Below are 60948 nucleotides of genomic sequence, written 5' to 3'. Positions count from 1 at the left end.
GATCCATTCTGCTTGAGAGATTGCGCTTTTGAAAAACAAGAGACTTGTTGGCTGGATCACCAGATGAAAACAGAAGAAAAAAAAAAAAAAAGCCTAAGAAATTAAAACAAATACAGCCATCACATCTAGGAAAAGGTAGGCTGCAATATAATACACGTTTGATTTTAGGTTCAGTACCGCTTAAAATAGCTGTTCATACTATATAAAAGTATAAATGTTTTTCTTTGCTTCTCCAATGAAATGGTAATGCACTGTAAAGAAAATCAATGCTTTAGGCGCTTCCATTTTTGTCTGTGAGCTCCCCCTGCTAAAACTTGATTTATGTGTGTTACGAATATTGAGTTCAGATGCCATTGCACACTAGGTCAGTGAACTTGCCTGTCAAGCTGACACCATTCACACTGAAGATACACAGAAGCTGCCCACAGCACACTACTGTGTGAAGAACAGGCAATTTTTTTTCTGCTATATGCAGGAGAACTCTTAGTGCCTGTGGTTTGCAGTGAAAGATTTTTCCCTGTAGGGGAACAACGTACAGTACTGTGCAAAAGTTTTAGGCAGGTGTGAAAAATGCTGAACGTTTATTTTTATCAATTAACAAAATGGAAAGGAAATGAACAGAAGAGAAATCCAAATCATGATTTGGGGGGACAGGCAGATACTTATCTATCATGTCATACCATCAGGGAGCCGTGTGACTGGCCCCAACTTTATTCTGCAGCAGTACAACCCCCCCAAACATACAGCCAATGCCATTAAGAACTATCTTCAGTGTAAAGAATAACAAGGAATCCTGGAAGTGATGGTTTAGCCCCCACAGAGTCCTGATGTCAACATCATCAAGTCTGTCTAGGTTAACATGAAGAGACAGAAAGATTTGTGGCAGCTTACATCCACAGAAGATCCGTGGTTAGTTCTACAAGATGTTTGGAACAACCTACCTGTCAAAATCCTTCAAAACCCGTGTGCAAGTGTACCTAGAAGAATTGATGCTTAGGCAATTTTATTCTGTTCACTCACTTTGCATTAAGTAAATTGATAAAAAATTAAACTAAAATATATATTTCTGAAAGCATTCTTAATTTACAGCATTTTCTTCACACCTGCCTAAATCTTTTGCACAGTACTGTAAATCAGGCGCCAGAAAGTTTTTTTCTTTTTTTTTTTTCTTTCCAGTCTAGCTGCATAATGAAAAAGAAACACTCACAGTGCCTGTGTTTTGGCTGGACATTGCCTGCCCTGTGAAGGATTTTCGTTATATGGAACAATGTAAATCAGCAGCCCCCTTCCCTGCTGGCAATTACCACCACTCACTGCATTTCAAGGGATGGAGCTTGTTGCCTGGTGTCTGAGGCATGCATGGTCAATCAGGGCTTATTAGCCATTAGTCTTCTTGTAAGTAAAGTAGTTGGGCAGTTGTGGGGGTGCACTGTCAACCACACTAGCTCAGCATCCACACCATGTAGACAAACGGGACACAGTGCTACATGGACAGGACTCATAGAAACGTTTGAGACTTCTTTTTTTAAGCCTTAGAAGTTGCGCCTGACAAACCACTTTCTGGCATGGTTATGACATTTTCATACAAAGAAGGAAAATAACCCAACTCCAAGTGCTGGGTTGCTAACATGTTCTGCTGGGAGAAAAAAAAACAGTCTTAAAATGATCTGGTGGCTTTTCTGCTTATACATGGAGTAGAAGACCTTTAAAAACATTTGTTCTGTCCATTTCAAATTTTGTATATTGTAGCCTCCATTCAAAAATGTAGATTCCCTAAAGTAAGAAAATCCAGAGGGAGCATCAACAGTGTGCAAAGCTGTATTCATACAGCTTAAATTTCCAATAGTTGGCCTTCTTTATATCAGGAATTTTGCATCTTGCTCAAGCTGGTATAGACCTGACCAAATGATCTTCACCTTTCAATGAACGTACAGCATGTTTCACCATCCACATCACTGTTTCTGTAGACTCATCTTCTCCATCTGCAGCAAATATGTGAATAATGTTACATAGTTCAAATTATGAAAAAAATATATAAATAAAAGACAGTTATTAACCTTTATATGTTACTGTGGTATTTTGCTGCATGGGCAGGGCTGGATCATGTGCCCAGCTTACAATGTGAGTGCAGTCCCTCTTCAAGGGATTATTTTCAGGTTTTCTTTTCAGGTTTTCCAGAGTTGAGCTTTAATCACTACTTCTCTGGGCTGTTGAAACTCCAAAAACAGGGTTTTACCTAACCGTATAAACCAGGGGTCTCCAAACTATGGCCCTCCAGTTGTTCAGGAACCACAATTCCCATCATGCCTAGTCACATCTGTGAATGTCAGAGTATTACAATGCATCATGGGACATGTAGTTCTGCAACAGCTGGAGGGCCATAGTTTGGAGATCCTTGGTATAAACAAATGGCAACCACCCCAAACTATAACCGGCCTCTGCAGCAAGGAGCACATGGGTGGAAGGGCAACACATGTCGTAAACAACAAACTAAAATTACCAGCCAGACTGCAACAAAACAAGTTGACTTTGTCTAATGCCTCGTACACACGTACCGATCGTCGGCCGACCGATCGGCCGTCTTTTGTCCAGGGCTGTCCTGTCCGCTGAAAAGTGCAAAAGACTGCACACTAATTTTGTCGGCCAACAACAGCCGACTGCAGAAGTGATGTCATGTGATGGTTAACTTTCCCTGTGTTTTTTCTTTTCTGAGCATGCCCAGTCTTGCAAATCTGCTGTCTGTCGGCCGAATTCTGTACTGACTGCCGAACAATCGGTCGTTCTGGTGTCGGCCTACAAAAATTTTAATGCTTGCACAACAGATTCTGTTCGGCCGAAAGTGCGCTGTCGGAAGCATCATACTAACAAGCCTACAATCGGCCGATCGGTCGCCGGCTGAATCTTTTCGGCCGACAATCTGCACGTGTGTACGGAGCATAACAGTTCACATCAAAACAAAGTTGAGCTGTTAGACAAAGTAAATTCGGTTTGTTGCAAGCTGGCAAGTGAACTGGGAACTCTTGTTTGTTTTTTGACATATGTTGCCCTTCTATGTGCTCCTTGCTGCAAAGGATAGTTATCAGTTGGGGCGGTTGTCATTTGTTTGTACTGTTGGTGAATTTGTGAGGGGATGCACTGAATACCTTCGCTACCTATGTTCTATTGCTGGGTGTCCAGTGCGTCCATATATTTTTAAAGAGGTTATAACCCCCCCCCAAAAAAAAAAAACAATGGTGATAGAGATTATATATATATATATATATATATATATATATATATATATATATATATATACACACACACATATATATACACACAGTGCATTGCGAAAGTATTCGGCCCCCTTGAACTTTGACCTTTTGCCACATTTCAGGCTTCAAACATAAAGATATAAAACTGTAATTTTTTGTGAAGAACCAACAACAAGTTGGACACAATCATGAAGTGGAACGAAATTTATTGGATATTTCAAACTTTTTTAACAAATAAAAAACTGAAAAATTGGGCGTGCAAAATTATTCAGCCCCTTTACTTTCAGTGCAGCAAACTCTCTCCAGAAGTTCAGTGAGGATCTCTGAATGATCCAATGTTGACCTAAATGACTAATGATGATAAATAGAATCCACCTGTGTGTAATCAAGTCTCCGTATAAATGCACCTGCACTGTGATAGTCTCAGAGGTCCATTTAAAGCGCAGAGAGCATCATGAAGAACAAGGAACACACCAGGCAGGTCCGAGATACTGTTGTGGAGAAGTTTAAAGCCAGATTTGGATACAAAAAGATTTCCCAAGCTTTAAACATCCCAAGGAGCACTGTGCAAGCGATAATATTGAAATGGGAGTATCAGACCACTGCAAATCTACGAAGACCTGGCCGTACCTCTAAACTTTCAGCTCATACAAGGAGAAGACTGATCAGAGATGCAGCCAAGAGGCCCATGATCACTCTGGATGAACTGCAGAGATCTACAGATGAGGTGGGAGACTCTGTCCATAGGACAACAATCAGTCGTATACTGCACAAATCTGGCCTTTATGGAAGAGTGGCAAGAAGAAAGCCATTTCTTAAAGATATTCATAAAAAGTGTAGTTTAAAGTTTGCCACAAGCCACCTGGGAGACACACCAAACATGTGGAAGAAGGTGCTCTGGTCAGATGAAACCAAAATCTAACTTTTTGGCAACAATGCAAAACGTTGTTTGGCGTAAAGGCAACACAGCTCATCACCCTGAACACACCATCCCCACTGTCAAACATGGTGGTGGCAGCATCATGGTTTGGGCCTGCTTTTCTTCAGCAGGGACAGGGAAGATGGTTAAAATTGATGGGAAGATCGATGGAGCCAAATACAGGACCATTCTAAAAGAAAACCTTATGGAGTCTGCAAAAGACCTGAGACTGGGATGGAGATTTGTCTTCCAACAAGACAATGATCCAAAACATAAAGCAACATGTACAATGGAATGGTTCACAAATAAACATATCCAGGTGTTAGAATGGCCAAGTCAAAGTTCAGACCTGAATCCAATCAAGAATCTGTGGAAAGAACTGAAAACTGCTGTTCACAAACGCTCTCCATCCAACCTCACTGAGCTTGAGCTGTTTTGCAAGGAGGAATGGGCAAAAATTTCAGTCTCTCGGTGTGCAAAACTGATAGAGACATACCCCAAGCGACTTACAGCTGTAATCGCAGCAAAAGATGGCACTACAAAAGTATTAACTTAAGGGGGCTGAATAATTTTGCACGCCCAATTTTTCAGTTTTTTATTTGTTAAAAAAGTTTGAAATATCCAATAAATTTCGTTCCACTTCATGATTGTGTCCCACGTGTTGATTCTTCAAAAAACATTACAGTTTTATATCTCTATGTTTGAAGCCTGAAATGTGGCAAAAGGTCGAAAAGTTCAAGGGGGCCGAATACTTTCACAATGCAATATATATACATACATATATATATATATATATGTATGTATATATGTATGTGTGTATGTATATACACACATATACACACACACACACACACACACACACACATATATATACCCTGTTTCCCCAAAAATAAGCCCTAGCGTGATTTTCAGGGAGGGCTGCAATATAAGCCCTACCCCGAAAATAAGCCCTAATAAAGTCCTTGTAAAAGAATATAATCTGTTTTATAAAAAAGATTATATAATGCCCCAGTGTGTCTCCTTTTCTAACTTTATAGTTGAAAATACTTTATTTACAGCGCCACTGGGAGCTTACGTGACCTGCCAGAGATCTCCTCTCTTCCCGGCTGACATCAGTGGCCCATTCCACTGCAGTGCCTGGAGCGGGCAGACGTCTGCGGGGATCTATGCCCTTCCCTCGGCAGTGCTCAGAGCGGGAAAAGAAGAGATCTGGCGGATCACGTCAGTGCCCAGCGGTGCTGTAAATTAGGTATTTTCAACAATAAAGTTACAAAAGACTCACTTGACATTGTATAATAGGAAGCCTCACTGCTGTTAGAATACAATAGCTTTGCAGGAGTGATTCCCCCCATGTACCTCCAATAAATCATGTATGGCCAGCCCTATTCTAGCTTCATCAAAACAGAAGTTACGTTATGTTAAATTGTACAAGTTGCTCACCTAGTCTTTAAAACAAATCTAGAAAGTTATTTAAGGCCTCGTTCACACTTTGCAACACGATTTTATTTTTTTCTCTCGCAATTTACACACGGTTTGGCGTGTCACACATACTGCAGCCCATTTACGTAAATGGGCTGCCCTACAAGCATTTGTCGCGCCACAGAAGCTCATATACCAAGTCTTAGCACTGAGCCAGGCATGCAGTAAAATCGCACTGCGTTTGTGGTGCCATTAAAGTGATCGTAAACTTCGCTTTGTGATTTTTACCTACAGGTAAGCTGATAATAATGCTTATCTGTAGGTAAAATTAATATCTCCTAAACGTGCACCATTTCAGAGATATTTACCTGTTTTGCAGCTGGTAATGTCACCAGCGCATACGCACTGCACTGGCGCCCTAGGTGGATTATACAGTACAGGACATACCGGAGGTCATCTGGAAGGGAGAGGGGGAGATAGCCCTTGCTAAAGTGCCTGTCAGTTCTATTGGACATGTGAGTGGAACTTTATTGTTATGTTTCGTGTGCTTTAATAAACGTTATTACGCAAGGTTGGATGTGTGCTGTTTGTCTCCTTTCTACAGTTGTGATTTATTGCTCAAGTCCACCACCCAGTGGATACAAGGAGGAGTTGCAACAACCACGCATCACAAGCAACATACCACACTGCAACAAACTGGGGACTGTCTAGTGGGTTAGCGCAAGATCTGGCGATATACTTTAGTGTTTATGTATGTTTATGTTTCCATAATACAGCTTACATTTCCTAGTACTTACATCCTTAAACATTTATCTTTTCCTCCACTGGCTACTCTTTGCCCATCAGGGCTCCAGTCAACAGCATAGACCTACAGCAAGAAAGTTTACATGATAGTTACACAGATATTTTCTCAGACTGTTCTTAGACACAGTTGTACAAAATAATTTATGTACCTCATCTGCATGTCCTGGGAGATCCACAGCCAGCTTCTTGGTTTTAGCATCCCAGACTTTCAGTGTACTGTCACTGCTGCCGCTGACCAACAGCCTGCTATCTGCTGACCAAGCAATCTGATACACAGCAGATACATGGCCACGCAAAGATGACAAGTATCTGCAATTTAAATGCACATCATTTTACAATATAAATCAGAGCTAGTTATAAGAAACAGCAGACAATGGACTACAAAACAAAGTGTAAAAACGATTTGTTTAGGTCAACAAATAATGTAAGATTCGAACGCTGTGACAAAACTTACTTGCCAGTTTTTCCATCCCACAGCTTGACTGATTTATCAAAGGAAGCACTGGCGATGATTCTAGTGTCAGGTGAAAAGAGGACCTCATTGATTAGAGCCTGGTGTCCAGTCATTCTCTGCAATGGTTTTTTATCTTCAGCTGGAGCCCAGAGGAAGAGTGTGAAATCATCAGAGCCAGACACAAGTCTCTCAGGAGCTTGTCCCTGTATTGGAGCAAAATCATCAACTAATAAAGAAATCATTCCCACGAGGGTGCAAACTGCTCAAAAGTGAAGCTCAAATTGTGCAATTACAGTACAAAAATCAAAATCAATGGAAGTCTAAAGTATACATACCCGAACTTGATTGTATCGCTGCAAGGCTTTTTCCTTTAGTACCTCCACTGAAAAGTAACAAGAAAAAAATGCTATACTGAAAATTAAGCTTTAAATGGCATTAACTGTTATTAATTATAGGTACTTGTATAGCGCTGTCAATTTACACAGCGCTTTACACATATATATTGTAATCAGTCCCTGCTCTCAAGGAGTTTAAAATCAAAAGTCTCTACCTCCCATTCATACACATACTAGGGCCAATCTAGACAGGAGCCAGTAGTCCTATTGGCTCCAGCTGTTATTCAAACTCAGCTAGCCAATCAGTGTTTGCAAAGTGAACACACATTCCCAGCCATTGCAGCTGGTCAGGAGTGTGAGTGTAAAAGCTGCAAGCAAAATGCATCCCCTCGCTATGTGAAGATAAGCTTTGGTTGGAAGGTTGTAATTTGTCTCTAAAATCCAGTAGATATATTTCTCTTCTAAAAAGGAGGAGTTCTTAAAGCCTTAAACATCCTGTACATGGTTTCTTATTTTATTTTTTTTTTTAAACCAGCAGGTTAAATAAAGAAAAGAAAAAAAGAAAAAAAAAAAGAAAAAGGGAGGAGGAAGGAGGACTTGCTTTCCCCATCCACACACTATGTGGATGGGGGAAACCGCTTCCTTTGAGGTATTGTATTCTGACAGTAGGGAGACTTCCCCACTGTCAGAATACAATGATCAGCGCTTCTGGCTATAGCTGGCGGCAATGATTGTGCAGAAACATTTTCCAACTGGCTGGTTGTACAGAAGTTGATAGGTTGATCAATTTCTGTACAACCAACCTGCCCATACATGGATCAAAGTTTGACCGATCCCTGCTGAACCACCTGAATTTCGATCCATGTATGGCCAGCTTTAAAGCATACACCTAAATCCAAGGGAAAAAAAAAAGAAAAAAAAAAAAAAGAAGAGGGGTGTCACCTTAGAACAGTAGGTGCATTAGTGGCAGGATCACCAGGCAAATAGACAGGGGGGGGGGGGGGGGGAAGACTGAAAAAGAAAACAAAAATTTCTGAAAATGTGCTTCTTCTGCATTTACATGTGCTTTACTGGTTTACTCCCCTGTGTGGGACTTTTTTTTGCTTAAGCTTGTATCTTGGTATTGTTTTTTTCATTGTACAAGAATAAGAAAACAATTGCAATCACTGCATCTAAGCTGCAACATATTACATTTTTGATTGTCATGCTACTCCAGTGCCCTATATTCCTAAAGAACTGTGATCCAAAAGAATACAGATATGACCTCCCTGTCTGCATGTTTGTTTTGGTCAGTGATTGAAAATTCTGGAAGTCCCTAGCAACACTTTCCTTAAAGTGGCGTTCTACCCAAAAGTATAAGTTTTGCTTTAAGGAATCCTCACCCCCTTACATGCCACATTTAGCATGTCATTTTCTTGGGGGGGGGGGGGGGAGTGTGTAGATAGCCTTTACAAGTACCCAGCTACCACTTCCGCTCAGGCCATCTTGGCACCCGAGCCAAAGTTTTCCTCTCCCCCTCCCTCCCTGCAATCATCTGGGACATGTCACAGGTCCCAGAAGATTTCCCGGACATTGAGGCGCAGCATGACTTTTTGTAGCTAGCTGCTGATTTTTAATAAAAACGACTGGAACTCTGCTTTAAAGATTGAGTGAAGATTTAATTAATAGCACTTACAGGAGCCTTGCATTTCCTGGGGATTGATGGAGGCTTCAGCAGGATTAAAGGCCCCAGTTCGAAGAACATAGTCTGTACTTAGTGCCATAGTATTAACCCAGTGAGCATGACCTTGAAGAGTGCGGCAAAGAACTCCCTGCAAGAAATTTTAAGTTAAAAAAAAAAAAAAAAAAAAAAAAAAAAAAAAAGGACATTCTTAAAGTGAAACGACCAGGTAAGAAAAACAAATGCATGAAATAACAATACACTCAAAAGGCAGGCACTGTATAACCCTTGCAAGTACCCTTTTAATGCCAAATAAACTACTCATATGTAATTTTGCTGAAACATCTATTAATGTAAAACTAAACTTCCTTTGTAGTATTGCCAAAAACATACATCACTTGCTCTCCAGACTTTTATCGTTCGGTCCTGTGAAGAAGAATAAAGTAGGCCATCTCCTCCCCATTTCACAGCAGTCACCGATTGTGTGTGGCTGGTAAGTATCTTCTGGCACTGACCCAAAACAGTATCCCAGATACGCACGCTACAGTCTTTGGATGCACTGGCAAGGTATCTGCACTCTGGATTCCTACGAGGATAGGACCAAATAAGTTACAAATTACTGTGGTTACAAAAAAAAAAAAAAAAAAAAAGCACATGACAGAACAGTACAGTACTGAATGGTAGGGGAGAGGGTAAAAACCAGCGCTATGGATCAGAACTACCAGGCTTTATGAGGTTAATTAGGTTGCAGCCACCAACTGACCCCTAAGAAACTTAGGGGCTGAAATATAGTGTGGGGGCGGGAAGTTGGAAACGGCGCTACCTAGCGCATGTGCAAAGATGCGGGTGAAAAATAGAGGTATAAAGTGCTTAGTGCGTAGTATATAGTGCAAACATAACATGTGCAAATGTATGTGCCTGTGACAGATTCCAAGTCACTGGTTAAAAAGGAAATTTAAAACCAATTACTTATATGAAAAAGTATATCTAGGGTATAGTGGTTATAAATAATAAATATTGTGGTAAAATAGTTTCCAATAAATAAGTAGTGAAATCAATAATATCGTGATCAATATGGTAAAAAGGTAATTAATAGGATAAAAAAGTAATTAATATGATAAAAGCAGTGAGAATACTAATGCATACCTTCTCTGTGGTATATCTCCGAACTAACCACAAGAGGTCGCACTTACCCTATAGCACTAATGGTACAGATAGGAGCCGAATAGGTTATGAACAGAATTCCTCAAACCTTTTTCCCAAATTGTCCTTACGGACCGATGGGTCCCATCTGGGTGCAAAGTTGAGAAGAAAACGGACCTCTTAATGTGGTATGCAAAGGAGAATTTCCAAAGGGCTAGTAGTAACTCACGCTTGGGATGCAGCAGATCAACTCAGACACGTGCAGGCAGTGCCGTGGAAGCTTCCGCGTTCCAACTGGGGCGAGCTGCGGACCGGAAGTGACGTTGGGTTCCGCCCTACGTACATTTCGTCACAGGACGTCTACGGGAGCGGTGCCCGTCAGTCAACATCTCTGTCCTCAAATAGCCAGACTCATCCTCTCGGCCAATCACATCTCCGTATGCTAATTTTTCAGTGATGGCTCATCTACACAGGAGGTGTTGGATTAACTCGTGTGTGCGGTCTTATTATGGGATGTTCATCTACGGCTGTGTTTGTCATCATATCTGATCGTGCTGCCATGTTTTTAGATCCGATTTGGATAAAAATAGATTTAATAAACAATTTATTTAAATGTATGATTAAAATCAAGATAATTAAAGGAATATACAAAAAGGGGATCAAATTGTATATAAGCACAAGTTTTTTAATGAAAATTTCACACACGAGTTAATCCAACACCTCCTGTGTAGATGAGCCATCACTGAAAAATTAGCATACGGAGGTGTGATTCAGTGGTTCTCAAATCCGGTCCTCGGGACCCACTAACAGGCCAGATTTTAAGTATTACCTTGGGGGATGCAGACTAGAATACTGCAATCACTGAGAAGCAAATGAGATCACCTGTGATGTAATTTCGTTATCTTGCAAACCTGGCCTGTTGGTGGGTCCCGAGGACCGGATTTGAGAACCACTGGTGTGATTGGCCGAGAGGATGAGTCCGGCTATTTGAGGACAGAGATGTTGACTGACGGGCACCGCTCCCGTAGACGTCCTGTGACGAAACGTACGTAGGGCGGAACCCAACGTCACTTCCGGTCCGCAGCTCGCCCCAGTTGGAACGCGGAAGCTTCCACGGCACTGCCTGCACGTGTCTGAGTTGATCTGCTGCATCCCAAGCGTGAGTTACTACTAGCCCTTTGGAAATTCTCCTTTGCATACCACATTAAGAGGTCCGTTTTCTTCTCCCCTTTGCACCCAGATGGGACCCATCGGTCCGTAAGGACAATTTGGGAAAAAGGTTTGAGGAATTCTGTTCATAAACTATTCGGCTCCTATCTGTACCATTAGTGCTATAGGGTAAGTGCGACCTCTTGTGGTCAGTTCGGAGATATACCACAGAGAAGGTATGCATTAGTATTCTCACTGCTTTTATCATATTAATTACTTTTTTATCATATTAATTACCTTTTTACCATATTGATCACGATATTATTGATTTCACTACTTATTTATTGGAAACTATTTTACCACAATATTTATTATTTATAACCACTATACCTTAGATATACTTTTTCATATAAGTAATTGGTTTTAAATTTCCTTTTTAACCAGTGACTTGGAATCTGTCACAGGCACATACATTTGCACATGTTATGTTTGCACTATATACTACGCACTAAGCACTTTATACCTCTATTTTTCACCCGCATCTTTGCACATGCGCTAGGTAGCGCCGTTTCCAACTTCCCACCCCCACAGTACTGAATGTATTCTTTTTTTTTTTTAGAAGCCAAATGAAAAACAAAATGGATATTGTGACATCTATTAACTAACTTGCTATTTGAAAAGACACAGAAAACCGCTCTGGATCAATACAGCTCCTCCTCACCTAGGTGTGCAGTCAGCACACTGGGAAGACTGTTCTGATTAGAATTCACTATTACAGCATCTTACAGATCAGAAGCAATTTAAATAGATTTAGTCTTTCTATATCTATAGAAAAAGCAAAAAAATAGTCCCATCTACTTACCATCTGATACCCTTTATTAGCTAACACTATTACAATACAAATTTTCATAACCCCAAGTTCCTTTTGCAAGCATACTGAATGCTTACATTTCAATTATTTCTGGTTAGCCACTAATGATATCAATGTGACAATATGCTTAGTTTTCTACATGCATATACTGTATTTTCCGGTGTATAAGACGACTGAGCGTATAAGAGGACCCCCCTAATTTTCAAAGTTAAAACATAGGTTTTACACTATACTTGCCGTATAAGGCTACCCCCCCTTCCGAGGCAAGGCAACCCCATTGAACACCTTATTAATCTCCAAGGTACCATAAATGTATTCTCTCATAGATCTCCAAGGTACTGTAAGTATTACCGGTTGATGTAATCTCTCAAGGCGCTGGCTTCTGTGCGGGAATCCTGTACCACTATATGTACCGTAGCTTTGGCTACATACAGTATCTCCAAGGTACCTTAAGTACCAGTAAGTATTCAATGTAATCTCTCAAAGCGCTGGCTGTCTGTGCCCTATTAATCCCCAAGGTACCGTAAGTACCGTAAATGTATTCTCTCATACATCTCCAAGGTACCGTAAGTATTAGATGTAATCTCTCAAGGCGCTGGCTGTCTGTGCAGGAATACTATACCGTAGCTTCGGCTACATACAGTATACCGCGCTGAGCCAATCATGGTGAGGGATGTATTCTATTATTGAATGCAAAGCCTGCTCGGATTGGCGGAGTCAGAGAGGCAGGCTGATGTTTCTCTCTGACTTCGCCAATCCGAGCAGGCTTTGCATTCAATAATAGAATACATCGTTCACCGTGATTGGCTCAGCGCGGTATACTGTATGTAGCCGAAGCTACGGTATACCGGTACAGGATTCCCGCACAGACAGCCAGCGCCTTGAGAGATTACATCTACCGGTAATACTTACGGTACCTTGCAGATATACGAGAGATTACATTTACGGTACCTTGGAGATTAATAGGGCACAGGCAGCCAGCGCTTTGAGAGACTACATATAATACTTACGATACCTTGGAGATATATGAGAGATTACATTTATGGTACCTTGGAGATTAATAGGGTACATTCAGCCAGCGCTTTGAGAGATTACACCTACTTACCTTGGAGATTTATAGCAGCTATGTTCACACCAATGCATTTTTTGGTGCTTTTTGCAGAAATGCACTACAGTGCATTTAACCTATAGGACCCGTTCACATTTATGCTTTTATCAGTCGCTGCATTTTTAAAAGCAAAACAATGCATTTTTGTTCAATCTACTTCAATGGAGATGCTGCAGAAAAGCATGTAGCACTTTTTTTTATGCATTTTGCATTTAATCTGCCCAACAAAAAATTGGCCCAAAAAAAAAACAAAGCATTAACGACCCCCCCCCCCCTCCATAAAATGCATTAAAAAAACCACATGAAAAAATGCTACGCAAAAACGGAAGCAAACTGCATAGTTGTGAACCAGACCTAAACAGTGATCCTGCAATGGGAGACAGCACACTGCTCATTGCACTGGCATTAAAAGGAGGAAGGGTGCCAGCATCCAACCGCTACAGCCTCCTGCAGGACGGGGCACAGATAGCTATAGGAGTGTTCTGTTTGCCTAGACTTTTGCAAGGGTGGGGGGTTGTTGATTTTATTACCTCTTGGGGACCCGTTTACTTGCATATGCTATTATCTTTAGTAGGTGTATTTAGCCTTTACATTCTTTTTTTTTTTTTTACAGATAGAATTTATTGAAAAACATGCAACGTTATACATGTACATAACACATGGGGTACATTTCATCCATTAAAAACACAGTTATACAGCCTTCAAATATTTAACATAGCAGTGTTTAAAAGATTCATCAGAAGCTGCCCTAAGTCATACCATACAAATTGTTTTTTTTTTTAGTTTGGATTAGTTCAAGGGGAATCCATACAGATCTTATTGCCGACGCCCCCATTAAAATCTGCCATCAACAATTGGATAGTCATCTCTTCCCCACTATATGTGGCTAACTACATAGTTCACTAAAGTTCTTCAAAAGGAAAATGGGAGAGTGTATAGCTTACAAGTGAAGAGGTTCCCAGCTCAGCCATGTTATCCATTTCGTGTGTCCGATCAGTGTTTTACCAATCTGTTTTCCTGTGTTTGGGTCCCATATAAAAATCTAAAAAAGTATACAATAGGTAGTTACCAAATGTTGATGCAATGAATACAAATTCAAGATGGTTACCTATTTAACCATGTGCACTAAAAATCAAAATATTACAAAAATCAGATAACTGGTTAAATTGTTGATATGATCTTTATACAGTTACAAATGTTGGCTGACAATATGCAAGTTAAAAGTGGTTGTAAACCCTTCCATATACCCAGTGAAGTGACTGGCCTCAGGTGATACACTGAGATGTAACAAATCCTTCTACACAAGGTATACTTGTTTATCCACTTGTTTGTCTTCTCTTCTCTACAGCTCTTCAAAGTCCATCACTTTTGAAAGCTTGTCTGAGCTTTCATAAAGCAGGGGGCAGGGAACTGAAGTTACTCTGCAGATCTAAGTGATTCATGTTGATAGAGGAACGATGTAGCAAACAGAAATTACACCTAGTACTCTGGATAGAGACAAGTACACATGATAGAGGGATATGCTTTGTTCATATTTCATGTCTGGGGTTTACAACCACTTTAATTACATTGCAAATATGAGAAGAAAAGGGGGAATTGTATGTATGTATGTATGTATGTATACATACACACAATATATACATACACATACTATATATACTGAACAAAATTATAAACGCAACACTTGTTTTTGCCCCTGTTTTTCATGAGCTGAACTCAAAATATCTAAGAAAGCTGGGATTCATTCTTGAAGAGAACACCTCTCTAACATGCCAGATGCCATAGAAAGTGAACATTTGCCCACTCAAGTAGATTACAACGACGAACTGCAGTCAGGTCAAGACCCCGATGAGCTTCCCTGAGACAGTTTGTGCAGAAATTATTTGGTTATGCAAACAGATTGTTGCAGCAGCTGTCCAGGTGGCAGGTCTCAGACGATTTTGGAGGTGAAGATGCTGGATGTGGAGGTCCTGGGCTGATGTGGTTACACGTGGTGTGCAGTTGTGAGGCCGGTTGGATGTACTGCCAAAATTCTCTGAAACACCTTTGGAGACGGCTTATGGTAGAGAAATGAACATTCAATTCACGGGCAACAGCTCTGGTAGACATTCCTGCAGTCAGCATGCTAATTGCACGCTCCCTCAAAACTTGCGACATCTGTGGCATTGTGCTGTGTGATAAAACTGAACATTTTAGAGTGGCCTTTTATTCTGGCCAGCCTAAGGCACTCCTGTGCAATAATCATGCTGTCTAATCAGCATCTTGATATGCCACACCTGTGAGATGGATGGATTATCTCGGCAAAGGAGAAGTGCTCACTAACACAGATTTAGACAGATTTGTGACTAATATTTAAGAAATGGGCCTTTTGTGTACATAGAAAAAAAGTCTTAGATCTTTGAATTCAGCTCATGAAAAGTGGGGGCAAAAACAGAAGTGTTGCGTTTATAATTTTGTTCAGTATATAATATATATATATATATATATATATATATATATATATATATATATATATATATATATATATATATATACACACACACACACACACACACACACACACACACACACACACACACACACACACACACACCAAACATATATAGAGAGAGAGAGAGAGACTCTATAAAAGCACAGTAATTTTACTGGGAAGACAGGCACAAGTATCAAAGTACTTAGAGGGTAAAATAAGTATTGAACACGTCATTTTTTTTTTTTGTAGGTAAATACATTTCTTAAAAGGTGCTATTGACATGAAATCGTCCCCGCTTCGGTAAAACCCATGCAATCCATCCATACAAAGATTAATACAATTAAATGGAATGACACAGAAAAAAGTATTGAACACATTAAGAAAGGGTGGTGCAAAAAGGCATGGAAAGCCAAGAAACCAGCTGAAATCTATCAGTAATTAGAAGGCAACCCTGCCCCTTGTCAGTGCAAATATCAGCTGGTTCAGTCTCAACTGATGGCCTATAAAAAAGTGTCTCATTGCCAAGGTGTCTCACAAGAAACATCTCATGATGGGTAAAAGCAAAGAGCTCTCTCAAGACCTTTGCAACCTTATTGTTGCAAAACATACTAATGGCATTGGTTACAGAAGGATTTCTAAACTTCTGAATGTTCCAGTGAGCACTGCTGGGGCCATAATCTGGAAGAGGAATGAACATCATTTCACCATAAAGCGGCCACAAACAGGTGCTCCAAACAAGATTTCTGACACAGGAGTGAAAAGAATTATCAGAGTTGTCCAAGAGCCAAGGACCACTTGTGGAGAGCTTCAGAAAGACCTGGAATTAGCAGGTAAAATGGTTTCAAAGAAAATAATAAGTAATGCACTAAACTGCCATGGCCTGTATGCACGCTCACCACACAAGACTCCATTGCTTAAGAAAAAGCATGTTGAAGCTCATTAAAAATTTGGTGCACAACATTTAGACAAGCCTAGGAAATACTAGAAGAATATAATCTGGACAGATGAGACCAAAATTCAACTCTTTGGATGCCATAATACACCCCATGGTTGGAGGTCAAATGGCACTGCAGATCACCCCAAAACACCATACCAACAGTGAAGTTTGGAGGTGGGAAGACCATAGTGTGGGGCTCTCTTTCAGCATATAATACTAGCAAACTTCATATAATTTAAGGAAGGATTATTTGAAAAATGTACAAAGACATTCTTGATAAAAATCTTTTGACGCCTACCATGATGATGAAGCTAAAACGAGGGTGGACATTTCAGCAAGACAATGATCCCAAACACAAAGCCAAGGAAACTCTCAACTGGTTTCAAAGAAAGAAAATAAAGCTGCGAAAATGGCCCAGCCAATCACCTGACATGAATCCAAAAGAAAATCTATGGAAAGAACTAAAGATCAGAGTTCATGGAGGAGGCCCAAGGAACCTTCAAGAATTGAAGACTGTTTGTGTGGAAGAATGGGCCAAAATCACGCCTGAGAGATGCATGCGACTAGTTTCGCCCTGCAGGAGGCATCCTGAAGTGGTCATTACCAACAAAGGATTTTCTACGAAGTATTACATTTCAGTTAGCGTGTGTAATACTTTTTCCCTGTGTCATTCTATTTTATTACACATAACTTAACTTCGGGACTTATTTGTTTTGGTCTCTTCGTATTTATGGATTGCACGGGTTGTTACTGACCTGTGGGGAACATTTCATGTCAATAGCACTTTTAGAAATAGATTTACCTAGATAAATGGTAACATGTTCAATACTTATTTTATATAATAAAATGTACCCAAAACTTTAGGCGTCAATATCATTGTAGGAGAGCAAAAAGAAAAAGGATAACAGGACCTTGCAAAACTCACCTGACTATTCTTACAGCCTGATGCAAGTTTTTTTCCATCTGGTGACCAAGCAATACTGAGCACCCAATGTGTATGCCCTGTGATACAGAAATTTACAATGACAAACATGTATCAACGTGTATGGGGGAAACAAAAAGCCCTTAAACTTTTCTCCTCTCCAATACTTCCCAGTCAGCTACATGAAAATTCCTCCCCTTTTTTTTGTCTTTTCCATGTTCCAGCCCACTTTTTTATTCATTCTTGCCTAGGCATGAATTAAGTTGTGAACTCCTGGTGCCTTGTGCTATATATGCACGTCCCAAATCCCAGAAGGTATAAGCTTCTGTTCATAGAAGGGGGGGGGGGGGGGGGGGAGGACGGGCTGCACAGCGTCATAAGGCAGCTGCCTGAACCCAGCAAAACAGCCGCCTCATAATGGAGGGAGATGGTGGAGCAGGACCCAAGTGGTGAAAGAAGCAGATTAAAGCAGGACAATGCTGTATTCACAGGGTGGGTAAGTGTCTGAATTGACGACAACCTGGCATATGTAATTTTTTCTCCTTCACTGATGTGCACTGATGAGGTGGCACTAATATTAAGCACCAATGGGCACTGATGACAGCACTAAAGGGCACTGATGAGGTGCCACTAATATTCAGCACCATAGGGCACCGATGACAGTACTGAAGGGCACTGATGAGGTGGCACTAATAGTCAGCACCCCATGGGCACTGATGACAGCACTGATGGGAACTAATATTCAGCACCTTAGGGAACTGATGACACAGTACTGAAGGGCACTGATGAGGTGGCAATAATGTTCAGTACCAATGAGCATTGATGACAGCACTAAAGGGCACTGATGAGAGGATACTAATATTCAGCACCAATGAGCACTGATGACAGAGCACTGAAGAGCACTGATGAGGAGGCACTAATATTCAGCACTGACATGTATCACTGATGAAAACCAGACAAACCAGAGTGTACACCGCTCAGGTGAATGAACAATCATTAATCCAGTGTGGGTGCCAGCCCCAGCTCGCCACTGTAGTATGCAGATATATAGAAGAAATTGGCTGCACTCCTTCACAAAACTTGTATGAAGTAAAAGCTTGTATTCATTCAAGTTAAGCATCAACAGGAACAACCAGAGAAATAGACACGTTTCATACGATACAGCGTGCTTGATCACTAGTGATCAAGCACTCTTTATCGTGCGAAACGCATCTATTTATCCTGTTGTTCCTCGACATGAAAAAAAGATTTAAACTTCATTCAAGTTTTGTGGTGGAGTGCGGCCAATTTCTTTTATATATCTGGTATCACTGATGGACACTGTAGGGGTTGCAATGATAATCAGTGCCTATCCTCAATCCCCATCCCTCTCCTCACATGCTATCTCTGTGTGGAAAGGAATGCCGATAACTGGCATTTCCTAGTTTACATGCGATCAGCTGTGAATGGACATAGCTGATCACATGGGTAAAGAGCCTTGTCATCGGCTCTTTGTTGAGACTGGTGATGCGCCGTGTCATATGATGTCATCCCAAAAGGTCAATTGACAATATGGCAGGAGGGAAGTAGTTAATATTCATAGTCCAGCCACAGTTGAACTTTAAGGAACTGAAAATACATTTTAAATGTTTTGTTTCCATAATACTGGATCTGTAAATCACTCCCAGAGTGTTAAAAAAAGGTCAGTATTTTAAAAGGTGAGCTCCAGGTGGTATAATTGGAGAGAACAGCAAGATATATATATATATATAGAAGAGAAGGATTAGGTGCTTTCCAGGTGCTTTATGACTTTTTTTCTAGTACCCTAAAAGTCCTTTAATCGGTCTATTCTATATATTTCTTTTACTTGGGATGTGGATACTATTCTACATATTGAACAATCCTCGGGCCATATACACTCCCTATGGCAATTAGGACAGTGGGAGTAAGAGTAATGGGGCTGGGGGATTACCAAGAGTGGTGCAAGCATAATGGTAGAGCAACTCTTCTAAACATAAAAAACAAAGCAGCTGCTGCTTCTAAATAATTAAAGGAGTAATCAGTTTTCTGTTTTGTGGCTGTGAAAAGCACGGGACACAACACAGAGAACAAGAACTGGATCAGCATGTGCCGATCTGTCTGCTGTCCACGGTCAGCTGAGAGCAGGGGGGAGGAAGAGGGCTGTTAACCTTGCGGTTTCGGCTTGTGTAGTGTAATCACTGCATGGGCAGAAAGAAGGATGTGAGCTGTCTGCTTTAAAATAAAAACAGTTTAAAACGCCCTTCCCCTGTCAAAATAGGCCTGGCTTTGAAGTGGTTAAAGCTTATTACAAAACTATATTTCAAAGCGAATGTTTAATATTTTTCTGCAATAGCATGGTGTAGAGTTTAAGCTGACTGACAATAGCTTTCAGTTTGTTCATACTGTAAAGATATCTGGAGGAGGTTCTGCCCATTACAGCCTGTGTCACACCCCTCAAGCCTGTTTCTATGGTGTGTATGTGCTGGGAATAACAGGGAGATGAAACCTCCATCAAGCAACATCGTATATCCCAGCCTTATGTTTAGGATTACAAGGACGTGGAGGAGAAGGGAAGGAACTTTCATTTACCACTGTGTAAACGCCCACTCATGTGACTATATAGTCATGTGGGCTGCACAGATAAGACTAAGGAGGAAATTAAACACGTAAAAGGGAACTGAAACTGGAGCATGCCCAGTAGATGTGCAAATGAATGGTCTACACAATCCCAGGCTGCAGCAGGGACACAGACAAGACCACAAACCATTTGCAGCAGCTAATTCCATTCATAAAGCAGCAAGGACAGGAAGGAGAATAAAAGCACAGTACCAACAGTACCCAATATTTTTTGGAGAGCTGTATCGTTAAAAGACAGCACAGAAGTGTAATTTACAGACTACACTTGCTTACTTCCATTCAATCTGAATAGAATTCTCAGGGTTCTACTTTAACTCTCCAGAATCTATCATAAAAGGTAAATATCAGATTTTGGGTAGACTGACCATTTAAAAGTGATCTAACATTAATTGTTTAAGCTAACAAATATTGTTCAAATACAAGTACACTGTAGCCACAAAGGTGGAATAACAAACAGACTGTCTTACTAACCTTTGGAAGTAAAGTGTGGTGTCTCTGTGCTGAGGTCCCAGAAACGTACTGTGGTGTCTCCGGATCCACTGGCCAAATATCTGCATGAAAACATAATGAAATATCAGCTCCACTGTAAACATCACTGTTTTTCTTTGAATAAAGGGTGTTAAGGGTAGTTTTCAAGTGAAGCTATGCTTGCCTACTAAGCCCTGTTGTAGGGGGTCAAGAGACCTCCATTCCCTCTGCTAAGCCTAATAGCCTTTTAGAAGCCTCACAATGAGACCATTTGACTTTACATACGGTTCAGCCAGACATTGTCAGCAAAGGCAGAAAATCATTGGTTTATCCCCCTGTACAATATAGTGGCAGTGCCATGTAAAGTTTTGAACACTTGATACCCCAATAACCCTTTAACCAAAACAAGTGATTCTATATTGACAGCTTAGCTGTTCAAACATTTTGCAAACATGCTTACTTTCCAGTTGGGCTGAATGCGACTGAGATCACAGCCTCGGAATGCCCCTCCAAAGAACTAGTGCAACGTGTTACTGCACGGACCTTGAACACTGCTTGTGGCTGATAAATGATATCCAAAACCTTTTCCGTTTCCACTGTCTGCTTCTCCAAGGTATTTTCCAAAGACGTCACAATCTCCACATCATGGACAAAGAAGGCAAGTGGCACCACTTCCTCCTGAAACATACTGCTATTAGAAAACAAATCTATTTCATAGTTAAATATAACAAATACAAAATGGAAAAAAAAGAAAATGTGTACCAACACTGGTCCCAGAAAAGGAGCCACATAGCAGTACTTTGCCAGTGGGGAAATGGTTAGTTACTTTCTAAGGTTTGGTTCACACTGCCAAGACTTGGGATCAGACTTGTGAGAACCCAAGTCGTGTGACGTGAAATCCCATGTTAGTCAATGAGAGCGGTCTTAATTAGTACTACTGAAGTCGCTCTGACTTTAGAAAAAGTAACTGTACTACTTCAAGGTGACTTCTCTCCAACTTGTGCCTCAAAGTACTTCTCAAGTTGCCTGGAAGTCTCCTGGCAAAGTCTCACCATAGGTTGCGGCAGTGTGACCTGAGCCTAGTGGCTTTCAGACCGAAAGAGGTGAGGAAATATCTCCAAACTTTATATCTACAAGCATGTGAAAGGTGTCAGAACAGGAAGGTTTTTTTTTCTTTTTTTTTACAGGGTCACCACATGCCAGCTAAAAGCTGTAGTTAGGTTTTCAGTGGGACTGCCCACACTATAGGACAAAGGACAAAAAGGAGGAATTTAGGTGGACGACCAATGCAGGCATTTTCATTAATTAACCCGTGAAGATTGGTACAACTGAGAGTTTGTATAATTTTGGGATCTGACAAGTCTTGTAACACTCCTCCTGCTACAAATTATAGGACATTACACAATTTACACATTTTTGTAAGGTAAAGCAGTAACTGTATATGTGTGTTTTGCCATTATATTTGCCCACCTTCCCCCCTATAGAGCTGCTGTTTAACCAGTTTATGACTGCTAAATGAATCTATGCTGTGGTAGGGTAGATGGGCCTAACAGCCAGCTACCACATACTGTATATGTCTTGATGTGTAGTTCTTGGGTGTACTCCAATCTGTCACTGACAGCTCACTGTCATATACTGATGATTAGGGATGATGGAACCGTTTGGGTCGACCATCGGTTCGACCCAAACATTGACTATTCGAAATTCGGCCGAATTCCGAACTTTTTGCTGAAAAAGTTCGGAATTCGGCAACCAGAACCGACCAAAATGCAATGGGACAGGAACTGGGCTTTAAAAGCCTGTGATTGGACCAGAACCATCAGTAAAAGCCAATTGAGGAATGTGATTGAAGTGACTAGGGGGTCCAGAGGCCAATCATTAGTGAATACGCCCCCCAGTATATAAGATAGCCCCGCCAAATCTCTACCATTTTAATACAGGGCTGTGGAAGAGAGTGGATGCAGTTCTGTTACTTCTGCTTCAAAAGTGTAATTTAGCATTTATTAGTGTGAGGAAAGGGATATCTAGTGTAGTTAGGGTACTATTTTCCACTATACTTAGATTTAATAATCTAGTTTCTGTAGGGAAAGTGTTAAGTGTTATTGGACCGTAGTGTAGTGTAGTGTAGGGTTAACTGACTGACTGCTATGGCAGGGTGACAAAACCCTTCCATTTCAGGGTGACCGCTATAGAGAAAAGATTGTTTCTCTTAGAACACTTATAGAACCGGATAGTGGCTTCTCCCCTGTCAACCTGCTTTTTGTTGCAGGCGTTTATAGGGCTTTTTTGAGGACATGTTTGGAGTCAGGCATGACATCTGAACTTCTGTGTAGGGGTATATATATATATATATTATATATATATATATATATATATATATATATATATACACACACACACACATATACATACATACATACATACACGTATGTATATATACACATATATCGGTGTGAAAATAGCAGAAACCTATGCTTGCGCTAATGAAATAATTAACAGGCATATGGCTTCTCTGCTATAACAGCTATATATGTGTATAAATACATATAAGTGTGAGTGTATATATACCCCTATACAGAATTTCAGATGTTTTGCCTGCCTCCAAAGACCCCAAAAAAATGCCCAAAAAAAAAAAAAAAAAAACCTGCTGCAAAACTACACCTGGGCGTTTTTTTGGGCGTCTTTGGAGGCAGGCATAACATCTGAACTTCTGTGTAGGGGTATATATACACACACACGTATGTATATATACACATATATATAGGTGTGAAAGTAGCAGAACACTATGCTTGCGCTAATGAAATAATTAACACCCATATGGCTTCTCTGCTATAACACCTATATATAAAAGTGTATGTGTATAAATACATATAAAAGTGTGTGTGTATATATACCCCTATACAGAATTTCAGATGTTTTGCCTGCCGCCAAAGACCCCAAAAAAAAAAACGCCTGCTGCAAAAACACACCTGGGCGTTTTTGTAGCTGGCGTTTTTTTGGGCACTAACGTCAGCGGCTGCATGCAGGGTGAATATCTCCTAAACTGTTTAGGAGATATTCATTTTACCTACAGGTAAGCCTTATCATAGACTTACCTGTAGGTTAAAAATAAGAATGCGGGGTATACAACCGCTTTATCTTGCGTTATAGTTCTCTCATCGCACATTTGCAGTGTTAATCTCCCCAGCCCATGCAACTTTAAATTTGTTGAACCTTTAAACAATCAGAAATAAAATAACTGATTAATCCAGCAATAATAAAACACAAACTAACAAAACACACAGATTATAATTAAGACTTTATTGATGAATATTTAAATACTGGCAAGCATAGGTGACTGTACCTCCTGTAGGAGAGCATTGCAGACCAGCTGCAGTTTGTCAGGTGTTATATCCACGGGTACATCAAAGGAAGATCCCAGCTGTTCTCCACCTTCATTTTTAAACTGAATTAAAATTCTTCCCACGTCTTCCTTCATAGCTGCAAAACTGATGGGGGAAAAAAATTATGTGAACTACATCCTATGTGATAGCATGGGTGTGACAAGACTTTCTGAAAAAATCTGGAGGCTAAAGCCCCGTACCGATCATCGGCCGAACGATCGGCCGTCTTTTGTCCAGGGCTGTCGTGTCTGTTGAAAACTGCAAAAGACTGCACACGAATTTTGTCGGCCAACAACAGCCGACTGCAGAAGTGATGTCATGTGATGGTTAACTTTCCTTGTCTTTTTTCTTTTCTGAGCATGCCCAGTCTTGCAAATCTGCTGTCTGTCGGCCGAAATCTGTACTGACTGGCGAACAATCGGTCGTTCTGGTGTCGGCATACAAAAATTTTAATGCTTGCACGACAGATTCTGTTCGGCCGAAAGTGCGCTGGCGGCAGCATCATACTAACAAGCCGAAAATCGGCCGATCGTTCGGCGGCCGAACATTTTCGGCCGACAATCGGTACGTGTGTACGGGCCTTAACAGACCCCAGATTTCTCCTCTGCCCTACAAAGCAACCGTTCAAATCGAGATCAGTTTGAACAGCTGTTTGTCTAGCCGGTGTTCCGTGAAAAAACCATACCCGTGAGAAAACCATACCCTCGTCACTTCCGGAGGGTATGGATTTCTCACGGTACTTTAACTTGCGGCGGCTACATTATAACAGCTCCTCTGCATCATGGCTCATCTCCGCTCCTTCCCCTGTCACTTCCCTGATCTCCGTTAATAAATATAAAAGCGGATCACGGAGCACAGATACACCCGCCGCCGCTTTCATATTTATTAGGGGAGATCAGGGAAGTGACAGGGAGAGGAGAGGAGATGATTGATGTTGCAGCAGAACTGTTTTAATGTTACCGCCGCAAGTATTCGTGCCGTTAACATATCATACCCTCCGAGCATGCGCACTTGTTCACTTCTTTCTTGTTCAATCACGTCTCCGGGGCTCTGAGCATGTGCTCTGCTGCGCTGCTCTTCTGTTTCAGACCGGAAGGGACGAGGGGTATGGTTTCTTCACGGGGTATGGTTTCTTAACGTTACACCGGTAAAAAAAAACAAAAAAAAGAGCATGTTTATCAACATTGTTAAAGCTGCTAGATAACTATAAACACAATGTTTTACAATGTATCATTTTGTTCTCTTAGATCAGGGATCCTCAAACTATGGTCCTCCAGCTGGTGCAGAACTACACGCCCCTTGAGGCATTGTAAAACTCTGACATTCACAGACATGACCAGGTATGATGGGAATTGTAGTCCCTGAACAACTGGTGGGCCATAGTTTGAAGACCCCTGTCTTAGATTAAAGGAATGAACTTCCGTCTGTAAAGGAGGGCAGTGTAACAGAAAAAGGCTTAGTCTTTAAGAGGACACTTGTTGCTTACAAGATAAAATCAGTATTTTTTGCTAGAAAATTACTTAGAACCCCCAAACATACATTTTCGTGCAGTCAGTACAGATTTCGACAAGGAAAAATCTTATGAGCAAGACTGGGCATGCTCAGAGAAGAAAGAACACAAAGGAAGCAAACCAACACATGACATCACTTCTGAAGTAGAATTCTGTCGTGCGGGAAAATTCGTGTGCAGTCTAGAGCACATTCCAACCAACAGACACCACTCTGGACAAAAGATGGATGACCGGTCAGCAGAAATTCGTTGCATGTGTACTAAGCTTAAAGAAGAAGTAAACCCTCCTCTGACACTATAATAAGGCTTACCTATAGGTACTGTAAATATCTCCTAAACATGTACCGTTTAGGAGATATTTACCTTACATGCAGCCAGTGACGTCACTGGCGCATGCGCTCTGAAGGAACGGCCGCTGGTGCTGTTCCTTCAAAGCCCCGTGCCGTGACCGTCGGCTCCCGCGCACGTGTGCGGGAGTGACGTCACCGCGGCTCCGGCCAATCAGATGGCCGGATGCCGCCATCCCGGAAGACAGGTGACTGGACATGTCGTCTATCATACAGGTAAGCGGGAGGCACGGCGGGGGCTCGTTCTAAGGTAAGTATTTCATAATGAGCTAGAATGTGATGCATACTAGCTCATTATGTCTTTCTCTTTCAGCTTGTAAAAAAAAAAAAAAATGTAACTGAGTTTACAACCTCTTTAAGAATCCTGAGAGAATCGTGATCTTTATTCTAAGCAAAAAAATTGTGATTCTCATTTTATCCAGACTCGTGCAGCTCTACCTGTAACAATGATCAGGTGGCTGCATAGCCACTTGGTTCACTTTTACAAAAAGTAGCATCGCTAAACAATGATGCCAGGATCATAGCTGCAGCTCCTGGTATCACTGCTTTCCACCTATGACGTATATGTATGTACAGCTGACAAGAAGAGGTTAGTTAAATGTATTTATTTTTTTTACACATGAGAAGAAGGGAGGGTACTTGTGCTGCCGCTGGCTGTAATGGTTGCAATTTTCTTTCCCTGCCCCTCACACTAGTAATATTCTATGCATAGGAGGTAATTATAGCTGCTGGACCTGTCATGCGCACTTGTCAAGATTACTATGTCTGCCCCCCTCCTCCATTAATGGAAGCTGTCATGTATAAAAAAAATGATCTATGAATATAGGAGGTGGACCTTTCATCCAATTGTACCCCCCTCAGTAAGGCAGATTTTAACCAGGACAGCCAGCACTAGCACAAGGGATACTTCTCACTGAAAGTACCGTCCTTTCTGCTGATTTTTATTTTTTCTAAACTTGGGCTTTAAAAAAAAAAAAAATCTTGGTTTTATAATCACACCAATATTATCACCATCCACAAGTGTCCTAACATGCAGCCTCTGATTGTCTGGTTCTATCTAATCAGATAACTGAGCCTCATTCATACTGGCACCTACACAAGTAGTTGTTGAATGGGCTCTTCCCAATGTGACAACTGTGTAGGTGATATACTCCAAAAGCAGACAATGTGCATTCGGTGAAACTCACCCCCACCACTGTCAAGTTGGGATGAGTGGCTGTGTCCAGGGTGAATGAAAATCGATTTAAAAAAAGAAAAGTAAAAAAATCAGATTTTTTTTTTATTTAAATCAGATTTTTTTTTAATTTTAATCTGATTTTTTTGATTTTTATCAAATCTATTTTAATAAAATGTTTTTGGAGTAAAAATCTATCTAAAGATAGTTTTCTATTTAGTACACAATAATCATTTAGTTTATTCAGCATGAAATGGAGCTTAGTTATCTAGGATGTATCTGTATATTCTGCAATGTTTACATTTTTGGTAAACTCATTCAATGAATCCAAGCTCTGCAAGCTAAGATAACATGCACTGCATTGATGCATTCACACAAGCAAGAACGAGTCCTAACATTTAAAGAGCACCTGTCATTTCAGATCCATCATTGCAGCACCTGTTAGCGGACATCCACTCACTTGCTGCCGCCACATCTCTCACCTTGTTGCGTCACTGGCGCATTACCAGCCTTTCCATTAAAGTGAATGGGACTGTTGGTGAGTCAACAGCGGTCAGAGGAGGAGCCACTGCGGAACACAAGACAGTTGCTCTCTAACCACCTAAGGAACGGAAAGGTTTTACCCTCTTAATGACAAGGCCATTTTGTGCGATATGGCACTGCGGTAGTGCGAAGTGTACCCAAATAAAACTGATGTCTTTTTTTTCCCACACATAGGGCTTTCTTTTTGGTGGTATTTGGTCACCTCTGTGTTTTTTTTGCGCTATAAACAAAAAAAAAAAAAAAGACTGACAATTCTGAAAAAAAAAAATGTTTTTTACTTTCTGCTATAAAACATTCCCAATAAAAAAAAATTAAAAAATTAAAAATTAATTTTTTTCATCAATTTAGGCCAATACGTACTCTGCCACATATTTTTGGTAAAAAAAAAAATCCCAATAAGTGTATATTGATTGGTTTGCGCAAAAGTAATCACGTCTACAGGGAAAGATTTAAGTCATTTTTATTTATTTATTTTTTTACTAGTAATGACGGCGATCAGCAAAATTGCGGCAGACAAATCGGATACCTGACACTTTTTTGGGGACCGGTGACATTACTACAGTAATCAGTGCTAAAAAAAATATGTACTGTTACTGTACTGACACTGGCAGGGAAGGGGTTAACACCAGGGGGTGACCAAAGGGTTAAGTGTGCTCCTAGGGCAGTGATGGCGAACCTTTGGCACCCCAGATGTTTTGGAACCACATTTACCATGATTCTCAACTACACTGCAGAGTGCAAGAGCATCATGGGAAATGTAGTTTCAAAACATCTGGGGTGCCAAGGTTTGCCATCACTGTCCTAGGGAGTGCTTTCTACCTGTGTGGGGGATGGACTCCAGGATCCCTATGTTCACCTGTGACAGAACGGCGGTCTGCCTTGTTTACACAGGCAGACCTTTGTTCTGTCTCCATGTGGAGCGATCGCTGGTGGCCGAATGATTCCCCCTATGGCCAATCAGCGCGCACCCACACTATTACACGAAGTGACATACAGGTACATCATTTTACATAAGAAAATAGGGTTTCCATCTGTCTGGATTTGACGGACTGGATCAGATTGCAGCGGGTGTCTGTGGACGTGTCACCCCTGACATCTGCTGCCCCATTGAGGTACATGGAGCATCCGATCAGGTCTGCCTGAAAAACTGACAGGCGGATCTGATCAGAAAGCCTGTGTGATACTGTTGTGACCTTGTGCAGAATCACTGCTTGGAGAGGTACAAGCTGACAGCTCAGGCTGACTACTTTAGTGTTGATGTCATAGGATAGCCCCAGAGGGTTACTAAAAAACTCCTGAAATGATAGTCGATCAGGTCTGTGCCTTCTATTAACAGTAGGGTTGTCACCTCACCCCTTTAAACCAGGACACATATTAATTACACAGGTTCTGTGGCACCAAGTGAGTTTAATTACCACCTTAATTAGCCACAGAACCTGTGTAATTAATGTGTGCCCTGGATTAAAGGGTTGAGGTGACAACCCAGTTAACAGTAGAGAAGAAGCTGTCATTACTAAGTGAGGTTCACCCTTCATCACACTACACTGTCACAGCCTTGGTAAATAGCTAGAATCCAAGTGATACGAATACCTAAACAGCGGAGCGGACTGATGTCAATTCACACGCCCTTGCTTTGATTAGCGATCGCTCAAAACGCCTCTCTCCGCACACTTCTCCCCTCTGGAAGCAGCACACACGTGTTTACCGGAAACACATAACCAACGATGTCCTCCATCAGCATGATAAAACTCACCATAGAGAGTCTTCAAGCCGATCGCCGCTGGAGGTAAGAAGAGCGCCACCCCTGGACAAGCACCTGCATAGACTTTGCGCAAACTGCCTGTTAGATGAATAACTTCAATCAGAATTTACATTATCCTTTGTTAGATATATGGAAGCAGCAAAAACTCAAAACAAAATAAAAAGCTTCCGTTTTCTGAAGAATATCAGGTTTAATGAAGAACCTTACCCATAAAAACTTGATAAAAATAAAGTTCTTTAGCAAGAAATTCCACATTATTAATTTGGCTACAAAATGCTGTAAATTTTCTCCAGCATTGCTCCTGTTTCTTCTTGCTGGAGGCTGCCATTTTGCTGAAGCCCAGAGCCGCTGAGCAGCAGTAAATCATAAAGCGGAAATAAAACCCATCGATTTAAAGTGGAACTTTAGTCAGAAAATGAAGTCCTGCTAGATCACTTCAGGCCGACCCCTTATGCAGGTATAGATATGTAAAACATAAAAAAAAGTGTCTATACTGTTTAAAATCTAGTAACATACTGTCTCACCCTGCTCTGCACATGGTTAGTTGCACTCCATTATTAGGTACTTTTAGGCACTGCTCAATTTGTAGAGGCCGATCTGCTCATAGTCTAAACTACTTGCCTACTGTGCACTTAAACTCCCTTCCTGGCCAGGCCAATTTTCAGCTTTCAGCGCTGTCGCATTTTGAATGACAATTGCGCGGTCATGCAACATTGTACATGAATGACATTTTTATCATGTTTTTTCAAACAAATAGAGCTTTCTTTTGGTGTATTTAATCACTACTGGGGGATTTTATTTTTTGCTGAACACACAAAAAAAGACCAAAAATTATGAAAAAAACAACAAAAAAAAAACACAGTTTTTATAGTTTGTTATAAAAGTTTGCAAACAGGTCATTTTTCTCCTTCATTGATGTGTGCTGATGAGGCGGCACTGATGGGCCCTGATAGGCTGCACTGATGGGCACTGATAGGAGACACTGGTGGGCACTGATAGGGCTGCACTGATGGGCACTGATAAGGCGGCACTGGTGGGCACTGATAGGTGGCACTGATGGGCGGCACATATGGGCACTAATAGGTGGCACTGATAGGTAGCACTCATTGGCACTAATGGGCACTTATAGTTGGCACTGATGGGCAATGATAGGAACTGGTAGGTGACGCTGATAGGCAGCACTAATGATGGGCCACTGATTGGCACTGATAGGTGGCACTGGTGGGCACTTATAGGTGGCACTGGTGGGCACTGGTAGGTGGCACCGGTGAGCACAGTTGCTCTTCCTCTTCGGGACCGATGTCCCTCTGACAGCAGCCGAGGATCAGCTTTTTATTCTCCTCCCGCTGATAGTGTGAGGAGAAAAAAAAAGCTGATCACCTGCTGCTGTTTACATCACGTGATCAGCTATCATTGGCTGACAGCTGATCACGTGGTAAAGGGCCGGTGTAACGTTAAAAAACCATACCCCGTGGAGAAACCATACCCTCGTCACTTCCGGGCTGAAACAGCTGAGCAGCGCAGCAGTGCGCATGCTCAGAGCCCCGGATACGTGATTGAACATGAAAGAATTAGACAAGTGCGCATGCTCGGTGGGCATGAAATTCTCACGGCACTGTGTCTAATGTAAAACTTGCGGCGCTTACATTAAAACAGCTAATCTGAAACGTAAATCATCTCCGCTCTTCGCCCTGTCACTGCCCTCATCTCCGGTAATAAATATAAAAGCGGCGGCGGGAGTATGTGATGTAAATGTGACGGCGATCGCGGCTCCGTGATCCGCTTTTATATTTATTACCGGAGATGAGGGCAGTGACAGGGCGAAGAGCGGAGATGATTTATGTTGCAGATGAGCTGTTTTAATGTAAGCGCCGCAAGTTTAACTACCGTGAGAAATCCATACCCTCCGTAGCGGAACCGGAAGTGACGAGGGTATGGTTTTCTCACGGGTATGGATTTTTCACGGAACACCGGGACCAGTTACTTACTCCGATCTGTGATCAGCCAAGTCTCACTGACTCGCTGATCACAGAGCGAGCCGCGCCCGCTCCGCAGGGAGCTTGTGCACAAGAGGACGTACTTGGACGCCCTCCCGGCAATTAAGGTCCACGCTGTAGCTGCCTTTCCGCTATAGCGCGGGCGGGAAGAAGTTACAGCCTGTAAAAAGAAAATTAAAGGTACGCATCTACAAATACTGTAACTGCTGACTTTTAATATAAGGACGCTTACCTGGCCAGGGATCCTGCGATGTTGGCACCCCTAGCCGATTTGTCAGTTGGTTTTGGGTGCAGGCACCGGCATCTTAACTAAGGGAAACAGGAAGCAAAGCCTTGCTGCTTCACAGCCTGTTTCCTACTGTGCATGGGCGAGTCGCACTGCACTTTCTGAATGGTCCCGCTATCTTCTGGGAGCTGTGTGGCGGGAATTTCATAGATCGCTGCACAACATTACAGCAGTAATACCCGGAAGTGGGAGCGGGTGCCTGGTTTTGACAGGTATCTGCCCCCCCCCCCCACTCGAAAGATGCCAAATGTGGCAGCAGAGGGGGGGAGGAAGTAAACAAGCGGAGCTTCCCCTTTTATGTGGAGCTCCACTTTAAAGTGGAATGAAACCCTTCTGTCCTTTACAGCCGAGGAAGCTGCTTCTGTTTAAACTGCAACTGCCATGGTGCTGCACATGTGATCAGTTTGACAGTTTGGTTGAGGACACAAGCAAATGAGACAGTTTGCATTTCCAACATTCCAGGAATGTAAATGTGTTTTGAAACAGGTAAATAATGGGTTTAGTTATAATCAGTATATGATTTACTGCTGGGGCTCTGGGCTTCAGCAAAATTGCAGCCTCCAGCATGAAGAAATAGGACCAATGCTGGAGACAATTTACAGCATACACTAATTTTGGTACAATAGTTATTCATATAGAATGTACATTCCTTGCTAAAGAACATTTTTTTTTTATCGAGTTGTTATGGGTAAAGTTCGGCTTTAACAATTTTAAAACAGTTACATTCCTAGAAGGCCGGGATTGCTAACTGTCACATTTACTTGTGTCCTCAACCAAACTGTCAAACCATCAAATGGCCCCCCTAACACTTACCTGAGGTCCCTCTCTGTCCAGCAATGTCCACGAGTGCCCCAGCCATCCGAGATTCTCTCTCCTGATTGGCTGAGACACAGAAGTGACACCATTGGCTGCCGCTGCTGTCAAGCAAAGTCAGCTACCCAAACAGGAGGGAGAGGGGCGGGCCAGGTCTCCGTGTCTGAATGGACACAGGGAGCTGTGACTCAGCTCGGGGTCCCCACTGCAAGCTGCTTGCTGTGGTGGCACTGAACAGGAGGGAGGGGCCAAGAGATCAGAAGAGGGACCCGAGAAGAGAAGGATCTCGGCTGCCCTGTGCAAATCCACTTCAACAGAGCAGGTAAGCATAACCTGTTTGTTATTTTTATAGGAAAAAAATGAGACTTTACATTCGATGTAAGGTTTCTTTGCCCAGAAGCTGTGGAGGGATGACGAGCTCGCACCGGAAGTGACGAGCGGGGCCGGTGCAGTGCATTCTGGGAGAAGAGGACACGGAAGAGGACGCAGAAGAGGACGCAGAAGAGGACGCGCTGGCTTCAGCTGCCCACATCCGAAATGGCAGCGCTGGAGAAGAAATCTTCAAGGTAAGTATTTCTTCTAAAAGGTAAGTGCGACCCGGGACAGTTCAGAGGCTATCCATTGTGGAATGTACTAGCCCTGACTGTCCCGGGGGTATTTTTATTGAAAAAACATTTTCATGGCCGGAACTCCGCTTTAAGTGGTTAAGTGGTTAAATTAAAGCGCCGCATTGGGAAAATATATGAAGGCTTCTTATATTGTATTTGATAAAGCTCTTTTTTCTTTACAGCCACCACCATGCTGACTGCTGTCTTCCGTGTTCAATACTGTTCTTACTTCCGCCCTTACGTCCTTTCCATGTCCCTAATTTTGCACGTGCGCAGTACTTATCAAGCCAAGCGCTCACTGACAGGTTAAGGCTCAGCTTAATGGGATCTCAGAGCTGACATCGGGCAAAGGAAATGATGTAGCCCAGGCATGTAAACACCATTTTTCCGGCAAGAAGAGCCTGCCAGAAAAGTGGGACTAACTGCGCATGCACCGATTACGTCATTGATTAGGAAAGGACAGATTACACAGAAAGGGATAAGGTAGGAAGAGTATTGCTCGAGGAGGGGATTTTGCACTCTCCTTACCCCTACACTATGTCGCATTACTGCTCTCCATTGGGCACCCAAAAGTGTCCCAGGTCTTTTACAATTTTAAAGTGTACACCACTTTTAAGTGTTCGGGTTTGGCATGCAGAAAAGATGGCAACCCTTCTACAGAGCCATTCATCGATTTTATTAAGCTGGCTGCACGCAGCTACATGAAGCACCTATGCCTCCTGGGTGGTTATCCAGCTCGTTTTTATCTACCTCAATGTGAGTATCTTTTACCTGCAATTTCTGAATAAAACGCTTGCCATACGGTATCGCACTATGTGCCTTTTCCTTACTTTCCACGGCCCATATGTACATGATTTGTCCCGCTGAGCTTAATTGACTATACTCTGGAGCATTAGAGCCACCACTCCATACAGGCAGGACCCCATCAGGACCCCACCAGACTCCAGCCATCCTCTTTTAGGAATCCGGATACACCCTGGTATCCTACAGGGACCCTTTGGCACGTCTAACCTAGGACCTACAGAGGGAATAAGGATCCACCTTCTCATTCATATACCCGCTCTATACCCCTGTGTGGGTTGGGTGCATCTGGTGAGTGGGCTACCTATCTTTAGAGGTCACCTAGCACCTCACCTTATCACCCACCACGGGGTCACCGGTATTGTGTATATTTACACAAAGAACTCTGCCACTTTTTTAATATATTAATTTGTGGACATTTACAGCCACTAAGTCATCAACTTATAATCACTTAGCCACCTCTAAGACAATCATCCCGTTACTTTATTCACCAGTGATATTTATATCCACAAGAAGTCACTATTGTTGATTATTATAATATCATCTATCACCGCATTTTTATTTACAGCAATTTTGTTACTTATTTATCAGCACTTGGTCACTTTATGTGCACATGTTATAGATACTTATGCACTTGACACTATATTAAGTATCTGATATAACAGCATCTTCAGATTTATTGTATATTCTTTTACACCTGGTCACTTTATTATTTATTTTGCACAGGCACGTATGCACTTGCCATTTGAGTATTTGATACAATATTGATTTATTTTATATATTTTGTATACTGTACATTGGTTTTAGTTTATACACATCCCCCCCCTTTTTTTACACACTTTCATACTATATATGTGTACACGCCATTCATAGGCCCTTATATACTGGTTATTACATTGAACATTAGATATAATATTTATTGATTTATCTTCTGTACACCGTACATTAATTTACTCCTCTTATATTTTTTATACATATTAGCGTATATACTATATACTGTTTACTGTATTATCAGTCATCTATATCTTTATCAGCACACAGTCCCTTTCATACATCTATTATTTATGTGCACACGTCCCCTACAGTTATTTATGCACATGTCACTTTACTGACCATTCGATACTACAACCCATATAATTATATACTGTACATCAGATTGGACCCCTAACTGACATTTTTGACACTTTTGGGGGGACCAGTGACATTACTACAGTAATCAGTGCTAAAAATATGCACTGTTACTGTCATAATGACACTGGCAGGGAAGGGGTTAATACTGTGGGTTATCAAGGGGTTAAATGTATGCCTCATGCTTACTGACGTGTGTGTGTGTGTGTGTGTGTGGGGGGGGGGGGGTTCTGTGGCAGACACAGAGATCTCAGTTTCAGCTATGTTGAATCTGCTGATCTCTTCCTGTCTGTCACTGAGAAGATCCGCCTGCTTTGTTTACATAACCATTTCCCCGACGATTGCGTGGGAGCAGTGGCAATCAGAGCTGCTCCTCCTCCCACGCCACCGGAATCACTAGCAGTCCAGTGACTGCTAGTAGGTCCAGTAGGTCTATGTCGCTGGACCCAGGGGAGCCACCAGTGGCGGCCGGCGTATTGAGGGCGCAGGGGCGCCGCCCCCCATCCATGCATCCGGCCCCCTAATCTGCAGGGTGCCGGACACATGGAGCTTAATGTTTTTTTTTTTTTTAAATCACCTGATTAGAGCCAGAGGCTTTAATAGGGTGATGCAAAGGGTGGAGCCGGGGCACAGAGCAGTGCGCCCCGAGCCCACCCATTGTGTGACAATAGCGAATGAAAATTCGCTATTGTCACACCGATCCTCCTCCTGGCCAATCAGGAAGCGCGTCCGATACGCGCTTCCTGATTGGCCACAAGGCAAACCCCATGCCATTGGCCGAGGAGGAGGCGGGAGCGGGAGGACTGGAGAAGATGCGCCACCGGGGGGACACAGTGAGGAGAAGCCGCCACCGGGACTGAAGAGAAGGCGCCACCGGGAATGAAGAGAAGCCGCGGCTGCTCCAGGGCTCCAGGTAAGTGCACTGGTCTCGGGGGGGGGCCACACTGCATTGAAGGGGGCACGCATGCACGCTGATCTCTGCATTGATGGGGGCACGGCAAGCTGGTCACTGCATTGAAGGGGCACGGCAAGCTGGTCACTGCATTGATGGTGGCACGGCAAGCTGGTCACTGCATTGAAGGGGGCACGGCAAGCTGGTCACTGCATTGAAGGGGGCACGGCAAGCTGGTCACTGCATTGAAGGGGGCACAGCAAGCTGGTCACTGCATTGAAGGGGGCACGGCAAGCTGGTCACTGCATTAAAGGGGGCACGGCAAGCTGGTCACTGCATTGATGGGGGCACGGCACGCTGGTTACTGCATTGATGGGGGCACGGCACGCTGGTCACTGCATTGATGGGGGGCATGCTGGTCACTGCATTGAATGGGGGCATGCTGTGGTAACTCTGCATTGAATGGGGACATGCTGTGGTAACTCTGCATTGAATGGGGGCACGCTGTAGTAACTCTGCATTGAATGGGAGCATGCTGTAGTAACTCTGCATTGAATGGGAGCACGCTGTAGTAACTCTGCATTGAATGGGGGCACACTGTAGTAACTCTTCATTGATGGGGGCACACTATACTTTGATTAATGAAGGCCCCTTTCACACTTTTGTGACCTCAAAGTCATGCAATTTTTTGCTGCGTTTTTTGCCGCAAAGCAATGCCTATTAGATTTTTTCTGTTTGCACCCCCCCAAAAATTTGGAGCACCAGCCGCCACTGGGAGCCGCACTGCCGCAGTAATATAACTATTGGCGGTCGGCAAGCGGTTTACTAAACATCCTATTCCAGGGTTTCTCAACCTTTTTCAGTCGCGGCAACCTTTAAAATTATGCGCAATCTGGAGGCAAATACACACACCTTTGCACACTGGTACTGACTAGTATTCCAATGTTTCTCTTCTTCCTTAGTCAGCTAATGTATCTGCAGTTCTGACAGAGAGGAGCAGGAGAGGGGCAAACACGGATGCTGTGCAGGCACCTAACCTCCTTAACCGAAGACATCATTTGTTGTTACAGTGATGGTGGCAAAAAGGTTGAAGTGCTGCACAATGGAAACCTGTGCCTTTGTGTAACTAAAAGACAGGCTTGACCCACCTACTGGCTTGTATACAATTTGTGGACAATTCTTAGTCATTTTGCCAAGGCACCCCGGAGTTCCTGGGCACCCTGTTTGAAAAACGCTTTCCTATTCAAACAAGTAATGTCAGAATGGATATATTTTTTCATCTCAAACAACACCTGTTGTCTTGAAGCAGCAGAACAGAACAGAAAATAGACACCACCACTGTTTGCAAAACTACAGACATTGTATAGTGACTGTATGCAATATGACTTTTACTTAGCAAACCAAATTTACACCACTAGAGGTCACTCAAAGACAATTAGAAAGTTACATTGAACAGTTCTCGGATTGGCTTCTGTCTTTTATCCACCTGACTATGTCAATTTTGTGTTTTAGGTGCAATGTACTGCATGCTACATCTTTAATGCACTTTCAGCAAAATGCATGTTCTATAGAGTGCAATGGTAACACACCTAAAACGCATGTAAAAAGACGCAGCGCATCAAAAAATGCACTACACAAATGGAAACTGGTCCTTAGTCAATTTAAATTACGTTTTCTTAATACTTTGGGCTTAAAATAATCAAAAAATGTCACATGAAAATCCAGCAGGCTTAAGGCTTGTGAAGATGGGCAAATGCAGCTTACTTTCAGGTGCATTCAGCTTACATTTGGGATCAGTTTTAGATGTTTAAGTTGTTTTAGGCTGCTGATGCATTGCCATTCACTTATATGGGAGGAAAACCGTTCTGACAAGAACAAATGCCCCTGTACATAAACCCATAGGGGTCTATTTATAGACAAAAAAACTGATAACTATTCGTCAAGTGAACTGTACATTCTTTCTGTGTAAATTACCCAGCCTTTGCTCCCTTTGCTCATTAGTTTCGGGGATTTTTTGCACACTGTATAAAGCTTGACTGTTGTGCAAATTGGGCAAAATCAAATGTTCTTAAGATAATTTTCTTCTTTGGTCAAATGTTCTTAGACTTAGTCTATGGTTGAATATTCTTAGGCAGTTATTTTTAGGCTATTTTTGGTACAATATATTTTACATTATTGTTTAGGCCCCTTTCACACAGGCTTTCTGATAAGGTCCACCTGTCAGTTTTTCAGGCGGACCTGATCGGATGCTCTATGCACCTCTATGTCCACTGACAACCGCTGCTATCCAATCCGATCCTGTCCGTGAAATCCAGAAGGATGGAAACCCTATTTTCCATCCATCTGGTGGATCAATTCGGATAGGATCGGATGAAAATGGACAGGCAGTCCATTTTCATCCGATCTCCCATAGAGGAGAGCGGGGATCTGACAGGTCTGTCTCTGCACATAGAGCAGAGACGGACCTGTCATCGGCCTGCTCAGCGGGGATCAGCGGATCGATCCCTGTTGAACAAAAAGCCATTGTGAAAGGACCCTTAGGCTATTTTCTAAATCCTTGTATTTAAATCACTGAGAGTATAAAGCTGGTGTGGAACTCATGATTAATCACTAGCCATCCTGGGCCAATTCTGATATTTCTCTCATATATGCAAAAATAAGTGTTTTTTTTTTTGCTAGAAAATGACTTAGAACCCCCAAACATTATATATATATACAGTGGGTACAGAAAGTATTCAGACCCCCTTAAATATTTCACTCTTTGTTATATTGCAGCCATTTGCTAAAATCATTTAGGTTCATTCTTCTTCCTCATGAATGTACACATAGCACCCCATACTGACAGAAAAACACAGAATTGTTGACATTGTTGCAGATTTATTAAAAAAGAAAAACTGAAATATCACATGGTCCTAAGTATTCAGACCCTTTGCTCAGTATTTAGTAGAAGCCCCCATTTGATCTAATACAGCCAGGAGTCTTTTTGGGAAAGATGCAACAAGTCTTTCACACCTGGATTTGGGGATCCTCTGCCATTTCTCCTTGCAGATTCTCTCCAGTTCTGTCAGGTTGGATGGTAAACGTTGGTGGACAGCCATTTTTAGGTCTCTCCAGAGATGCTCAATTGGGTTTAAGTCAGGGCTCTGGCTGGGCCATTCAAGAACAGTCACGGAGTTGTTGTGAAGCCACTCCTTCATTATTTTAGCTGTGTGCTTAGGGTCATTGTCTTGTTGGAAGGTAAACCTTCGGCCCAGTCTGAGGTCCAGAGCACTCTGGAGAAGGTTTTTGTCCAGGATATCCCTGTACTTGGCCGCATTCATCTTTCCCTCGATTGCAACCAGTCGTCCTGTCCCTGCAGCTGAAAAACACCCCCACAGCATGATGCTGCCACCACCATGCTTCACTGTTGGGACTGTATTGGACAGGTGATGAGCAGTGCCTGGTTTTCTCCACACATACCGCTTAGAATTAAGGCCAAAAAGTTCTATTTTGGTCTCATCAGACCAGAGAATCTTAGTTCTCACCATCTTGGAGTCCTTCAGGTGTTTTTTAGCAAACTCCATGCGGGCTTTCATGTGTCTTACACTGAGGAGAGGCTTCCGTCGGGCCACTCTGCCATAAAGCCCCGACTGGTGGAGGGCTGCAGTGATGGTTGACTTTCTACAACTTTCTCCCATCTCCTGACTGCATCTCTGGACATAGCCACAGTGATCTTTGGGTTCTTCTTTACCTCTCTCACCAAGGCTCTTCTCCCCCGATAGCTCAGTTTGGCCGGACGGCCAGCTCTAGGAAGGGTTCTGGTTGTCCCAAACATCTTCCATTTGAGGATTATGGAGGCCACTGTGCTCTTAGGAACCTTAACCTTAAGAAATCTTTTTGTAACCTTGGCCAGATCTGTGCCTTGCCACAATTCTGTCTCTGAGCTCTTCAGGCAGTTCCTTTGACCTCATGATTCTCATTTGCTCTGACATGCATTGTGATCTGGAAGGTCTTATATAGACAGGTGTGTGGCTTTCCTAATCAAGTCCAATCAGTATAATCAAACACAGCTGGACTCAAATGAAGGTGTAGAACCATCTCAAGGATGATCAGAAGAAATGGAAAGCACCTGAGTTAAATATATGAGTGTCACAGCAAAGGGTCTGAATACTTAGGACCATGTGATATTTCAGTTTTTCTTTTTTAATAAATCTGCAACAATGTCAACAATTCTGTGTTTTTCTGTCAGTATGGGGTGCTATGTGTACATTCATGAGGAAGAAGAATGAACCTAAATGATTTTAGCAAATGGCTGCAATATAACAAAGAGTGAAAAATGTAAGGGGGTCTGAATACTTTCCGTACCCACTGTATATATATATATATATATATATATATATATATGTTTTTAGCAGAGACTCTAGGCAGTAAAATGGCGGTTATTGCTATATTTTAGGTCACTTGGTATTTGCACAGCAATTTTTCAAACACGATTTCATGAATTAAAAGAAAACAAAACACTAAGGCCCCTCACAGGTCGCGGCGCGCTGCTCGCACCGCGACCTCGGAGCGGCCGGCACGGACTTCATAACATTGAAGTCAATGCAGGTCGCTCCAGGTCGCCCCAAAGAAGCTCCGGACCCTTTTTCTAAGTCGGAGCGACTTGTGTCGCTCCTATTAGAACGGGTCCACAGCTTCTCTATGCCAGGCGACCTATGGCGACCTGACAGTTCGCCCCAGTGTGAACGGGGGCTAAGTAAAACACTGAGTAAATAGATACCTAACATGTCACACTTTAAAATTGCGCTTGTTGTGGAATGGCGCCAAACTTCGGTACTTAGGCTATGCCTTAAATTTTTTTACAGGTTACCAGTTTAGAGTTACAGAGGAAGTCTTCCACTAGAATTATTGCTCTCAATCTAAGGTTTGGGGCTATACCTCATGTGTGTGGTTTGAACGCCGTTTACAAATACGGGCACGACGTATGCGTTCGCTTCTGCATGCGAACACGGGCAGATGATGGCGCTTACATTTTTATTGTTTATTTTATTTTTTTATTTTTACACTTTTCCTTTCATTTTTTTTTTCTTTGATCACTTTTATTACTAATATAAGGAATGTACACATCCCTTGTAACAGGAATAGGGCATGACAGATCCTCTATACGGAGAGATCTGGGGTCGGTCTAAAAGTCCTCAAATCTCTCCTCTATGCTGGGAGGCCTGAGATTAAAAAAAAAAAAAAGATCTAAAAAAAACCAGCAGTGTTTACATCTGCTTGCGCCGGAAGTGACATCATGATGTCGCTTCCAGCCCCTGAGAGTCATAGAGATGGCCAGGGACGGCTTATTCTCTGACTCGCTGATCGCCCAGGCGAGCCGGGAGAAGCACCGGAAGGCACCGCCTGTAAAAGCAATCAAACGGCTAAACAGCTGCTATGATGGCTTTTACATGGCAGGGAATCCCTGGCTAAAAAAAAAGATATCTGAATAATTCCTGAAGCTGCAGACATCATTCAGATATCTCCACTTAAAGTCCAGGATGTCATATGATGGCCTCCTGGGGGGACGTGATTAATCCAGTCATTACCTTACCTGGTAAGTAGATATGATAAATGAATACATTGGATATATGAATGAAATGTCCCATGTTACTTCATGTCAGGGTAACCACATAGCTGGTATGTGGCAGGTACAGCTGGACTTCACAGCTCACATGAACCATTGCCTAACATTTCATCTATATGCCAAAGCCCCCCTGGTATGAAGCCTTGCCCTTTCATGCTATCAAAGCAGTCAAAGTTGGTGCAGAAAGCTGCCCATCCACATTTTTTTTTCTTACAGACAGATATCAAAATGTCATAGTTGTCAGCCCTTGAAAACAATACCCATAGACTCCATTTAGCTAAACTGATGGGTTGAAAGAAAATTTTCAGCCTAAAATGTAGGCTGGCCTTTTGTGTTTGGGTCCAAAACCAAAAGGTTTTCCATAGTTTCTCATGTCAAAGATGTATATATCTCAAAATGTAACCAATTAAAGTATTTGTGTATAATAGTGTCTTGATTTATTATTAAAGTGAGTGGTTGACAGAGCTTAATACCTGAAGCATAAACTACATACTGTATATAGCAGAATCTGTCAGTCATGACAGAAAACTTGTAAACTTAAAGCGGAATTTTACCCATAACAGCTTGTTAAAAAAGAATGTTCTTTGACAAGGAACATACATTCCACATTAATAATTATGCTACCAAAATCAGTGCTGACTGTAAATTGTCTCCAGCATTGCTCCTGTTTCTTCTTGCTGGAGGCGGCTATTTTGCTGAAGCCAAGAGCCCCTGAACAGCAGTAAATCATAAAATGGAGCTAAACCCATCAATTTACCAATTTAAACAAACAGTTACATTCCTGGAATGCCAGGATTGCTAACTGTCACAGGTGCTTGTGTCCTCAACCAAAGTGTCAAACCAACTAGTCACACGTGCAGCACCATGGCAGTTGCAGATCAAACAGAAGCAGCTTCCTTGGCTGTAAGGATAGGAGGGTTTAATTTTGCTTTACACTCCATTTACACTCATGCGACTTGCCAATGCGATTTGATAGTTTCAAATCACATGACAAGTCGCACCTTATTGTCCGCAATTAAAGCAGTCAAATCAGTGCAACTCCATCCGCGTTGCACTGATTTTGAAAGTAGTCCTTGCAAAACTTTTTGGAAGTTTAGGTGTGACGTGCATAGACATCTTGTGCATGAAATTGCACAAATGCCTTCCAATCACACCTGAAGGCGCACGATTTCAAAGCACCGTTCGGTGTGACTAAACACTTAAAACAGAAGTAAACCCATCAATTTGATAGTTTTAAAAAACAGTTAACATTTCCAGCATGCCATAAATGCTAGCTGTCACATTGGTTGTGCTCTCAACCAAACTGTCAAACCATCCAATGGCTGGTGTCAAAATGAATCACATGTGCAGCATCGTAGCAGTTATAGATTAAACAGAGGCCAAGATGGCAGCTTTCTTGCCGGAAAAATTATAGGAGGGTTTACTTCCACTTGAAGGCTGTCAGCAGATTGGCCTCTACAAACTCGGCAGTGCCTAAAAATGGGAGAGCAACTGAACATGTGCAGAGCAGGGCGTGACGCCGTATTACTGGGTTTTAAACACTATAGGCACTTATTTTAAATGTTTAACATAGCTGAAAGAGTCAATGTGCTTTAAATGAAATATTATATTTCATAATACATTTCAGCTCGTGCCCACTCTACAATGGAATGTGGCCACTTGCAATTATATTAAACACACCTCATTCATATTAAACATATTAAACACCTTTCATTCATTCATTTGGACACTTAAAGCGGTAGTATCACCATTTTTTTTCACTTTTAACTACAGGTAAGCCTATAATAAGGCTTACCTGTAGGTACAAATAATATCTCCTAAACCGGCACGGTTTAGGAGATATTTGCAGTGCATGCAGCCGCTCACGCGAGCGGCGCATGCGCTCTGAAGGTCCGGCGGACCTTCAGCTTCCCTTGCCGGCAGCTTGCTGGAGTGACGTCATCGCGGCTCCGGCCAATCACAGCGCCGGACCCGCCGAACACGGAAGAGACGCCGTGGGATCATGTCAGCGCCCGCAGCGGTGTCCGGGGGTCCGTGACGGGGCTTCGTTCTAAGGTAAGTAATTCATAATGAGCTAGTATGCGATGCATACTAGCTCATTATGCCTTTGTCTTGCTGGGTTTGTTTTTTTTTTTTCCTGGGTTTACAACCGCTTTAACAAGTTAGGCTTCGCATAGAGATTACAGACAACACCTGAACACAATTGACAATTGCTTACATTAACACATCAGACAGCTGAACAGAGACGGAGCAAACGCAATTTCAGACACGACACACCCCACATTGACAGAGATGTATGGGGAATACAAGGGCCTTTTCTTGTATTGTTTTGGTGGAGATATGTTCTATTGTTAAGTTGACCCATGAATTGTAACTGGTTTAAACTGTTTTTTGCCGCTCAAATTTCCTTTAAATATGTGAGCCAAACTTGAAATAAATTAGATGTATCTATGCTAAGCTTAAGTTGCTATGTGTCGTTGCATCTCCTGGCCAGCAGACGGAGAATTCACTACACAGGGGGAGTTAGAACTGAAGGGTCGTAAATCATCTTATACCTGCCTCCTGACGAGATTGAGCTAACAATAGCTATACCTGCAAAATGGGCCAGTCTGAAGTGATCTAGTAGGACTTCAATTTCTGATTAATTTTGATGTAATTTTCTGATTAATGATTTCTGATGAATGATGTTTCACTTTAATTGCCTAAATAAAAAGAAAATGTACCCAAAACCATTTTCTTCTACCAAATGTTGTCCAAAATACCCAGTGCTTCTAATATTTAAAACTCTAGTTCCTAAATCCTATAACCAGTATAATTTGGAATCTGTGCTCTGAATATTTTGCAGTGAAAGAATGTGCAGAAAATGTGTTTTTGTATTGAACAAACCATACGTGTTTAATAAAGTGCTGAACAGAATGCATAGAGTTTGAACATGTACCACGCCATTATTTAGATACCTAAACAGAGAGTAACTGTTCTAATCTCAGTATGTGAACACATTATGTTATTACTGGGGGCAGGGCTGCTCATGAAGCAGTACAACCAGCCCTCCTGTATTAGGTCTGGGCCCGATCAGTTCAAAAGGGGGGCCCGGGCACCTCCTGAGCAGGAGGGCCGGCTGTACTGCCTCACTGCAGAAACTGATCCTCTTCTGCCTTCTCCTACAGTGCTTCCAGCTTCTCCTCCTTCCCTCACTCCCTCCTTCCAGCTGTCAGTTCTAGCATCTGCACCCTTATCCCCCTGATTTCCAGTTGCCCCCGGGCTGCCCTTTTCCTTGCACCGTTGCCAGCTTCCCTCCTCTCCTCTCCAACCAGCAGCTGCTGTGAGCACACAAGAGGATGTTTCAGGATGGAGAGCGGGCAAAGGGGTTGGTAAATAAGTCATATAATAATGATTTTAGAGTATGTTTAGAGAAAATATGATTTTTTTTCTGGGAGGGGGAGTGGCATTATGGGGCTCGGTGATTTCTAACAGCAGCCCTGACTGGGGGTACAAAAATAGAGTCAGTTATAAACTTAAAAAAATGGTAGGCTTTGAATTGAGCATTTCATTCCACTGACTAAGGCTAGGTTCACATCTTTGCATATCCTTGCATGGGCATAGAAGTCCAGTAATTTGAATTTGCCACTTTACCTGTGGGAAACATAGGTAAAAGTTCCCAGAACCATTTTCCAAAACACACCTGCGCTGCGTTTTCAGATGCATCTGCTAAAGAGCAGCATGTTTTGACTGTGGGTGCCCATTGGGGCGATTTACTGGCATTCCTGCACCCCCTATAGTGTGAAGCTAGCCTATAGCAGGCTGCAAACTGGAGTAAAATTGGTAATGCAGTCTCAGCATTTTAGTCACAGTATAAAATAACTCAAGAAGAGGCCCTGCTCAGTTTTATTAGCTCATAAGAACACATCACATGGTGACATTCAAACAGTCAAAGGCTCCTTATTCTCATTTCATGATTCTTAGTTTATGAATTGCTGACAACAGGTAAGTAAGATACAAAACTTGTATGCAATAAAAACTATATGATATGACTTCTGCCTATCCTGTGAAACTTCCCGACTGTCAACTTTTTTATATGTACTGTATATTACCAACTAAAATATTTCAAAGTCACCTCTCCCTCTATACTGGAACCTTCCGCTTCCCTCTAAAGCATGCACAGATTATTCCCATATTTAAAAAGCCCTGACTGGATCCCACCAGCCTGAACAACTTTAGACCCATCTCCTTGCTCCCTTTTACCTTTAAACTTTTAGATTGCTTAGTCAACAGCCGTCTGAGTTCCTATCCCACTAAAAACATCCTTCTTAACCCCTCACAGTCTGTTTTATGCTTGCAACACTTCACCGAAACTGTCCTACTAAGGCCCAGTTCACACTGGAGTGACAAGTGCTCTGACTTTGAAAACGCAAGTCACATGACATGTAAAAATCAATGTTTCCCTATGAGAGACATCCTAACTGGTCCGACTTGTGTCGGTCCGACTTTTGAAAAGGTTCCTGCACTACTTTGGTCCGACATGGGTGCGATTTCAGCCCATAGAATATAATGGAAGTCGCATGCAAGTCGGGTCAGCATCTTAACATCATCTGGAACACAACTGGGACACAGCTAATAAATACCAACTAGAGTTCTAAACATTTTGAAGAATATATTCTTTAGTATATTAAAGGGGACTCTTTGACTATATAACAATATATAATGATAGGCTCTTCATATCTTGACAGTACCCCTACCTATTCACCCAAAAAAAAGTAGTGTAGTGTAAGAAAATCAGGAGGCAGTTTTTGACAAGTCCTTTATTAAAAACAAATAATGTCCCACGTGGTAGTTCCAACATCAGTCACCATGGCCGTTGCTGCTGCTGCATCCCAGTCTTAGTCCATAGGGCTCAATATTGAGTTGGCCCACCCTTCACAGCTATAACAGCTTTAACTCTTCTGGGAAGGCTGTCCGCAAGGTTTAGGAGTGTGTCTATGGGAATGTTTGACCATTCTTCTAGAAGGGCATTTGTGAGGTCAGGCACTGATGTTGGATGAAAAGACCTGGCTCGCAGTCTCTGATCTAATTCATCCAAAAGGTCAGGACTCTGTGCAGGCCAGTCAAGTTCCTCCACCCCAAACTCGCTCATCCATGTCTTTATGGACCTAGCTTTATGCACTGGTGCGCAGTCATGTTGGAACAGGAAGGAGCCATACCCAAACTGTTCCCATAAAGTTGGGAACATGATATTGTCCAAAATGTCTTGGTATGCTGACGCTTTAAGAGTTCCCTTCACTGGAACTAAGGGGACAAACCCAACACCTGAAAAACAACCCCAAACCATAATCTCCCCTCCACCAAATGATTTGGACCAGTGCACAAAGCAAGGTCCATAAAAACATGGATGAGCAGATTTGGGGTAGAGAAACTTGACTGGCCTGCAGAGTCCTGACTTTAACTTGATCGAACACCTTTGGAATGAATTAGAGCGGAGACTGCGAGCCTGGCCTTCTTGTCCAACATCAGTGCCTGACCTCACAAATACGCTTCTGGAAGAATGGTCAAACATTCCCAAAGACACACTCCTAAATCTTATGGACAGCCTTCCCAGAAGAGTTGAAGCTTTTATAGCTGCAAAGGGTGGGCCAACTCAATATTGAACCCTATATATATATATATATATATATATATATATATATATATATATATTTTATTAAGTAAGAACTAGCTTCAAGGACACACCTGCTCCCTTTTTCTTCTTTTTAAGGCTTTTCTTGCCCTCTTTTATTATTAAAAAATTCCAGATAAAAAATCAATATTTTTTCCTCGCAGGGGTTTACAGACCAACGGATCACCAGCAATAACTCCTGGGTGCTGAAGGTGGGGGCTTCTCTATTAGAGCTGATTTAAGGTCCGGGAGTAGTGATTACATAAACAAAAGGGTATAGGTTTTGCTTTTGCCATAGCTGACAGAAGGAAAGGAAGCACCCCTCCCATCCATCTCTACAAACACACAAAACACTTTAAAAAGCTATAATAACTTACTGTAGATCACTGTCAGAGATAATTTTAAATGGTTTGCTTATCTCAAGCATGAAGCTTAAACACTGGGACAAGAAGAACTTTTGTGTTTCAGCATGAAGGAAAAAACTGGCAGTCAGAAGGTATGGGCTATGCGGCGGCTCTCTATTGTCTATGGGAATTCATTATTCTGCAGTTTCTCCTTACTGTGGCATATCTACCAACATTCTGCTGTAAACATTTTTAGGTTTGGCCCATAATTGCCTGAATTCTGCCCTAACATTTACAGCTTTTTCTGATTAAAAAATGTTGACTGTCAAATTCAGAAATGTAAAGGGTATCCAAACCCGAAAACACAAATATGGATGTTTCCTACAGCTTACCTGAAAAATCAATTTCTTGGAGTATATCACGGGACACAGAGGCTGAGACAGAAGCCCTGGATGTGGCTACCATGCCTGACAACCATAATGGCTCAGATTGGCTAGAGGCCTCTGGCCCTTCAGGGGAGGTAAACACAAAGGAAGCATGGCTAGGATCTTCTAATTATGACGGTGGCACCATAGTACCCATTCCAGTTGTGCCCCCCCCATACCTCTTTTGGGAGGACATTGCTCTAGGCAAGAAAACTTGAGTTACTTTCGGATAGTAATGAATATGGTTGCTCTGTGTCCTTTGATGTAAAATAAAGGAATATAGTACAGTATATTGCACCTTACTGACATAATTTTAGACTTTTTTCCCCTTTATTTTCTCCTGGAAATTGCGTGATTCCCATACTTCCTGTGCCTGAGTGGCTATGCGCCTTTATTCCACTGTATCTATGGAGGGAGCTATGATTGTCACTAGTGCTGCTCTTCTGACTTCTACTAAAAATGTCTTCTTCTCCTTATCTCCAATACACAAAGAGCAAGTAAATTAGTCATTTACAAAAGCTAGCTTAAAAGGAAGATAACCTTATTTGTGCTTTCAATTCAAATACACGGAAAGTTATAAGGACATTGCCTTTCTTGCAAGCTTAGCGGGTATTTTCTGTACTTCCTAAAGTGTTTTTAGCCGGGGAAAAAAATGAATGTACCACATGGAAATACTGGTAAGCTGCAATACATTACATTTTTGTATTTTGGTTTACAAATCCTTTAAAGGACAACTCCAGACAAAAAATTAATTCATAAATGGGAAGGTAATCCCATCCAGGACACATCACAGCCAGGCCTACTGTAGAAAAACAACTCAATTTAACTTTAACAACTTGAGTACCAGCCTGTAATACCCCTTCATTACCAGGCCTTTTTTCAGTTTTCAGTGCTGTGATAGTTTGACTGACAATTACCAGTATTTTTATTATGCAACATTGTAAACAAATTAAATCAACAAATAGAGCCTTTCTTTACTGGAATTCAGTGACCATTGGGTGTTTTTTTTTACCATACCAAGAAAAACATTTTGAGAAAAAAAAACTTTCCCATATTTCCTGTTATAAAACATATGAAATAAAAAGAATCAAAATATTACCCAATTTTGGAAAGTGGACATCCCAAGGTGATCTGATTTTTTGCCACAATTTTTGTAAAGGGACAAACATACTAGTATTGAGGTGGTTAAAACAAGGAACTTGGTAATGGTGAACTAGATACAGGGCATCAGTAGTAATATATTGATCGTATACAGGAGGAGGTGGAGGTGAAGGGGGTTAATTTACATGTCAAATACAGAGAGGATGAAGATAAATTATTGTGTAGGATAAGGGAGGTGAATGCATTTATATACAGATCACAGGACAGCATGGAGATTAAATATACCGGAGAAGAGGGGGTAAAATTGTTAAAAAATGACCTCACAATCAATTACAACCCCTGGCAATGAATTATCTACTGCTGCTGATCCCATAATTGACAAATTTTCATTGACCTATACTCTTTTCCTCTATTTCCTCCATTGTAAGAAGGGAGGGCTCAATTTAAAACACTATAGAGTTTAACTTTGCAAGTGCTGTGATTGGTCCTTACAGCAATCCCAATGTACAGAGCCAATCTGTGCGGCTCTGTACAATGCGGTTGATTTACTAAAAGGTAAATAGTCTGTGCACTGCAAGTGCACCCACAAGTGCATTTCAAGTGCAGTTGCTCTAGATCTGAGAGGAACATTCAAGGAAAAAAAAAAACGGCATTTTTGCTTGAACATAATTGGATGGTAGATATCAGCAGAGCTTGCCTTCATATTAGAGCTTCCCCTCAGATCTGGAGAACCTTCACTTGCAGGGCACTTCTAGTGCACAGTATATTTGCCTTTAGTAAATCAACCTTATTGTGTCTGTGATCTGAGCAATCCAATGATGTCTTAAAGGCATGGCCACCCATGCCTTATTTACGCAGCGCTATACATAAACATCACAGCAGAAATATATGGCCACTGCTCCACCATTCTTAAACATACAGTGGCATTAAAATGGTTAATAACATATTATTCCTACCATTCATCATCAATGATCTGGATTTTTCTGGGGGACTGCAGCTTCTTGTTAAATGATTCTGCAATGCACATTTTTTCTTTCCTACTGAGTGTTTGTATTATGTTGTAGTGAACTTGGAGAGAGAGTGGTGCTTTGATTTAGGTAATATTTCATTTGGTATGAATTTTCTCCAGCAGTTATAAGGCAGCAGCCCACCCAAACACGAACAATGAATGTTGTAATTAAAACAGAGGCATTCAGCAGTTAGGTATAAATGCAGAACATTCAGTATAAATGCAGCACATTTATGTTCCTATGTAACGATTGCTGTCACTTGTTTATTTATCAGGACTGTGTGTTCAGAGGACAGGCAATATTTCCTCCATACAAGAAATTTATTGTCTGTAAACGTCTTTTAGATAATGATATCTGGTTGGAGATGAGTAATTAGATGATCATTTTCCCACACACAAAGTTATTATTTCACATAGCAAAATTCTTACTGCTGTTTGATTTATTGCAGCATAGAACTATTATCATAAAACTTGTATATATGTTTGTTTGACTAAGCATGAGAACTTTCAAGCAGAGAACATCTTCACTCCACTTCTGTACTGTCACACAAATTGCACCATTTTTTCATTTCTAATCAAACAATCCTTAAAGAGCAAGCAGCAATAATGTTTTTAAAATGTATTTTTTTAGGGGCTTTATTGTTTATGTCAAGCTTGACAGCATGGTAAGCTATATGTACAAAGTTTGGGGTGTCTGATCCCCTGCGCTACTATATACACTATATTACTAAAAGTATTGGGACACCTGCCTTTACACATGCATGAACTTTAATGGCATGCAAGTCTTATGGGCCATACACACTATCAGATTATCTGAAGACTTTTGTCTGTAGACTTACCAAAACCATATAATATGAGGTCAAACCTAAACACTTTCAATTTGTATGCAATCTGGCAGGCCCTTGCACTACATAGAAAAGGTAAATCTGAAGGAAAAAGTCTTCAGATAATCTGATAGTGTGTATGGCCCTTAAGTCCATAGGGTTCAATATTGAGTTGGCCCCACCGTTTGCGGCTATAACAGCTTCAACTCTTCTGGGAAGGCTGTCCACAAGGTTTAGTGTCTATGGGAATGTTTGACTATTCTTTCAGAAGCGCATTTGTGAGGTTAGGCGCTGATGTTGTACAAGGCCTGGCAGCATTTCATCCCAAAGGTGTTCTATCTGGTTGAGATCAGGATTCTGTGCAGGGCAGTGAAGTTCCTCCACCCCAAAGTAGCTCATCCATGTCTTTATGGACCTTTTTTGATGCACTGGTCCAAATCATTTGGTGGAGGGGGGATTATGGTGAGGGGTTGTTTTTCAGGGGTTGGGCTTGGCCAGTGAAGTTCAAGTGAAGGGAACATCTTAAGGCATCAGCATACCAAGACGTTTTGGACAATTTGATGCTTCCAACTTTGTGGGAACAGTTTAGTGATGGCCCCTTCTTGTTCCAACATGACTGCACACCAGTGCACAAAGCAAGGTCCATAAAGACGTGGATTAGCGAATTTGGGGTGAAGGAACTTGACTGGCCTTCACAGAGTCCTGACCTCAACCTGATAGATCACCTTTGGGATGAATTAGAGCAGAGACTGCGAGCCAGGCCTTCTTTCCAACATCAGGGCCGGGCCTCACAAATGCACTTCTGAAAGCATGGTCAAACATTCCTAGAGACACACTCCTACACCTGAAGCTGTTATAGCTGCAAAGGGTGGGCCAACCCAATATCGAACCCTACAGACTAAGACTGGGATGTCATTAAAGTTCATGTATGTGTAAATGCAGGCGTCCCGATACTTTTAGTGTATTTTTGTGTGCTCACAGTGTGCAGTAACCTACAAAGGTCTGCAATAAATCTAGCATGGGGTTTGCTGCTATACACCTATATGTGTTCCCACATACACTAGACTGTAAATAATAAATCTAGTGAAGCGCTACCCTTCGATTAGAAAAAATAAGTATTGAATGTGAAAAGTGCTAGGAACAAAATTACTCCAAATAAACTTTACAACAATGGAGGTACCCCCTATTCCCAAAAAAAATCTCAACTACTAATATATATAAATAAAATCTAATGTGATACAGAAACACATAAAAAACAACAAGTAAATAACACACACACTGAATATATAGCACCACCTAGTGACAACAGTCTGTGTACCAAATGCTGAAGTGAAGAAAAAATGTGTACATAAGTCCTTAAAATCAACATTCTTCTGTGAATCTGGTGTTCTCCATAGGTCACCAACTTGTTCCCCTTCACCATTTAAAATATGTGCTCACCTCATATAAAGATATTGAACAGGTTCAAAAAACCTTCCCCTGAGGGGTATAACTCCAATGTCTGCCAGCTTAACTCCTATTCCAGGGACTCTTATTTCAATGTGCAGTAATCCTCATGCAATTAGTGCTCCGAGAATTAGATAACTGACATAGTACTTTAACTGTTTAAAATTTGAAGTTTTGTTAGAAAACTACAAATAAAATTCCCATTTGTGGGTGCACTTCCTGAAGTGCACTTGGGGAAATCTCTCAATTAGATGTTCTCAGCTACTCAGCTTTAGAAGATACAATTACTTCCTGCTCATGCCTGATGACGTTACAAAGTTTTGACTGACGCATTTCCTCTCTCATCACGTGACTTCCTCAAGCAGTGAGAGCTCTGGCATCATTGTACAACCTTATATAGTGGACCTAATTTAAAAACATTGCGGGCGCCATTTTTTACATATTTAGATATGAGGATTCGCTATCAGATGTAGAGTTTCTCCAATAGCTAAGCCCGTGCACTAAATGCCCTATAAGGTGTATTGGAAAAAAGGTGACTTCTGTAATCAGATACCTTTTCCAAGTGTAGCACCCTTCTAGATAGATGCTAGGCAGGTAAAATATAGTTTGCTTTGTCTGCTTATCAGGGGAGCCTGATTGTTAGTTTTGTCTGTTACATGTGTCCATGTGTGATTCATCTGGTCTGAGGGAGTGTCCCCACTGTGTCCAATAGTGAGGCCTGTTGGGCAGTGGTGGAAACCCAGCCAGTGACATACAGGCTTTTGTAGCTGTCCCAGTGGGTTGGCACAGACAGTGGTGCATCCTGGGATAGGCTATAAAAGTCAATGGCACATGTGGCAGGGCGTCATTGAGCGGGAAGCCAAGTCCCAGAAGGAGGGTACTGCTGTCCCTCCTTCTGCAGCTGTGAAAGATGGTCACAGGCAGTCGGCCTGATGAACCTGAAGGTGTGGCTGAACCCAGAGGTCCAGTGGATGCTGATAAGTGAAGTTTGGAGGCAACGGTGACTCTGGAAAAACAGTGTCCGTGAGTACAGAGGAACTTGCCCTGGGGTCTGCCAGGAAGGGGACCACTCCAGAAGCAGGGCCGGCGTTAGGGGGGGCAAACTGGGCAACTGCCCAGCGCCCCGAATGTCCAGGGGCCACGGGCCACTGTCAGCAGCGGGCTCCAGGGGCGGACTGAGAGGTCGCCGGTCGGTCGGGCACTTCGGACGGGAAGGGAACCCGCCGCCCAGTACAGCACTAATTCACCCGATGTTGTCTCAGAGTGAGACAACATCGGACTATCGCCGGGAACTGCCGCTCGGCGACCAGCGCTAAGTGGGAGGAGGGGAGGGGCCCTGCGTCCGCCGCTATAGAATTAGGGGCGGGGCCCGGCGGCCAGTTCTATATTGAAGTGTGAGGAGGGGAGGGGCCCGGTGGCTGTCACTACTGAAGTGGGAGGAGGGAAGGGACCCGGCGGCCAATGGCATTGAAGTGGGAGGAGGGGAGGGACCCAGCGGCTGTGCTATGGAAGTGGGAGGAGGAGCCCGGTGGCCAGCGCTGCATCTGTGGGAGAAGGGGCCCGACGGCGCTGCCTTTCTATGGTGTCCTCATAAGTGGTGACAGAGGTCAGTGAGTAGATAATAAGCAAGCCCAGCTAACTACCACATCCACTGACACCCCCACCAACATGTGATCTCCCCTAAATTCACCATAGTGCCAGTGGTGAACTTGGAGGAGAGCACATATTGGTGGGGATGTCAGTGGTGAATTGTGTGATGGGGGGACAACGACACACACAGCAGTGGTGAACTTGGGGGACATCACATATTGGTGGTGGTGTGGGGGGTATGACACAGCAGTGGGGAATTTGGGGGACATGATCACATATTGGTGGGGGTGTCAGTGGTGGTGTAGGGGTGGGAATGACACAGCGGTGGTGAATTTTGTGGGGAAATCACATATTGGTAGGGGGTCTGTCTGTGGCACAAACCCCCTACCAATGTGTGATTCAGTGTTAATTTCGTCGACTAAAACCGACTAAAACGTTTTCGTCAACTAAATTAACACAATTTTAGTCGACTAAAATACGACTAAAACTAAAACAATTCAGATGACTAAAATACGACTAAAACTAAAATGGCATTTTAGTCTTAAGACTAAAATAAGACTAAAACTAAAATGGCATTTTAGTCAAAAGACTAAAACTAAATCGAAATTTGCTGCCAAAATTAACACTGGTGCATGCTGAAAGCTTAATACCACCATAAATAATAACATATTTGATTTTTCACTCCAGGACCAGGAGTAGTATATAATGAGTTTGGAAATTGTAGAGAAATGCTTAAATAATGCATTACAAATTGCAATTGAACTACACACATTCGATTATAGATGACTAAAATGAGTCTTAGTCGACTAAAATGAAGGACGTTTTAGTCGACTAAAATGTACTGGAGTTTTAGTCGACTAAATACGACTAAAACTAAAACACTTGCAGAAGACTAAAATGGGACTAAACCTAAAATACCATTTTAGTCCTAAGACTAAGACTAAAACTAAATTGAAATTTGCTGCCAAAATTAACACTGGTGTGATTTCCCCACAAAATTCACCACCGCTGTGTCATTCCCCCCCCCCACCACACAATTTACCACTGACACCCCCACCAATATGTAATCTCACCAAATTCACCACTGCTGTGTCATTCGGAGGGAATGACAAAGTAGTGGTGAATTTGTTGAGGGGATCAGTGGTGAATTGTGTGCGGGGGGGGATATGATACAGTGGCGGTGTAGCCCCCCCCCCCCAAAACCACACAATTCACCACTGACACCCCCACCCTAATATGTGATCCCCCCACCAAATTCACCACACCTTCCCGTACGCCGTCAGAGAAGAGGCAGCGGGCGGCGCCGACCGAGTCGCAACGCCATGGAGGAGGAAGAAGTCGACTCCCGAGCAGCACGGTCGCCAGGGAGTCGGGACGGTGACGGGCGGCGCGCATGCAGGTCGAGACGAGGACTCGGAGAGAGAAGATGTCCGACCGAGTCCCGAGCAGCACGCCAGACACGGTGACGGCAGTGGCACCAGAGGTAAGTGAAGTCCTCCGGGGGGGGGGGGGGGTCACGCATTGATGGGGACATGCTGGACACTGCATTGATGGGGGACATAATGGTTAGGTCACTGTGCATTGATGGGGGACATGCTGGTCAGGTCACTGTGCATTGAATGGGGACATGCTGGTCAGGTCACTGTGCATTGATGGGGGGCATGCTGGTCAGGTCACTGTGCATTGATAGGGGACATGCTGGTCTCTGTGCATTGATGGGGACATGCTGGTCAGGTCACTGTGCATTGATGGGGGACATGCTGGTCACTGTGCATTGATGGGGACATGCTGGTCACTGTGCATTGAATGGGGACATGCTGGTCACTGTGCATTGGTGGGGAACATGCTGGTCACTGTGCATTGAATGGGGACATGCTGGACACTCTGCATTGATGGGGGACATGCTGGACACTGTGCATTGATGGGGAACATGCTGGACACTGTGCATTGATGGGGGACATGCTGGACACTGTGCATTGATGGGGGGCATGCTGGACACTGTGCATTGATGGGGGACATGCTGGACACTGTGCATTGATGGGGGACATGCTGGACACTGTGCATTGATGGGGGACATGCTGGACACTGTGCATTGATGGGGACATGCTGGTCACTGTGCATTGAATGGGGACATGCTGGTCACTGTGCATTGATGGGGGACATGCTGGTCACTGTGCATTGATGGGGGACATGCTGGTCACTGTGCATTGATTGGGACATGCTGGTCAGGTCACTGTGCATTGATAGGGGACATGCTGGTCAGGTCACTGTGCATTGATGGGGGACATGCTGGTCACTGTGCATTGATGGGGGACATGCTGGTCACTGTGCATTGATAGGGGACATGCTGGTCACTGTGCATTGATAGGGACATGCTGGTCAGGTCACTGTGCATTGATAGGGGACATGCTGGTCAGGTCACTGTGCATTGATGGGGGACATGCTGGTCAGGTCACTGTGCATTGATGGGGGACATGCTGGTCACTGTGCATTGATGGGGACATGCTGGTCACTGTGCATTGAATGGGGACATGCTGGTCACTGTGCATTTGTGGGGGACATGCTGGTCACTGTGCATTGAATGGGGACATGCTGGACACTGTGCATTGATGGGGGACATGCTGGACACTGTGCATTGATGGGGGACATGCTGGACACTGTGCATTGATGGGGGACATGCTGGACACTGTGCATTGATGGGGACATGCTGGTCACTGTGCATTGAATGGGGACATGCTGGTCACTGTGCATTGAATGGGGACATGCTGGTCACTGTGCATTGATGGGGGACATGCTGGTCACTGTGCATTGTGGACACTGTGCATTGATGGGGGACATGCTGGTCACTGTGCAGTGAATGGGGACACGCTGGTCAATCTTGAACCAACCTAATGATTGTTTGTTAAGTCACGCAATTTTTTACAGCGTTTTTTGCCGCAAAGCAATGCCTATTACATTTTTCTGTTTGCGCCCCCCCCCCCCCAAAAAAAAATTTTGAGCACCAGCCGCCACTGGTAATTCGTATGTGTCCTGGATTAAAGGGGTGAGGTAGCAACCCTACCCCACCTAGACCTGGCAATTTACTATTGTAATGCTCTGGTTTTGTCTATGTATGATTTTTGTAATGCACTGGTCTTGGTTTGTGAATTATTTATATTGCACTTGTTTATAAATTATTGCACTTTTGTTCCTTGTGTCTAAAGATTTTACAAAGGGGCCACGTCACTTTCAGGAGCCCATAGCACCGATCTTACAGATTCCTAGCGTACCTGTGGAAGGACACGGCCCCTCTCTTCCCTTTCCCTTGCTGGTTGGTGCAATTGGGTGCCGCGCAGCATATCACCATATATGGCGCCTATATTTTTGGTAGAATATAAAAAAATTTGGGGCCCCACTTTTAGGTTTGCCCAGGGCCACACTTTGTCTAAAACTGGCCCTGTCCAGAAGCTAGGGTCAGTGGACGGGTGTCAGCACACAGACATTGAGAGAAAAGGGGGTGCCAGTTTCAGAACCCTGAAGAGAATATTTACATAGGAACATTTAAAGTACCTTAATTTAGTGGCAAAGTGAAGCAGCGGCCTTGCCGCATTCTACAGTAAACTGTCCCTCAGATTGTGAATAGTTAATAGTTGGAATATCCCACTCATCCCTTCTCCTATCCAAGTTCTCAATAAAACCACAAAAACCAACATCCCCTGGATTGATTATTGACTGAGCCAAGAACTTTTAATGCTGTTATCTGCTGTCCGTTGCTAAGGGTAACCCAGGGGAATCCAGAAGGTGTAATTCTCAGCAGTCCTCTAGGAGGCAGTGCTACACAAGTATTAATGATTTCTTTTTCTAGCAAAATAATTTATATTAGTGTCTAAAACTAACCACACAGTTTACAAAGTGACTGTACAATCTCCTTTAGACTAGCTTATGTAGTACAAGGGCCTGCTTGTGTGCATACAAAATGATTAGATAGTTTAGGTAGGTCCTAGATAGTTTTGGTAAATCTAAGGTTAGTTGTACAAAGATTGTATGGTCAGATTGTAACGTATTTTGACCCTAATACACAACAATACCAGATTAGCTGATTAAGTAGATTTTATTATATAGTATTTTAAAAAATGTTATTACAATACAAAATATGTAGTAACATTAATATTTGTTATGGGTACATTGACGGTTTTTACACATGGATCCAGCCTTCTGTGGTTACTAGTAGGTTTGTGCATCTGGGTGATTCTGAAAGTTAAAGGCTTAACATCTACACGCCCAGATAGCATATACAGTATTGTTTGCAGTGGAGAGCTTAAAGCGGTACTGTTTTTTTAAATTTATGCCCACAGGTAAGCCTATAATAAGACTTACCTGTAGGTACAGTAAATATCACCTAAACCTGCACTGTTTAGGAGATATTTACTTTAGTAGCAGCCGGTGATGTCACTGGTGTATGCGCAATGGGCTTTCAATGGACGCTATGCCGTCCATTGAGAGAGCTATGCCGTCCATTGAGAGAGCTATGCCGTCCATTGAGAGAGCTATGCCATCCATTGAAAGAGCTATGCCGTCCATTGAGAGAGCTATGCCGTCCATTGAAAGAGCTATGCCGTCCATTGAAAGAGCTATGCCGTCCATTGAGAGAGCTATGCCGTCCATTGAAAGAGCTATGCCGTCCATTGAAAGAGCTATGCCGTCCATTGAGAGAGCTATGCTGTCCATTGAAAGAGCTATGCCGTCCATTGAAAGAGCTATGCCGTCCATTGAGAGAGCTATGCAGTCCATTGAGAGAGCTATGCCGTCCATTGAGAGAGCTATGCCGTCCATTGAGAGAGCTATGCAGTCCATTGAGAGAGCTATGCCGTCCATTGAGAGAGCTATGCTGTCCATTGAAAGAACTATGCCGTCCATTGAAAGAGCTATGCCGTCCATTAAAAGAGCTATGCCGTCCAATGAGAGAGCTATGCCGTCCATTGAGAGAGCTATGCCGTCCATTAAAAGAGCTATGTCGTCCATTTAGAGAGCTATGCCGTCCTTTGAGAGAGCTATGCCGTCCATTGAGAGAGCTATGCCATCCATTGAGAGAGCTGTGCTACAGCCGTGACTCCCACACGCATGCGCAAGAGTGGGGTCTTCATGGCTCCACCATTCAAGTGGCCTGAGCCCCCGAACCTGAGTGAAGATGGAAGCCCTGTCAATGGTGACAGCGCACCTCTGGAAGGCTTTGTTTTAAGGTAAGTTCTTCATACTAGCACATTAGGCTCTTAACTTGCAGATTGAAGATTTTTTCTTTTTTTTTTTGCGGTTTTCTACCATTTTAAATCAAAGTTCATGGATTCTGGTGATATGACAATACTGTTCTACTAGCTTCTACTAGCATAGCAGTGAATTATATACAAACAAGGGATTTACTAAAACAAAGAAAGAATTTGGTGCAGCTGTGCACGGTAGCCAATCAGCTTCTAATTTCAGCTTGTTCAATTAGAGGGTAACTGCACTTTCTTGGGGAAAAAAACTAGCAAATAAAGAAAAAACAATATAGCGTATACAATTGTGACACAGATCATATTGTAATTGAATGTTAAAAAAAATGTTTAAAATATTAAAAATTACCTTTCCTTTTCAATTGGCAGCTGCTGTTATTTTCTGAAAATGCAGTGCAATATGGCTACCTGGAGTTGTGACCACACCCCAGAAACATCATTTCCTGCTTGTGTGATTGGCTCACCAACTTTCCCAGAAATGTGCCTAAGATACAAGTCAGATTTCTGGCATCCCCTGCAATAAAAATTTAATTTTTGGTGACATACTCCCAATAGGAACACGTCTAAAGGGATGCAAACCCTGCAGATTTCCTCATTAGTGCTCTGCAGCTGCACAGCTGATCAATAATTATGAAACCACTTCCATTAGACCAACTCAATACAGAGGCACAGAGGAACAAACAGTGATTTTTTCAGAATAACAACAGGTAGCAATCTGCAACAAAGATTGTTATAATCCTTGCAATGTACATAGATCACCCAGTGGGGGGGGGGGGGGGGGGGGTTGGTTCTCAATAAAAGTGGAGTGTTACGCTTTAAGCTTTGGGGGAAAAAAACTGAAAGCTGATTGGTTTCTATTCAGAGCTGCACCAGATTTGACACACTCCAGTTTTAGTTAATATTTCCCAAAAAGTCCTTATTCCAATTTATTAGGCAATAGTATTACTCAGCCTGCTGATTTTGGGCTCATTCTTAGCTGGAGTCTATTTGTTTGTAATTTAATGTAATAGTTACCATAAACCACAAGATAAGACAGCACTTTTACATATAATAGAAATCACATATCACATGGGAATCAAAAAAAAAAAAAAAAAAGTCCACTAAAAAAGGTGCTCTTGTGCTCATTGTTCAACCCATCGACAAGTTCACAAGACAAGTACTATTTAGTGCACTTCCATTTAATTAACTGTGTTCAATTCAAGATCAAACACCACATGCGTTTGGATCCTCTCCACCACACACTGCACTCACCAGATAATATTTGACTGCACTCACCAGATAATATTTGACTGCACTCACCAGATAATATTTGACTGCACTCACCAGATAATATTTGACTGCACTCACCAGATAATATTTGACTGCACTCACCAGATAATATTTGACTGCACGCACCAGATAATATTTGACTGCACTCACCAGATAATATTTGACTGCACGCACCAGATAATATTTGACTGCACTCACCAGATAATATTTGACTGCACGCACCAGATAATATTTGACTGCACTCACCAGATAATATTTGACTGCACGCACCAGATAATATTTGACTGCACTCACCAGATAATATTTGACTGCACTCACCAGATAATATTTGACTGCACGCACCAGATAATATTTGACTGCACTCACCAGATAATATTTGACTGCACGCACCAGATAATATTTGACTGCACGCACCAGATAATATTTGACTGCACGCACCAGATAATATTTGACTGCACTCACCAGATAATATTTGACTGCACGCACCAGATAATATTTGACTGCACTCACCAGATAATATTTGACTTCTTGCGAATCACACGAATGTCAAAAAGTGCTTTTTGGCACCAAGTGTACCATAGGGATCGACCCCACTCTTCCAAACTGTCGGTAGATTTTTGATTTTCTTGTTCACAAGAGGTC

The 60948-nt window shown here is 42.4% G+C and overlaps 1 protein-coding gene across 1 annotated transcript; it reads right to left on the bottom strand.

The window, feature by feature from the left end:
* Positions 1 to 1653: 1653 nt before the first annotated feature.
* On the bottom strand, positions 1654 to 29236 carry NLE1 (notchless homolog 1). The gene is made up of 13 exons (XM_082247050.1): positions 29098 to 29236; positions 23894 to 24038; positions 21011 to 21228; positions 20554 to 20633; positions 17449 to 17525; positions 14058 to 14155; positions 9236 to 9428; positions 8858 to 8993; positions 7183 to 7229; positions 6848 to 7050; positions 6543 to 6702; positions 6387 to 6457; positions 1654 to 1982 (listed from the first exon to the last, which is right to left on the bottom strand). Exons 2-13 carry the CDS (start codon positions 24026 to 24028, stop codon positions 1970 to 1972), a joined length of 1431 nt encoding a protein of 476 aa, XP_082103176.1. The 5' UTR covers positions 24029 to 24038; positions 29098 to 29236; the 3' UTR covers positions 1654 to 1969.
* Between the last annotated feature and the right edge of the window lie 31712 nt (positions 29237 to 60948).

This window comes from Pelophylax lessonae, assembly GCF_965119305.1.
Source record: "Pelophylax lessonae genome assembly, chromosome: 2".
Classification (NCBI taxonomy): domain Eukaryota; kingdom Metazoa; phylum Chordata; class Amphibia; order Anura; family Ranidae; genus Pelophylax; species Pelophylax lessonae.
Note: the sequence above shows the minus strand (reverse complement) of the source record. Positions and strands in the feature narration are given on the sequence as shown.

Coding starts and splice junctions, on each gene's coding strand:
- NLE1 (XM_082247050.1), bottom strand. CDS start 24,028: ATGAAGGAAGACGTGGGAAGAATTTTAATTCAGTTTAAAAATGAAGGT. Junction 7,051..7,182: donor AGCGATACAATCAAGTTCGG/GTATGTATACTT, acceptor GCTCCAATACAG/GGACAAGCTCCTGAGAGACT. Junction 6,703..6,847: donor TGGGATGGAAAAACTGGCAA/GTAAGTTTTGTC, acceptor TTTAAATTGCAG/ATACTTGTCATCTTTGCGTG.